Genomic DNA, 66,422 nt, shown 5'->3' with positions numbered 1-66,422 from the left:
TCTCTCTCCTTCCCCCCCCCCTCCGGATTATTATTATTATTATTTGTTAGAATAATTTTTTATTGATGATTTAAACAAAACTTATTATCCAAAAACATATCATCCTTAATCCCCCCCCCCATTTTTCCTCCCTCCCACACAATTGTTGCGTCTTCAACTATTTTGTAAAGAGTTCCCATTCATCTTTAAAGTCACAGTTATCCTTGTCCTGTCTCCCTCGCATTATTTTTGCTTTTGTTTCTGCCACTCTCAAAGTGCTCCGCAGATATTATTCAAGCTATTCTGTCTTTTGGGCAGGGATGGGGGCGATCGGCGAGGGCAAGAGAGATAACCCAACTCAGCAGTCTTCAGGCGTACTGACTTAATTCGTGCATGAATTATGGTGAAGACGACACCAAGTAATGATTTGCATGTAGGAAATGCTCACCTGAGACAGAACTTCCCTGTCACCTGATACATCAAACACAGTATGTTGCAAGGGAGGCTGTGCATGTATCCGGCTGTGAGTCATACTGATTGATGAATCAGCACAACTTCACAAGTCTGCACAGGTATCCACAGGGAGACCTGAATAGCCCTCCAGCTGAGCCTTTAATTGATGGCTGCTTTCATAATCCAGGCTTCCTGTGGTGAGTCACCAGCTTCTTACCAGCAAAAGCCATCCTTAGTTTGGTTTGGGACAGGGATTCTCTGACTACACACACAAACACAAGCATTTTAGCAAAGCATTGCATGGTCTCTCTTGAAATTACAAATGCAGGAAAGCCCAGAGCTATTAAATACTTTTATCCAAGAGAGGATTCTGCATCTTTAAAGAAGATATTCAAGAAAGTGCTTTGGCAACAGTAGGGACTAGACCATGTCGCATTCTGGCATGAGAGGTAACTGTTTTTAGCATTCCCCACTTCTGAGCAGAAGATGTTCTGGAGTCAGTTGTACTGAGTCTAGTGTCATTTGGATGGACTGGAGACTTCTAGTGTATTTGCAGGCTTTGCTCTATGTATATAAATATACCCACAAAGTTCACACTGGAAGCAAATATACACTGCTTCATAAGGCAGCCAATTTTGGGAGAGCAACACACCTCTGTTGTGCTTAACTCAGGCTAGAAACTCACCTCCAGTACGTGTCCAAGCACAATTCAAAGTGTTGGTGCTGACCTTTAAAGCCTTAAACGGCCTCGGTCCAGTATATCTGAAGGAGTGTCTCTACCCCCATCAATCTACCCGGACATTGAGATCCAGCACCGAGGGCCTTCTGGCGATTCCCTCACTGCGAGAAACGAGGTTACAGGGAACCAGGCAGAGGGCCTTCTCGGTAGTGGCACCCGTGCTGTGGAACGCCCTCCCACCAGATGTCAAAGAGAACAACTACCAGACTTTTAGAAGACATTTGAAGGCAGCCCTGTTTAGGGAAGATTTTAATGTTTGATGCATTACTGTATTTTAATATTTTGTTGGAAGCTGCCCAGAGTGGCTGGGGAAGCTCAGCCAGATGGGCGGGGTATAAATATCATCATCATCATCATCATCATCATCTCCCTCTGCTGTAAATTCATCTCCCTCCCCCTCTGCCCAATTTTGTTCCCTTTGTTGTATCTTCTGCTCCTCTACTCAGCTGGAGGTGTGTCATCTCCGATAGGAATCCTATTCCCAAATATGAAGGGAAATAACAACAACAATAATTGTATACTGCTCTTCATCTGACGATCTCAGGGCGGTTCACAGCATAAGAATACAAGATACATAATAAAAACAACAAAACAGTAACACCCTTCACCCCTTCCTACAAACACATTTAAAAGTACCGTATATATAGGATCCTCAGAAAGCACCTGCCGCAATAGCTCCAGCACTGATGAAACATCAGCAAATTGCCACGGGGTATCAGGCAGCTGAATGAAGGAATGAGCAGCCACAGCGCAAAACTCACAATTTAAGCAAAGCAATCAAGCAGGGGCATTTGCCACTCAATCCTACCCACATTCAGAAATCGGTCCCACTGACTTCAGTTGGTCTTTTCCCACAGATGACATGCTTTGTATTGCATCTTTTAGAGTTTGTTTCATTTAATCCATCTTTCCAACTGATGGGTCTGGTATTCTGCATCTGTATCACTCCACTCCCACCTCCAAAATTATCTGGTTAGAGCTCCTCTCCCTACAAAATAAATCTTCCAGTACAGATCAGATTTAGAGCACCTGCTGCCTGCTGGCATCCCCAGGTAAGGCTGGGGTGCCAGCCTAAAGTCCTGGAGAGCTGTTGCCAATCAGTGTAGACAATACTGAACTAGACCATTGGTCTGACCCCATATTCTTGTGCTCCAGTGACTGTGAGCACTAGTTGTGCCACTGCTTCTATGTGCTGATGAAGCTTTGACTTTGGGACTTTCAGCCTTTCCACTGGCCACATGGGATGCTTCTGAAATAGAGGGGTACTTCAAAACTGAATGGGAGGATTTGCAATTCAAGGAAAAGGGGAGAGAGAGAAAGCCCTGTTGGGGGGCAACCATACCCTTTGCCATGTCTCTAGTTGGTTTTTCAGTCACAGCCTGTGATTGGTATGAGCATTGTTTAACTGTCTGTCCCTCTAGCTGAGCAAATTTTTGGATTCACTGGAGAATTAAGATGCAACACATACCTAATCAGTTCCCCTGGGTACCATTAAGCAGGGCTGAGGAAGACCTCTCTCATGGAACACTAGCAAGCTGTTGCCAGTTAGTCCTGAGCTAGATGAATCCAACATAAAGGCAGATGCCCAAGTTCCTAGTTAACAGATTAATGTTTAGCTATTAGGACGCATTTGCCAGTTCCCCTTGCGTTCAGTTCTCAGGATGTACCTTTGAATTTTAAAAAATTACAGCAGGCACTACAACACATTCCAGTGTCCAGCTGCCACAAATCTTAAGCAACGTAGCCACTCTGCTGGAATCTGAACAGCAAAAATCATCACTGAATTATGAAGAAGAGTTTGGATTTGATATCCCGCTTTATCACTACCCAAAGGAGTCTCAAAGCGGCTAACAATCTTCTTCCCCTTCCTCCCCCAGAACAAACACTCTGTGAGGTGAGTGAGGCTGAGAGACTTCAAAGAAGTGTGACTAACCCAAGGTCACCCAGCAGCTGCATGTGGAGGAGCGGGGAAGCGAACCCAGTTCACCAGATTACGAGTCCACCGCTCTTAATCACTATACCACACTATGACTATGCATGAAGAGTCCAGTCTTAATAGAAACCACAGAGCCAGCATAAAATCACTAGCAAAGTCTCCGGGAAGAGGGATGGCCCATGGGATAGCCATAGGACGTTTGGCTATGAAAAACCTCATTCATTAGGTTTCCCTGTTCCTTTGCAGGAGCGGTAATGGAAAGAAACAAGAGCGCTCTGAATAAATGCGGAGACCTTAAAAGAAAACAAAATAGGTGTGGCTCTGGAGGTGTAACCTGTGACTCAACATTACAGTCCAGAAAAGGGTGGAAAGCCTTGCAGCAAAATGCAAGCAAGAAACTTGCCAGCACACTGTATATGGTCATAAGGAAGTGTGTTGGTGGTTTTCCCATTACTGAGTTAAAGCAACTACTATAAGGCCACAGTTAGGAAATCAGAAGGTGGACCTGCTTATCTTACATCTGCTAAAACTCTGAGCTCCACTACGCTTTGCTGAAGAGACAGAATGAAAGTGTCATTTAATAAGTCAGCTGTCAGGGGCTCAGGAGCAGAGGCACAGGAAAGGGAGGAAATAGAGAGCGAGGGGGAGGAATCCGAAGGAAATGTTAGCGATGACAGCGGTCCGAGGTCTCTGAGTCTTTCCAGCGAATCGGAAGATTCACAGAAAGGGGCTCCCATGGTCAGAGCAAGGGGGGTGCCTAGGGGGACACCCCAGGAAGAAGGGGCCAGAGGGGACTCAGAGAGCAGCAGTTGGAAATCAGGACCAGCTTCCCCACCAGAGCGCAGTAGGGGGGAGGAGTCCCAGGTATCGGGAGCAGGAGGCTCACTGCCAGCGGGAGGAGAGGAGTCAGGATTGGCCACGCCTCCATCGGAGAGCGAAGAAACGGTCAAGAGGAAGGTTGGAGGCTGGGCGCGCGCGCCAAGTTCAAATGTACAGGAGGGCGGCGCAGTTGGCAGCCCGGATAGGGAGCCAGGTCCCAAAGCCCGCCGAAAGGAGGGGGAGGAGTCAGGGGGGTCAGCGTCAGTGTCAGAAGAGTCCAGAAAGGAGGAGACCCCGGGGGGCAGAAGGACCCAGAGGAGAAAGGAGAGACGGAAGAGGTGGAGTAAGGTTAGAGTCTTAAGCTGGTGTACAGGGGGTGGAGACTCAGATGGAGCTTCGCCGGTCTAAGGACTCAGACGTAGCGTTGCGCACCACTGATGTCAAACCAACAATGAACCGCAATAAAGACTTTTGTTTATAAAGAGCAACTGGCGTTGGTCCTTTGTGAGCTGGGACCTGAGGCAGCCGCTGACATCAGCCAACCAACCAACCAGCCTAGGATGCAGTATGACCACCTAGGCCTGGATCCAAAGGACTAGTTCCACAGGGAGCCCATTTCTCAAACTGCAGCCATCTGGTGAACTTTGTTTCAATAGCAGCTTGACGCAAAATCGGGCCAATGTTTCTCAAACGGGAAAACCCCACTGGGTGTCATCAAGTTGATGTATGTTTAACAGTCTGGCTGAAGGTTCTGCTTCTATAAAGGCTGGCTGACCAGTGGACTCCTACAACTTAGCTTAGGTACCACTCCTGTACGTTTGGCCATTAGCTATCCTAGTTGAGCCCAACAGCAACTGCAGTTCAACATTTTGAGGTCCACAGGTTAGTTACCCCGTTCTTATATATTACTGTAACGTATTTGACCATTTCTGCCAAGTCTTACGCGATAGGGTAGCGACCTAAGGATGTCTCTCTGCTCTGGCTTGCAACTAGGGCTCCATTGCTAGAGTTACTGTTTGACGCTACCAAGATAAAACACCTGAAACATCGGAGTCTCTGCAAATGCTGTGGTGTGGATTTAATGGTGAAAATGCTGACAGACACTTCAGGGAACCTGTAGCCCTTGAGATGTGGTTGGCCACCAACTCCCGTTAGAGCCAGCCAAGTAGTTGGAATATGGGTCACAGATTCTTCGGTATGTATCTAGAGCAGCCTTACATGACGTGGTGCCCCTCTGGTGGATGGGACTAAAATCCCAGCAACTCTAACCATTAGCCACACTGGGTGAGGCTGATGGGATTCTAACAATGTCTAAAGGGCCAAAAGCTTAGTGGAGGAGAAGACCCAGAAGTTCCTGTGAGCAGGACTGCACGCATGGAACGCTCTCACTGAAAAGCAGGCCGGGGAAGACAGTATTTTTTGGCACATACCACCTTGCTCCTCTGCTGAAAAGCTGCTCTGGAATTTCAAAGGTGGTAGTACTGAGCATTATAGGAGAAAGGGGAAATTGACAAAAATCATCTTCCGCACTCTTCCTCTCAGGGGTGCCAACTTGAAGAAAATATTGGAGCCAGAGAAGCCCTGCCCCACATAATCAATCACATGACATGGCACCCCCCCCCCCATTGGAATGGCAATGCCCATCAACTTGGGGGGGGGGGCAGCCCCCTCAAATATAGATGAAGCCTCTAATGGACACACAAAGGCCCACTTTTACTGTGACTTCTACAAAGATTTGCTCATTTTCACCAAGTTATTAGGGTCCAAAGTCAGACAGTTAAAACACTGTTAAGTGGCTCTTCTAGCAAATGGAAAACTGTAGAGGTGATTAAAAATTCCACAATTTTAACTGATTAAATCCAGGAAGAAAATACTGATAGAAACTTCCTTTGGAGACCTGCTAAACCCAGAAATGAAAGTAGCAATTTTAGTTGAGTGTGTAACCCAAGGCTTTTTGGTAAGAATCAAAACATAAGACCAAGCATATTGCATAAAGTTATTCACACATTTTCATTTTGTTGTTTTCTTTACAGCATATTACAAGTGAACATTACATTATTCAATATGAACTAAGAGCAGCCTAGAGGCAGAACAGACCTAAACAGACTAGGAAAAAATGTTCCATAACCAAATCTACATTGGGAAGAGACTGTAGTGGGAAGAACATCCTCAAACCAAGAAAGCTTATTATGTGGGAAAGTATGCTTGGTTTCCTACACTACTTCTGCAGAAATATACAACTGATTATAGAGAAAGTATTGGTCAGATTAACAGAAGACAAAATATTATTAGAGTATAACTATGCCACTTAGGCCAGCCAACAGACTTGAAATGTACCAAAGAATACTGAATTATTGTTTGAAGACTGTTTAAGACAAATGGAAGAAATTTTAACTTGACAGACTAGAGGTATTACGCACCTCCCCTCACATGAACCACCATATCCAACGGCAAACTCCCTGGAAAGATTAGTAGTTTCCTGTATCTACTGGGAAAATGTTCTATAACTGTCATTAAACTTAAATTCAAAAGTTAAATATAGGGAAAGGAGAAAACTACTATATAAATTCAAATTGTGAGAGATACTTGAGTTATTTTAAGGTGTAAGTAACTGTTGAGCAGTTGTGTTAAATTATCAACATACTCAATTTTGTTGTAAGCAAATGTCTGTATGCTGTGATTGTATTTTTCATAAAAATGAGCATTTTGTAAATGAGATGACATGTTGCTCTCCTATCTTCTCTCTAGGCCTCTCCACAAAAGGTTTCAATGCAATCTATAGTCAAATCACTACTTCCAGCAGCTTTGAGACAAAGCACCTATGTTATGACATCAAAATGAAGTGTTTACACAAAATACTGACTTGAACAAAATACAAAGCACTTTATCTTTCCGAAACTGAATATACAAAGTAAGCTTCTTTCCAAAATATTTTCATAGGCAAAGGATTAAAAAGGATTTTAATTATACACATATGGTCACAATTCTGCCTTAAAAAGGAAACTGGGAAATGTACATAAGGCCGCTTGTAAATGTACAGCTTTTATCTTACTGTTACAGTGTCTTGTTCAGAGAAAAATTGACAGTATCATACATATTTGCTTTAGGATGAAGTAAGCTGTCCAAAAATACAGTACTCTTCTGTACAAAAACAAATCGTGCCACATTTAAGATGGAAGAAGCACTGGTTTGTGTGGTCAGTATTTCAGTCCATTAATTTGCCTTTATTCTCATTAATGTTTAAACTGATTAAGTTCCCCAAATATCCATATTAACAGAACAACTATGTTAAACAAAAACATTTCCTCATAATAGATAAAAGAAAGCTGGTTCGTAGTTCTGAAACCATATAAAGATAGAATCTTTTAAAAAATCAGTCTTGATTTGCTGAAATAAATTTACATTATACAACACTATGTCAGGGCAAAAAAGGGACAGGGGTATGAATATACACTAAAATGCAAATTTTCTTCCCAAAAGGGGTAAAACAAATTACATTTACAGCATGGAGGTTTACAAATGTACATCTGTACAACCAAAGTAAGCGTCACTACTCAATTAGCAAGGCTTGTAAAACATTGAAAACAAGAAATCTGCTTACAAACGGTAAACTTACATCTATTAACTATACTTATATAATGCTTATATTTATAAGGAAGCAAAAAGTTATTTGAATATTTAATCATGCTTTAGATGTTGAGCTATCAAAGTCTCAGTAGGCCTTTCCTCCACCATTAACTGCCTACTGTTTGCAGCTACCTGTGAGAACACAAAGCCTATCAACACTCTCAAATCCTGTATATGCAAAGCAAAGCACACACCTTATGCCCACTGACTGCCTATTATTTTAATGCAGGTTTACTCTTTTCCCAGACAGCACGTTGCTGGACCAAAGTACCAACTTGATTTTTATTCCCCTATCTTGCACATCAATTAAATATTTAAGTATATACATGGCTTTTATACACTGCTAGAGAAAAGGGCACATTACATTAAAAGAAAAAACCATTGTTTCCAAAGTAAAAAGGTAGAAACTATTCCTCAATGTTCACATTTTATCATTCCTTACTGGTATTCTTCAGTGCCCTGATTGCTATTTGGATTATAAAATTGTGAACCACCAAAATACAGAACTTAACTTTCTGTAATATGTTAAATAATAATTATGCAATCATCTATTTTCATCTGTTATAAAAAAAGGATTCCGCACAAAGGGGTGGGGGTGGGGGAAGAAATTAAACTAATTTCTATATACAACTATATAAACATGTGCTGTGATGTTGGGGAGACCTACCAGATTGTGAGCCAGTATATTAAAAGAATACTGTACTTTTTTTTTTCCTTTAAAAACTATTTTATTCAATGACTTTACAAGGTAAAAATTTACAAAATGTGAGAGCTATTCGGATAGTTACATCATTTACAGGCATTCTGTGCTTTGTGAGCCACACAATCTGATAGGTCTCTGATAAGAAATGGCAATATGTTGCAATTCATTCCCCAAAAATATACACATGAATAAAATTTTTTACAAATGCATGAAGAGTCAATAAATAGGGTTTTTTTTTATATAAAAAAAATCACAACGTTTTGAGTTAAGTTGTATGTTTTGATAATTCACAATAAAATTCATCTTCAAGATTTTCTGAATGTGTCCTTAAAGCATTCCATTAGGTGGCCCTCCAACTGGGCCCAGGTCAGCACTGTTCTTCAGGTAATACTTTTCCAGCTTGGCAAGGATATGTTTGCCGTAGGTGTATTTGCGCAGGGTGGTAATATGGGGGCGAATCTGCAGTAAGAAAATCCAGGTTTTAGTCAAAACATTCCTATCGCGAGGAGAGCAGATGATAAACTGAAGCAGAATATTCAAGACACCTTTGTTAGTTTTACGTTAATGTTTATGAACTCCGAGATCAATGATAAAATCTTCAGAGACAAATAATATTTAAGATGAACCCAAGTGAGGACCAGGTGTAAGAAAAATTACAGTGGTACCTTGGTTCCCTAACAGCTTATTTGTCAAACAAATCAGCTCCTGAATGCCGCAAACCCGGAAATAAGTGTTCCGGTTTGTGAACGTTTTTCGGAAGCCGAACGTCTGCTGCAGGAAGCTCCTGCAGACAATCGGAAGCCGTGCCTTGGTTGTCGAATGGACTCCCAGAATGGATTAAGTTTGAGAACCAAGGTACCACTTGTACGACATTTTGATCCACTGCTTCCTAGCAAGGAACTCTTCTACTGGGGCAGATATGTCTTCCTTTAAGCCTTCCCTTCCCAAGAGTTCACAGACAATGATGTTCACATCCAAGCTAGTGGTTTGCTTCTCCGAACAAACAAGAGCAAACAAGAACAACATTTGGCTTCTGAACATGGTTTGTTTGGAGAGGAGGAATGAACCCAGGTTCAGGCATCACAACAAGCCACGTTGTGGAATGTTTCTGGGCAGTGCAAGAGCAGCACCTTGGAGACCAGGTTTCAAATCCCCACTCAGGACTGAAGCTCAATGGTTTGGGTTAGCCACACACTCTCAGCCTAACAGAACTCACTGTAAGGCTAAAATGGGAGAATCATGTACTGTATTACATAGAACCAGTGTTATTTTCTTTTAAAAATGTTTAGGGGCACTCTCATTTTCCTACTCATATTGAAATAATACCCCTCAATGAGGCCAAACTTAGATTCACAAAACGTTTAGGGGTATGCGTACCCCTGAGTAATAAATAAAGCATGCAAAGAGTGAAGCAGGCATTACACACAAGCATGCTGCTTGTTCACATTTAGCGATCGTTTATTTTTAACTACAGTTCAACATTATTTGCAACCAGGTGTGTATCTACAGTCAAGTAAAAAAGCATGGTTATGGTTGAATCATAAGAGATGGAAGAACTCCTGAGGATCTTCTAGTCCCTGCAATGAAGGAACATGCAGCTGCCCCATACGGGGATCAAACCTGCAATCTTGGCATTATCAGCACCACGTTCCAACCAACAGAGCTATCCAGGTTGAGTAAATTATCATTTCCATCCATATTTATATGAACCTGAGCCTCTTGGGCTTGCTGATCAGAAGGGTGGTGGTTCGAAACCGCACGACGGGGGGAGCTCCCGTTGCCCTGTCCCAGCTCCTGCCAGCCTAGCAGTTCAAAATCATACCAATGCAAATAGATAAATAGGTACTGCTGCAGCAGGAAGGTAAACAGCATTTCTGTGCGCTCTGGTTTCTGTCACGGCGTCCCGTTGCACCAGAAGTGGTTTAGTCTTGCTGGCCACATGACCTGGAAAGCTGTCTGCGAACAAATGCTGACTGTCTCAGCCTGAAGTGAGATGAGTGCTGCACCCATAGTTATGTTTGACTGGATTTAACCATCCAGGGGTCCTTAACCTTTACCTTTTTCATATGAACAGCACAAATTTTAAAGAACCTATTTGAAATTAGTATCATTAACTTTCATCCTATTTTCAATTATGCTACGTACAAAATGAGGAATTAAAACATGGAGTTATTGGGTTGTGGGGGAGAGAGAGAAACTGTCAGACACAAAAGCATGCAAGAGTCCTCCAAAGTTTGCAAAAGCTGGGAAATGATTTTTAAATTAAGAGTTCTTTCAAAGTCTGGAGCAGATAGGCACAATTACCTTGTGCATTATAATCTTTCGCTGAGCAGGTTCAGCCATGTCAATCATCTTCTGAACAACGTAGTTTGCATATTGGTCCTTCATCATGGTGTATAAGGCACTGTGAGGACCGTCATTCTGGCAACACACCTCATCAATAAGTAAAGCTCTTTCCGCACGAGATGCGTGAGTGACACATTTTTCTACCACATTGCTGAAAAAGATTACGGAACAGAATACAGGAAAGATTACTGAATGGAATGGAATAAAGACTAGATAAAGAGACAAATTAGATCCAGCTAAATACATTACTAAGCAGATTAAACGCAACACACTGAAATGGAATACATGGCACTTAAACTATGAGACAACACAACATTACTGTATTGTGCTAATCTATCCCTGTGGCCTCTCACGTACATTAACCTCTGAGGTGCAGATTCTGCTGAAATGACTCCTCCTTGTGTCAGAAGAGGTAACATTGCATGCTCATATCCATCAGAGAGAAGTACAACTGCTCCCCATGGCAGTGTTGCCCACATTTTAGGAAAGGCGATGCTTGCAAAGGGAGGAATCCCAGCTTGGGTTCCTATCACGTGGCCTGAGTCTTCTGAGTTATCCCGTGGAGCACTTAGGAGTAGCAATGGCTAAACTGACCCTATTATATTTCAGGTCTGGGTTTGGTCGGTGCCGTAAAGGGGTGACTGCCTTAGGTTCCAAGATGAAAGTAAGGCAGATATAAAGGCACAGAAAGGAATAATAAAGCAGTCACTCATTGCCCAATATTAAACAGCAATTAGTAATTCACTGTTAACTATACCTGGCAAATTTATGCTGACTCAGAGTTAGAACCTTCCCTCTGATTTCAGACACAATTTTACTCTTGTCTTCAGGACGTCCATGTTCCAGCACATGTTGAATAACATAGTTCCCATATTGATCCTGAAAGTAACACACTTAAGTTGTCTCAAGCACATACATTAGTTTAGCATTTTCTAAAGCGCCCAAAAAACCTAAGTTGAAGAGGAGACCACTGTTACACACCCATGTTTTGGAATTGTAGCATTTAAAGTTCTATAGGGAAACTGATTATGCCCAACAGATACTACACCAAAAATCTAATAAATGAAAAGGTTGACATGATCTTTTTTTAAAGAATTTACTTCCAATATACCCAAACTCTGATTAATATTTGCTAATAAAAAGACAGCTACACAATATATTTTGTGCTCCCCAGAATATTTTCGTGTACACCAACCTGCACAAGCTGTTCTGTGTGCTGATGCAGTTCTTCTAAAATGGGAAGTGTCTGTTCAGCGGTGCAGTGCTCCAGAATACGTTGAATTACTCTGCAGCCATAAGGATGAGTTGAAAGCACAAACACCTTAAAACGACAGGATTACAATTATTAAAACATACTGCATTAAATTTGCTCTATTCCAGATGAAGATGCCTCAGGTGTCCAAAAGGAGAAATTGCCATCTTTAATTACACCACATTATTGAAAAACATTCGATGTAAACATGGTTTTTGGAAGGAGGGAAAACAAGTGACTTTTACTTTTCAATATATTGTGTAACACTGAACACAGATATTCGTGCATTTTCCCTCTGGCAAGAAATTACACCGCACCTATAGGAAAATTCTGATCCCCTGTTGCACAAGACAGGAACTTTTTCTTCACAACCCATTACAGAGTTTAATATGTGAAGGGGTCTGTATTCTGAAAACCACTACAGTGGGGTAGGGCAGCTGAAAAAAATTCACATCTGGGAACCAATGTGCCCTTTGGTTTCAGGTAGTACAAGGGTAGACGAGTCTAAAAAGCCAGGGACACAAATTTCCATGGCCCTCTAGCAGCTATGGTGGCTCATTTACCAGAAGTAATGTATTTAGTGTTAACTCTGGAAGTGTAGTAGTAGTAGTAATAAAAATAAAAATTAGTAGTAGTAGTAGTATTTATTCATTCATTCATTCATTCATTCATTCATTCATTCATTCCCTGGCCACTCTGGACAGCTCCCAACAAATGATGATGATGATGATGATGATGTACACTGAGTTCTGACCAAACTAAGCCTCCTAGAGCACAACATACACCAGGAGGCTTAGTTTGGTTATAATCAAGTGTACACTTCCCAAGTTAATGCCAAATACATTACTTCTGTATTTAGGCTAGGGCTAAATACTTCTGTATTTAGGCTAGACGGTTGTGTCCCAGGCTTTTTATATTTCTCTACCCATGTACCATCGGAAACCGAAGGGGTGCATTGGTTGCCAGATGCCAAATATATTGGCATTATTTAAAGCTCTCCGACCCCACTACTGGAAAATAGCCAGGAGTCTTCATGAAACAAAGCCACTTATCTAAACTGAGATTCTGTATGACAGGGAAGCTCTTCCCTGTTCAGAACCAACCTGGCAGGGCAGAGCAATGCATGCAGAGACTCCAAAGCACATGCCGCTCTCATCATACATAGGTAAGCAAACTTTTCTTTCTTTGGTGACTTGCTACAGAGAGAGAAAATAAAGGGGGGGGGGGCGATTAGCAAGCTTTTCTTATGGAGAACAGTATACTGCAACCCCAAGAAGCAGCATACATCCCAGGCTGTGTGTACTTCGTGATGCCAGTAACCAAAGACGCAAAGGCAGCAAGGGACATAGTGAGCTTCTCGCCCTCATCTGCCTGCCACCCCGCTCATTTGCACTGCCGTGGTAAGCACAGAGCCTGCCAGTGGATGCATGCAACCATATCCCTGCAGCTGATGAAGTTGGTGACCAGCCAGAACTTCTGAATAAAGGTGGGCTACCTCTGAGCAGAGGGGCCTGTACAGGGCTGGCCCACCCATGAGGCCAGGTAAAGCAACTGCCTCAGACGGCACAATCCACAGGGCAACGGATCCCGATATAGATCTTTATCCCCCCTTCATTCCTGACATCAATCTTCACTTCCCGTTTCTTCCCTGGCGGAGAGGGGGAAGCCATTGTGTAGTTTGCCTCAGGTGGCTAAATGTCTTGGCTTGGCCCTGCGTGGCAAATTAAGGGTTGCATCCGACCCTGTGTGCACAGAGTTCTGCTCACATGGTGGAGCTTCCCTTCCTTGGCCTGCTGCAGAGGGTCTTCCAACCCCCTGGATCAGATTTTGAGGGTTCGGGGGGGGGGGGGGGGTTCAGGGGAAATAATGTTCCATTGCACCAGCAGAACAGCAGCACTGGATAGGACCCTAAACAAATGAGACACACTTAGGAAGACTATATTTGCAACAGCGTGCTAACCAATGTTATCTGAAAAGCTGTGATTATGGATAGTAACCATTCAGTTAAAGAGAGTAAATATAAACAAACTAATTACCTGTCCTTTGAAAGCATCAATAATAAATTGGAGTGACTGGGGCTGGACACATTCTATACATTTTTGTACCACGTGGTTTCCATTTTGATCCTTCACGCATTTCAGGACGTGCCCATCGAGCTCCTTCACCATTTCATTCTACAGAGGAATAATTTGGCATTACCAGGTTACACAGGTCCCCGCAAGTGTGCATTTCCCAATTATGATTTAACAAAAATAGTGCCTTCTATATATAATCAGACTACTATATTGTTACAAGTACATTTCCCAGCAAAGCAAAACAGGAAACATTTTACATATGTGGGGTGTTTTTTTTAATGGAATACAAAAATATTGTTCTAACTTACAATTACCTGCTGGTCAGGTGAGATAGACTCGAGGGCTTTCTGAATAACACGGCAACCGTACATCTGCAGAGCTAATGGGAGAACATGCCCACGAATGCGCGTAGCAAGGGCTAACTTCTGGTCTATGCTTCCAAACTACGAGAGAAGGGAAGGCACTGTTAACAAAGACCAAGCACACTTTTCTGCGTGTTACTATGAAAGTCATCTCATGCCACTATAAGAAATTTAAATCGCCTATCAGTGGATTATTCAAACCTGTGGAAAGCTGGAAAGAAAAGCATGTGAGCAGCCTTCAACACCACAAACACGAGAGTCGGAATATAGTCTAGGTTTCTCCCCATCAGAACAAACTGAGGTTAAAAACCTTTGAACAGCTTCCTTTATGCACTTACCTCAAAGAATTTCTGTATGACATAGTTGCCAAACACATCCGTCATCAGCTGATATGCTGCTTGCAGAATCTCACTAAATACCATTTGACGTTCAGCTGGAGTGGCTCTTTCTAATTTCTGCTGTATAAATCTGTAAGCACCAGAATTGTACATAAGTAAAAACCTCAAGTTGAATAGAAGTTGAATAACTAGAGCAAAGTAGTTAAAAACAAGAGAGCTGAAAATAACATAATAATAAGAATTTTATTATTTATACCCCGCCCATCTGGCTGAGTTGCCCCAGCCACTCTGGGCGGCTCCCAATCGAGTGTAAAGAACAATACAGCATTAAATATTCAAAACTTCCCTAAACAGGCTGCCTTCAGATGTCTTTTAAAAATAGGATAGCTGCTTATTTCCTTGACATCTGATGGGAGGGCGTTCCACAGGGTGGGTGCCACTACCAAGAAGGCCCTCTGTCTGGTTCCCTGCAACCTCACTTCTTGCATTGAGGGAACAGTCAGAAGGCCCTCGGCGTTGGATCTCAGTGTCCAGGCTGAATGATGGGGGTGGAGATGCTCCTTCAGGTATACAGGACAGAGGCCATTTAGGGCTTTAAAGGTCAGCACCAACACTTTGAATTGTGCTCGGAAGTGTACTGGGAGCCAATGAAGATCTCTCAGGACTGGTGTTATATGGTCCCGGCAGCCACTCCCAGTCACCAGTTTAGCTGCCGCATTCTGGATTAATTGCAGTTTCTGGGTCACCTTCAAAGGTAGCCCCACGTAGAGTGCATTGCAGTAGTGTCCAAGCGGGAGATAACTAGAGCATGCACTACTCTGGCAAGACAGTCCGCGGGCAGGTAGGGTCTCAGCCTGCGTACCAGATGGAGCTGGTAGACAGCCACCCTGGACACAGAATTAACCTGCACCTCCATGGACAGCTGAGAGTCCAAAATGACTCCCAGGATGTGAACCTGGTCCTTCAGGGGCACAGTTACCCCATTCAGGACTAGGGAGTCCCCCACACCTACCCACCCCATGTCCCCCCAAAACAGTACTTCTGTCTTGTCGGGATTCAACCTCAATCTGTTAGCCACCATCCAGACTCCAACCGCCTCCAGGCACTCACACAGGATCTTCACCACCTTCACTGGTTCCGATTTAAAAGAGAGGTAGAGCTGGGTGTCATCTGCATACTGATGAACACCCAGCCCAAACCCCCTGATGATCTCTCCCAGTGGCTTCATACAGATATTAAAAAGCATGGGGGAGAGGACGGAACCCTGAGGGACACAAGTGAGAGCCCAGGGGTCTGAACACTCATCCCCCAACACCACTTTCTGGACACGGCCCAGGAGAAAGGAGTGGAACCACTGTATAACAGTGCCCCCAGCTCCCAGTGCCTCTAGATGGCCCAGAAGGATGTTATGGTCAGTGGTGTCAAAGGCCACTGAGAGATCCAGCAGAACTAGGAAACAGCTCTCACCTTTGTCCCTAGCCCGCCAGAGATCATCGACCAGCACAACCAAGGCGGTTTCAGGCCCATTGGAAGGGATCCAATAGTATCAAATATCCTCCAGGATATTTGGTTTCTTTACAAGTTTATGAAATTTTATTTAAATTGTAACTGGTAAGCTACTGTGGCATAGTCCTAGAAGAGATTACTGTAAATTAATATCTCCATTATTTATTATGACTACACTAGGATGAAATCATCAACTTCAGTGGAATGAAATCCGTGTAAATTGATTGTGATTCATTACTGAGAATGAAGATTTCTCTCAGCCTTTTTTTTAGAAGACAGGGCTTGAAAGCCAGATGGCCACACCTGCTTACTCCTAAAGTTCCCAGGTAACGATGCATTGTCTGAACAGGCCCATTAAGAAGCTCTAGCTCTTTTCACGTTGAGAATTAAAATGACAAAAATTCAATGTGTTTCCCACAAGACCCAATTAAAGGGAATGTTTATCATTGTAAATGTTCTCCAAACTCATCAGCATAAGTTACAAATACTAACCTAGAGCCATGCTGGTCCCGTGAAAACTCAACTATGTGTCCAACTAGGTCTCTTAGTTGAAGGTTAGGGAAGCGATTGTTTCGGAAATCTTCCAGTAACCTACTACGTCCAGAAGGCATAATGTCAGACCGACTGTAACGGAGGCGCGAAGGAGGAAACAACTGGCTGCTGGAGCTAAAAAGACTGGAGGTGTTTGCTGCACTGCGATACTTTGCTTCTGCTCCAGGGGCTGCAGAGATATAGCGACCACTACCGTTGGTCAGTCCTCCTACAATGAAGCAGCCGTGTTAGTAAGAAGTCTTAATTATGCCATAAATACTAAGAATATAAATTGTACAAGAAATCAGGAAGACTAGAATCATGAGCGTCTTCTCGTACTTCATTTTCATTAAATTTCGAGTAAAGTAGTTTCTACCACTAGAAAGGAACGAGCAAATCTTTTTTTTAAAGAAATATAGTAATAATAATAAAGGTGAAGCAGCAATAAAATTGAGACAGCTCCAACATAAAACAAGAACCCCACAACTAGCTTTCGGACACCAGTGCACTTTGCACAAAAGAAAACTTGAACTTTCAACAATGGGCAACTAGTATACACACTATGCCAATCACAGGAACTAAAGCGAATCTTCAGCTACTCTTTCCGGACTCTCACACTTGGCACGCTAAGTTGTATCAATTGAAGTCATACTCTTGATTTAAATCATACACTGATTTAAATGAGCATGACTAATCTAACCTCAGTGATTTCAGTGGGTCTGTTCTATGATATAAATCGAAGCAACCCGCTATGTAAATAGTGGAAGACCTTCACACTTCCTCTCTTAAGGATTAACGTGAAAGTTCAGTAGGGCAGCTTCTTAATATGCTATCAATGTTTGTATAGAAAAAGAATCTGGAAGTCTGATTTTCAGAGGTTTTCCGAAGAGATACTCAAAGCCGTGCCTTGACTGCTTTGTTATCGCTTCTCCCAAAACAGCCACATTGCTCCCACCTCTACAAAGCACAAGATCAACTGCTACTAAGACAACATCAAAATTGGAAGCTTTTGCAAAGAAGACATCTTAAGCCACATTGATTAGCCAGCACTCACCATGCCAATTTGGTTCATGTTATTTAAGCACTAGTCTAGAGACTTTTGCTGATGTTACTAGCATGGAACCAGCCCTGTAAGGTAACAGAGGGGAGGCCAATCCAGCATTCACTGTGTGGGATGTGAAAGTAAAGTGTGGCAACTTGTCATCCACACGTAAATTATATTGGTTTATGGGGGTGGGGTGGGGGGGGGGATGAGTAATTAATTTAAATAAAATACGGATCATATTAAACATACTGTACAAGTCTAACCAGCACAGCTTAATTTAGCTGATCACTTAGGAAAGGTGATAGAACATTTTCAAGCTGAAACTGGGATAGAGCCACAGTCTGTATATGAGTTGAAGACCACTCATGCAACTGGTATTTCCTCTTAGCCTGCATCTCTACAAAGTCTCTCTGCAGGGCTGGGAGTCCTCCTGAACAGCATGAGCTGCGGCTACAATAAAAAGATTGGTTGCATGAGCTGTCTTCTGCTTGTGCAACCTTTGGATTCAATCAACTGCTTTTTTTAAAAAAACCAAACCTATAGCTACATTATCAATACATCAAACTTACTGCACGCTTACTAGACCCAAGTAATGGTGGTGATTTAGCAAAAGACCCCCCCCCCCCAATTGCTCAATTTAAGAAAATAGCTCATGCTGAATTATTTCCCCCCAGGAATAGGAGTGAGGAACCTGGATGCGGTCTCCCAGACCTCTACTTGACACTCAGAACTTTCTCCGGACCATTTTTTGTCATTGGCCCCTGATTCACACAAAAACAGGAGTTTTTGCCTGTCCAGAACGTGCTCTGGACAACACCTCTGGCTTGCCCAGGTGGAGGTCAGAGGTCGGTGCTAGGGCTGGGCGATATATATCAATATATCATCCAAAACTGGTTTAAAGTCCATAGCATAATACCGGTTTTTAGCAAATCTGAAGAAAGCCAGTGAGATAGATAGTGATACACACAACAGCTTAGAATGTACATATTGAACAAGTACTGCTCACAGCGAAAGGCCAGCACAAAGATTTAGTAGCTTGACTACTATGTTAGTTTAAAGATGGGGGTAGGGTCCAGAGAGCCCATTGTGGAAAGCGATTGCCCCTTTTTGCTACATCCCATGTTACTGCAGAGGGACCAGCAAATTCTCTGGCACAGTTCATAGGAAGAAACACAGGCTGCAGTAGCAAAGAGGCAGTGGGGGAAAGTCTCTTCTGTAAGCAACAGTTTCTTGGATCCCACTCATTGGACTTCACTTATATGAGCTACTCAAATGACCAGATCTCTTTAACCATTGCTTTTATAGAGATTTTACAAACAGCCCCTGTTTTCAGAGATATAGTGACAGGTAAGTTATGCACAGGTAAAACACAGACACATCAGTTTTGCATTTCTTAAACATCCACAGAAGAGGAAAAGGACAGAATAGTAGTGAAGCAGCTTGATGTGTTAAGAATAGAAACTGACGTCTTTTCTGAAGGTACAGAGAAATAAAAATGACCAGTCCTTGTTCTGGAAGTCAGCCTGCATGAAGAGGAAACTTACTTTGCAGTGTTATTAATATGGACACCTGAAGACTAAATGTTGATTTAAATCTGGGAATACAGGCACTAGGTTCAAAGCAGTAACAAGATGAAAGCCACCAGGTGGCAGCAAAGTTAGCTTAATAATCAAGTGAAAAGAATTAGGTACCATTTCCTGTAATTTAAGTGCACAGACTCCAAAGTCTGTATTATTGATCTGCATAAAAATTCTCATTCATAAGAAGAATTTAGTTTGCACCCACTTTGTGGTGTTATTAGCGCACACAATCAAGGCATAACAAATGAGGAATATCTTGCACACGATTTGTTTTTGTTTGTTTTTTAAACAAAAGCCCATGAATTTAAATCATAACATTTTTCCATTTTAATTTACTTGATAGCCAAAGTTACTAAATATAAATGTGTGATCAGATTTGCATTTAGCATGTGATCCTTCAGGCTATGAACAAGTTGACTTACTAATCTTATTTGGAAAATAGTCCCTGGAAACAATTTTTTCTTTTAGTTATTTAGCAGGTAGTATTTAGCAAATACAAAAGGGGAATAATCTTGTTTTGGTCTCCATCTTCTACAGAAAATCTTGCCCCAGTCATTTTATAAAATGTGACATGAAATAATCTGTTGATGTTTTTACCACCAACGCTGTAAGAAATCAAACTAGCTAGATCAAGACTTCTGCATATATTCAGGTATGTGGAAGGAAGGCAGTGACAGAATGATGGCAGAAATAATAAACACAGCAGAGGTGAAAACAGCATCTCTAGATCATGGTGAAGATGAGGGCAGGTAAGGTAAAGAAATAGAGCAAACACACTGGGAAAAACAATTCATAAAAAGGGGGTCAAGAAAGGAGCAATGCACAAAAGATAAAATGAGGTTTCTATTCTGAGACCCTGCTCACTAGTTTGGGCCTCTGAATTTTCTCTAAGGCAGAAAATAATAAAATACAAACAGGCTAAGAAATCCTTTTTGTGATATTGAAAAAAGGAGATGCCCAATGGTCCACCATCTTAAGAGACTTCTGCTTGTAGAACAGAACTTTTCCTTCCTGTCCCCTTTCCTGAAGCCGTCCTTCAAAATCAGATCCACAGGGTTGGGGAATCCCACCACAGCAGATTTTTGAGGCATGCAGGGGAGAGGAAGGGAAAGCCTTGTTGCATGAGTGGAGTTCTGCTCACAAAGCACTGAGTACAACCCAGACACATTCTGATATTCTTCTTTGTAGAGCTAACAAAGAACTAGAGAGGTGACAGTCCTGATCCATAAGCAATTCAAATCTGATTTTTTTTATATGTTTTAATGTTTGAAAGCTGGAACAATAAGTACAAATACAGATTCTCATGCAGCATAGATTTTGCAAAGATGAAATAATGGAGCCTATTCTCTCTCTCTCTGACTAACCCATTTCTATACAACTCCAAAAGCTAGCACTTATTCTCGAGAAACTCTCCATAAATCTTGATGGTGTATACCATTTTAGGTACTGAGAATTTTGGGGTGAGAAACCCTCATCTACTTTAACTGCAGGTTTGACTTTTCTCTTAACCTGAGCTTTTGGCTTTTAATCTGAAGCGTGCCATTACGGCCTCTTTTAGTGGGATGCAATCCCTAAGCCTGCATCTTTTATCTGTATAACTGTGCTTTTAGATGTTTATAGGACGTTTTCAATTGCTTTTATTATAGCTATCTTCAAATATCTTAAGGGCTGTCACATCAAAGAGGGAACTAGCTTGTTCTTTCCTGCTTTCCTCCTCTGGATGGTAGGACTCGGAACCAATGGCTTCAAGTTACAAGAAAGGAGATTCCTACTAAACATTCGAAAAAACTTTCTGATCGTAAGAGCTGTTCACCAGTGGAACAGACTCCCACGAGAGGTGGTGGACTCTTCTTCCTTGGAGGTTTTTAAGCAGAAGTTGGATAGCCATCTGTCATGGATGCTTTCGCTGCAATTCCTGCATAGCAGGGGGTTGGACTAGATGAACTCTTGAGTCCCTTCCAACTCTATGGCTCTATTATTCTATTGTAAGCTACTTGGAGCCACTATGGGAAAAGTGACTCATATACTGTATATAACAAAGAAAGAAAACAATCTGCAGATAATTGACGTTAATAGAACTACCAGCTACTTTTTCACCCACTTGCAAGGAATTCTCAGTTTGAAACCTTATTAGCCCAATATGATAACAGGGCATATTAATTCTACACCTCCTGTCAGTGTGCAGAGGTTCCTTAATCAAAGCATTTTTTGTCTATCCGGATACTATGGATGAAATTCAACACTATGGGTTATTTCCGTTCATAAAACAGGGCACCCCCTTTCTCTCCTCTGTTTTGCAGCCCCAAATCTGCTCCGTGGGGTGTCTCACAATCTCCCCCTCCCACAGCAAATTGAGGGGGTGCGTGTCAGGAAAAAAGAGGAAGAGGAAGTTCTGTTGCATGAGCAGGTGTCTGTTCTGCAAAGGTATGAACACCCCTGGGTACAAGGCACTCTTTTGCATCAAAGACCTGTAAAATTTGTTCAACTGACTATTTAGAAGCAAAATGTGCACGCTTCAAATTGCCACTGAAATTCTGCGCAAAGTTATGCTTTAGGAAATTCACACGTCATCATCTGAAAAGCTAACATTTTAATTTCCTAGATGATGTTTTAAAATTTTTAATGTCAAAAGCGTCCACACAAAAGCATCCTTCAGAGCACATGGCTAGACAGTCACATAAAGGCATATTAAGAGGTTTTTGTTACTGTACAAAAGGACACAGTGTAATTTGGAAGTTGAAATTATTGCAATTAAAAAGGCAGCAGCTTTTACAGCCTGCTTGGATTGAGGGCCTCTATATCAGATTGCCTCCATTTTGAGTCTTTTCGTGTCTGTGCTTTATGTAGCCCACACTGTACCATCCATGCACATGATGGAAGTCTCGGCAGGTTTGAGACTAACCTCAAGGTGTACAAAAGCATTAAAAAATCCAACGGAAAACTCTCCTTAAAACCTCAATACAGCACTATAACTCCTCAGTGGAACTGACAAGTGGGTGGGAGGAGGGAATTGACTGAACAGGAGAACAGAGAAACAGACGTCTCTAGTATTTTCTGGAAAGCTGTTTGTTTGCCACACATTTGAACACCTTTTAAGAGATAATAACCAAATTTTGCATGATCATTACATGTTTTTAGATGCCAGGCAAGAACATTCCTCTTTACCCAGGCCTTTCACCATTAAATAATATATGGCTTGCTAAAACTTTGGGGCGGGGAGGGAGAGACACTATGATTATTTTATTATCCTGTCTTTTATCCTTTTATTTTTATGCTTCATAAAATGTGTTCTTAATGTTGTACACCAACCTGAGATCTTTTGATAAAGGGTGGTATATAGCTCCTATTATTATTATTATTATTATTATTATTATTATTATTATTATTTCCTGAGAAGCAGGTTGCCTCCTATGTTTGGATATAACTGGCTGTTGTTTGGAATCCAGATGGTGGATTGGACCTTTCAAAACTACTGATTTTAGCCACTGATGTCAAACTTCATTACAGCAAGGTATGAAGTTGCAGGTATATGTATAAAAGGGTAGAAAGAGCCATCTCATTGGCTGGATAGATCACTTACTGGTTCACACTGAGAAGCTATTTCTCAATATCCCCAAAGGCTGGAAGACAGAGCTGCCCATAGACAACAATGGAGAAAATAATAATTTAATATAGCTGGGATTGGGCCTGAGCATCCAGATGACTCCATCTCTTCGCTCCCCACTACATCTATCTATCTATCTATCTATCTATCTATCTATCTATCTATCTATCTATCTATGGAGGGGAAACTCCAAGAACCAGCCCACCAAGAGCCAAGGGCTTTGTAGGCTCAGTGAGCATGGAATGCTGCCTACCTGGATGAGGTTGGATACAGACCTTCAGGACAGGGAGGAATGGCATTGGACATCTAATCCTAAACAACAGTACTCCACACTGTGACCTTTGGGTACAGGTTTGAACAAGTGGTCATGTTCATAGCACAGTGTGTGCCTGCTTTATTTCTGATCAAGCAGAAAAAGCCACAGAAGGTGTACTGGGTACAGATTTCAAAGTGCTATGAATCTCACCTTTCATTTTTAGACATTTCAGAATTAAATGAAGTGTCTAATGTATGGTAAAATATCAAAAGCCTGAGGAGTTGCTAAGTTCCAGGCTTCCAGCAGGCATGGCATCATCATCATCATTGGATACATCTTTTGTGTCTTCCATGAATATTCAGAAGCTGAATAAAACAATGCCGCACAAACTATGCAAATTAAGAACCACTTAATTCATAACTTGCACAGCTATAGGACAGCTTTTGTTGTAGAACTTGGGATTATCCCAATGCAGAATTTTAAAGTTTTAGCCAGAGTACAGCCGGCCTAATCATATGTCATTTACAGGAGAGTAATGTCAAACCAAGAAGTGCCTCAGGTCACCTTTGCTCTCGACTACAGAGAACAAATTAGGTCTGATTCGGGATGGACTCTAAAGAGTGGTGTGCTATTGAGGCAAGTGCTTCTTTTGCAAAAAAAAAAAAAAAAATTGAAAATCACACTGAATTCCACTTAGGAATACAGTTGTACCTTGGTTTTGAACAGCTTAGATTTTGAATGTTTTGGTTCCAGATGCCGCAAACCCGGAAGTAACTGTTCCGGTCGGTGAACTGTTTTTGGAAGCCGAACGTCTGACGGGGCTTCTGATTGGCTGCAGGAGCTTCCTGCAGCCAATCAGAAGCTGTGCTTTGGTTTCCGAACGTTTGGAAGTTGAACAGACTTCCGGAACGGATTCTGTTCGACTTCCGAGGTATGACTGTATTTAGTAACAGCTTTTCTGGGTGTGCCAAGCATTTTAGTAGGAGATGGGGTTGGAAAATCCTGGGTATATGCACATAAATCTCTTGTCAACCACTGTGCTTACAGGAAGCTGGTATTTTTCCTTGCATTGTGACAGAAAACCTCAGTTCTTCCTGGGGACAGATCAAGAGGCAAGATGCAAACCCTACTCAAATGGATAGGTGCAAGCAAACCTGAAACACATTCCAAGTAAAAATGTCTCCAAGTAGAGACAATATTCAAATACTAGGCTAGACAACCCTGAATACTGTTTTACATCTGGTAATCTTTGTTTCAATGCAGTTAGAACCAACTTAACTTCATGAGAAAAGGTTAAGTGCTACCTTCATCTTCTAGCTAACTTATTTTAGGGAAAAAATAAACAAAAAAAATAGTTTGGATAATAAAATCTATCTTTTTACTTGGGGCCTATTAGTCCAGCCTCCTGTGCTCACAATGGCTGCCTACTGTAAGCTTACAATCAGGACCTGCTTTATAATATCATTTATTATAAAGAAAACGCCAATATTTTAGTCCGAAGACTCATTTTAATAAGGATACTTTGCACTTTATAATCTACACATCTAACATAGGTTTATTTAGTACTACTTCTAAATGCAGCACTTTTTAAAGTCCTTTATTTTCTATATACAGCCAGCCACTCAGTATAAAACAGGGCCAATAAATATATGCCCAAACTGCCTGTTTTTACAAGTCAATGGGAAAAGACCAAAGAGCATTTGTTTAGGTACTGTGCCATTATAGCACAAGTAGATTCATAATATGTATGACATTTTGAAACATGTCTGATAGTCATGTTTTTGGATCTAACTGTGTGGTGGAGAAACCCTTCTCTAGCAAAATTCCCAGTGCCTCTACAGTTCACAAGCGTAAAGCATACAACCTTAAGTTACACAGCTTATACTAACCTGAAGTTACGTGGCTCACAGCATTACTAACAGGAAAGTACAGAATTGCAAATTGCACAAAAAGCCCCCCCAAATGTATGTAATTCAATATTTTAAATATAAGCCTAATACCATGCTAAACAAAACATTTATCAGCATAAACAAAATTTGATGAAAATATTACTAATGCAGTAGGTGTGATGGAGAGGGTGTATTATAGACTACATATCACTGCTGTTCCCCCTCCAGCTGTTTTGAAGGCAAGTTTCTAAAAGACTTCCTGCAAAATCATTCTAACCTGTTGGTTCAAAAAGCAGGATTTTTCAGTACTGCAAACTTTGCATGTGCTTTTCTTTAACAAAGATATAATAATTCATGTCACTACCACGCACCAAACATTAGCCTAAAGCCGACTCCATAAATAGCAGACATATGTTTAACACAGAAACAAGAGGAATATATATACCTTTTCCTGTCGTACAACAACAACAACAACAACAAAACAACCCAATCTTGGTTTGTTTTTTCTCTCTAGAAATCGGGCTTTCATTTTGATGCGGCAAGGGTGGTTATGGAAAAACATGTTGCTCCAGGGGGCTGATTTAACTTTTGGTAACTGTATCCGTTAAAAGATTTGACTGTGCTGAGCAACACACTGGGACCCGGCCCGTTATGCAACATTTGTTTCCTTTACTGAAGAGGCAAATTGACATTTAACCCAACATAAAATATTTAATATACATAGAAAAATACATATACACACATACATACACAAACAAAAAAGGGCTTTTGTTTTTTTTACCTAAATGCAAACTGGATGAGGATCCATGTGATGAAAGTGAAGGCGGAGGCGTAAGTGAATGTCCAGGAGTTTGGCTTGGCAGAGGCATGCCTATTGGGCTTGGAGAGGAGGAAAATCCCAGACTATTGTAAAATGGCTGCCCTATGGGTGCTAGGCTGCTACTAGATCTTTTGTACAAGTCAGAGCTAGTAGATAGAGACTCTCTCCTTGTGGCACTACTACTTGCAGAACTGCCAACTGAAGGAAGAAATAAAAAGACCCTATTACATACAGCGTCAACCAAGGAAAACCTAGCCCCAACCTACAGCTGGGTCATAACAGATGTGATCACAATCATTATAACAATCAAAATTATTCCAAAGACAAATTAACTGTGATAACCACACATGATTTAATATAAATCACAAAATGAGCACAAGCATCATCCCTCAAATCAGGAAGGATTTTTAAGCAATCGCCAAGTCTCGACACACTCAAGACTTAGTAACATTTCTGAGGTTATTTTGATACACTGGAGTCGGGCTTTGGGACCAATAGTCAGGTATGTCGTACTGTGTTAAAATGAACCAATGAAGAGGAGTATTAATTTGAAATAATTTCTGTAAATGGTGTCCCCTCCCCCCCCCCCCCAGATGAATTACTATATTGACAGGAGCTCCCCTTGTCTCCCGCAACAACCCCCAGCTCAGTAGTGCTACAGGATTTGGTTCTACAGGAGAATCCCTAAAAGACATTTTGTTCCATGCTACTTCACAATTGTTACTAAAAAAAATTTCCTGAGATTCCACACTTCTCAGAACCATTCAAATTGATCACACTCTCTAAGTAAGCACTCTTTTAAAAAAGAAAAAGTCCAATGACATTTTGAAGGCAGATCATAAAAGGGATTTGAACTGCAATAGCAAAATATATGTGGTCTCGTTTAAATAAGGAACTGGGATATGTACTTAAAAAGTATGGACTAATAGTTCAATGACGTACTTAAAATTTTATAGGATAAATGTCATACCATTTAAAAAATCTTAATCTGTAACTTTATGTGAAAGTAAAGGCCATGGGCAGATGTTGAGATTACCTAAACATATTTGAAGGCACTAGGTAAAACTTTGCTTCCCTGTTTAGCAAATGCGAGCAAATATCTTGAGCTGCTTCCCCTGTTTGTTAAGAAGCAGTCAAAATTATTCTGCTTTTAATTCAGAAATGCAGTGTATGTCCAGATTAACTGCCACTCATCATTATGTCAAATTAAATACAGAAGCAGGCTGGTGTCTATCAATCATCTAGGACTCAAGCAACCTATAACATTTGCCTGAGAGGATTAATATACTACCCACCCACAACCTGGAGATGTGTGACACACATTTTTGCTATATCCCTACGCTGCTTTGTAGAACCTGATTTTAGCGCACTACAAAGGACTAGTCAAGTAACAAGAAGAAATAAGTTGCAGGTAATATTTTAATTCTAATTTAGGATAGCATTATTAACAAACATAATTAAGTGGGGAAACGATTTATCAATATGAAGAGCTCTTTTAAAAATAGTATATGCATAGCACTTTCAAACATAATTGGGGACTTGAATGGATTTATGTTTATATAATCAAGCCAAGATTACAGGATTAAACTTGACAAATGGCTGCAATTAACTACTGCCAGGGTACAAGGAGCACAAGACTACAATAAGGTTGTTTTTATAAATGGGCACATCTGTATCATACTCAGCTAAGGGAGTGAAAAACAAAACAAAACTTTGGAAGTCTTAAGGGTACTCTATGTAAAAATGACATGGACATAATTCTCCATTTTGCCATTCATAGCTTAATGTTGAAAGCATTTTAAGATTTGTACAAAGGGCACCTTTTTTTACACTACATTATATCTACTCATTTAAAAAATGGAATTTACTGGCTAAGATAAAAACAATCCTACAAGACTAAAAAGGGAAACTGCTTAGAACGGTCAAAACTGAAGAGTTTTATTAAATTCTCCAATACATTAAAAAAATTGTTTCACATGGGACATTTTCCACTGTCAGGGTGTGCAAGCGCACTTCTATTTTGTAACGTGCGCAGAATTGTGTGTGCTTCACACATACCTTCTTCTATGCAATGCAAACAACAAACTACTCATGTGTGCTTCACCATACATTCAACACTTCCTTCAATAATAAACCAATTTCCACAATCTTAACAGGCTGACAAATTCTAGAAAGGTGTTGAGGTACTTGTGTTACCAAAGCTGTGAATAAAACAGTAAAGATCATTGTCCAATGAAAATAAAAGAAAATGGCTATTCCTAAACATTTATAAACTTAAGCAGGTCCAATAGGAAGGCAGGAATTTCGCTTGCCCACTGCTCAGCCATAGTTGCATTTAAGGGACATAAACTTTGAAAAGCACAAGACAAATCAACCACAATAGAGAATTGGTTTGAAAAGCTCCAAATGTGAGCTGTCTGTCAAAGGCATCAACACGCTCAACCCTGTTTCTCGTGTACAAGGCCTAGCAGGCTAAACTGCCTTCCGTTGAACTCCAGATGTACCATTTTTGATGCATGTAGGAAATAAATATGCAAAAACAGGATTTTCTTTCATCCACAGCAATTCATACAACCTGTTCAGTTTTCCTTCTTTAAAAATGTAACTTACTAGATGCGCCAAATCCACCGAGTGCAGAGCCAATGGCAGCTCCTAAGGAGCTGCTGCTTCCAAAGCCAAGGGATGTGCTTCCTGGTTGGCCAGGACCATGCGAAAAGAGTGAACTGCTCTGGGAGTTATTGGTCAAAGTACTGTTGCCATAAAATGAATTGGACTGTAGGCTACTGTTTGTTTGCTGCTGCTGCGGCTGGGCACCAAGGGGCCGGAAAAGCCCGTTTGTGGCTGCTGTGAGGTTGTTTGCTGTTCCTCCAGCTGAAGCTGCCGCTGCTGTAAAGAGACATGGTTTTCAGTCATCAGATTCTAGAACATTTCGACTTTAGAAAAATGAGACTACTATTTTCATTACTCTCTCCTATAAAGGCAAATCATCAGCGAACAAAAGAAATATCCAACGTTAAAAACGATCCCAGTTGCATAAGGTGTTAAGTAGACGAAATGAATTTTCAATGAAAATACAAGAGAAAATTGTTGGGAAAATGCAAAGGGGTCTACAAATTCAACAGCCTTTCCCACTGTGGAAAGCTGTCCTGCCTTGGATGCTATCTCCACAAACTGTAAAGAGCTTGGAGAAGGAGAGGGATCTCCCACTTGTATGCTGGTCTTTCACAGAAAGCTGAAGGATTAAGAGTAGTTATTGCTTTCTGCAAAAGACAAGCAGCAAGGAATTAAAAGACCTTTCCTAGTCTTCCACTGCACATGCAGCAAAGGAGTCTTATCTCTTTGCCTCAGGTGCTGTCATCTTTCTCACTGCTTTCCCCCTTTCAATGTTTGCTGTTAGGGTGAATCTGATGGGCCGTCACTTCACTTCCCTGCTCACTATTGAGGGAAAATAGTATCTGAAACCCAGGCACTATCATATACTCTTTTCCCAGTATGGCTATTCAATTTCCCCCACTTCCCAGTATGGCTATTCAATTTCCCCCACTTCTTCTGGTTATTACAGCAAGCACAGGAATAGGATCCATGTACCTTTCTGACTCATCCAAAAGCAATCTGACTCATCCAAGGCAATCTCTTGAAAACTAAAGGCACCCTTAATTTTAAGCCAGATTTTTTTTGGGGGGTGGGGTGGGGTTGATGCCAAAATTTTCTGAATGCAAAAACAAAACAAAAAGAATCAAATCATCAAGCCCAGCATTAGAAACCACACATTTTAGTTCCTTTCTTATTATTCACTCTATAGCTACACCAAGCTTACCTGCAAGGCTTTGAAGCAACCCCCACATTAGGAGAGCAGAACAAAGCAAAACGCTCCTTTAACATTCAGCAATTACCCTTCCTCTCCCCAAACTGCTTCCTAGGCATGCCTTCCTATGTTATAGTAAAATGTCTGTGTGTATTAGATTGAGCATAGAATCATATCAAGGCGGAAGGGACCTCAAGGGTCATCTAGTCCAACCCCTGCAATTCGGGAATCTTTTTGCCCGACGTGGGCATATCTACAACTTAGCAATGGCAGGAGGTCCCTTCTGTAATGGCAGCATGCTGCCATCACAAAAATTACTACCAAGATGTATAGCAGCCGGGGTGGGGGGTGGTAATAGAAGCATGCTAGGTTGCCTTATACAGAGCCCAACTATTGCTACATCTAGCTCATTACTATTTACACAGACGGAAAGCAGTTCCTCCGGGTTTCAAATCAGAAGACCTTCGCATCCCTACCTAGATATGCCAGGGAATGAGCCTTGGAACTTATGCATGAAAAGCATGCAAGTTACAGCACTGAAGTACGGCAGATTTATTTTTGGGATTTCTACTTGTGTTTTTAAATACAGCCAAGTACAAAAAAGGAAAAAACCAAGGTGCCTCTGAGCACATTCTGAGCCTCAGAATTTAATTTCCGTATCAGAATTGAACTGGGCTAAGCTCCCAGACCATTCACACAATGGCTTTCTTTATTTCAGCAGCTTAATTCAAGGTGAGAAAGTCATTTTGTGGCCGATATTTTTTTAAGAACTGAGATTCAAAAACCCTTGCAGGTCTACTGCAAATCTCCCGGAGCGTTATCAGCAGATCTCAGTCTACTTTCTGTTCACCTATGTACAACCTGGTTCATACAATCATTTCTCCACATGTCCAATATCTAAAGAGGGCTGCATTTGGTGGTGGGGGGGGAGGTAAAAGGGAATTTCTGGAACAATCCAGGAAATAGTCCTTCAGTAATTTAGCTTTTTATGCTTGGGAAGGGACAGGAGATGCAAATCTTGAGAGAAACAACCCGAACACAAACTTTCTTGCATATATGCGGGAGCTACGAGCAAATAATGCTAGCTATAAAGCAACACTATTTGAAAGAGTGCAAGCAGGGGGAGAGAACTGATTACTCTTAGAATGTTTCCCCATCAAATTGTGAAAGTGCTGCGAAAGATCTACCTACCTGCTTGTGCAGCTGCAGAACTGATGATGACAGGTGTTGAAGCCACCAATCTGACAGGTCCTCCAAGTCCAGTTCTGGCCCCAGGACCCACTACCAATGCACCAGTCTGATCGTAATAGGCAGTGGGGGCTAAGACTTGATAGCCTAATCAATACAAAACAAACACTAGTAAAATTTCTTTATTTTGGGATAAGCATTTTATTTTGCATCTATATGACAGATCGCTTTTTAAACAATGAGCAAACTGACAGCTTTTTATCTCCTAGAAAAGATGAACCAATTCTATTCCAAATCTAGTGGCAAAGGTTTGGCTCGGAGGTACAGTTTGCCACGCACCTGCTTGTCTAAAGACTAGGCAGAGCAACTGTCTCTGAGCCACTCCCCCATCTGGCTTTGCTCTGTCTGCCCCAACCTTTCCAAGCAAGGAAAAGAAATGCAAAATAACTGCTTTTCTGAGACAGTGGGAACGGATGTAACAAATGCTGCACGAGCCGCCTAACATGACCTGAAAGAGTGCAGCTTGTATACAGCCAAGGCGGAGGCATCTGTTTTTAGAGAACTGGTGACACACACACACCCCAAGCAGCAACACTACAGAACCACCATGGAGAACACTTCAGCATAACAGTTGTTTTTTAATTAAAAAAACTTATTAAAAAGCACGTTTTTGGAAGGGGGAACGAAAAAAAAAACTTAAGGGAGTGGGGCTGATCCATCCTGCAAATCTGTCACCTCTACAGACATGTAAAAGCCAATGCACTGCTTGCTGTGTATTTGTCACAATGTGTGTGGAAACCCAGGGCCAATCAAGGAGATGGGGGAAAAGGTCAATGGTTTCTTCTTAAGTCCCCCTTCCATGCATTTAAGGGCTGCATGCAAGTGGCAGATTATGCCCAGGAGGCTCTGTGTTTCATTTTGTTGTAAATACAAGCAAATAGTGCACATTAAATGGGGAGAAAGGGATACTGGAGATCACATGCCTGTTCATAGACATGTGACTCTATACCATTTGAAATCAACAAAGAACTATATATAGTTACAGGGATACTGAAACCTTCTGAGGAACAGGAGAATTGTAGTTTCATATTACAAATGCATATTCAGAACTAGACTGTGCTGTTCTTTTCTACTACCTTCACTACCATTTTCACATGCTAGCAAATGGGTCAGGCTTTCACTGCACTCTGCTTTACTGCTCCTCTGTAAAGAATGCAGAATAGGCTGTTAGAGAATAAATGTTACAAGTAATATAACAAAAACTCTTTCACAGATAAAAACTGCTCTTTATCAAATAGATGGCCTTTCTCTAAAACAAACGGAGCCAAGAACTGCATTTTTTTATTAATTTTTTTGCATAAAGAACACTCATCTGGAAATGTACCTGCTTTTTGAGGTCAAGCATATCACACAACAGTGCAATATATCACTATAAATATGAATGATATTGGAGGCTCAAATTTTTAAATGTATGAGTGCCAATATAAAGGTTGAGAGCAATATAGGTGTGGTGCAAGTTCCTTTGTATGGTACAAAACAGCATTTGCATTTTCTTTTGTGAAATTTTAATTACTGTACTGCAGCCTGACAAATACTTAGGTCATTTTGCCTAGTGAAATATTTATTGAAAATACAGTGGTACCTCGGTTTTCGAACGCAATCCATTCCGGAAGATCGTTCGGCTTCCGAAACGTTTGAAAACCAAGGCACAAAGGGCGACCTGCAATTTCAGTGGAGAAAATGGGGGGGGGGGGAGAGAGAGAGACTCAGAGGAAGCCATTAAACTTCTATGGTGCGTTCGAAAACGGAAACATTTACTTCCGGGTTTTTGGCGTTCAAAAACTGAAACGTTCAGCTTCCAAGACACTCAAAAACCGAGGTACCACTATAGTTAAAAGATTTAACTTAGGTCATAGAGAAGCTACTAAACTCTAGGACAGTGTTCTTCAGTCTTGGGCTCCCATCTGTTTTCGGACTCCAACTCCTATCATTCCCAGCCACTTAGACACTGATCTGGGATGCTGTGAGTTGTAGTCTTGCAACATCCAAGGACCCAAGTTTGAAGGCGGCCACTCTAGAAGACCCCAGGAGTTTTATAGGACACTGTGTATGATCATACAGCAGCCTACCCTCCTCACAGCAACTACAATGGATGCTTTAACACCTGTGCTCTGTGCCCCCTCTGATGATGGATGTATGGGTTTTCTCCACGTTTCTTGTAAACTGCGATTCTGAACAAAGCAGCAGCCAATTACAGCATACAGCCAATGAAAGCTATGACATGTGGGTCGAGAGGGCAGTGGCTACTCCTAGATAAGAGGTGTGCAGGAGTGCAATCCTGATTCCTCTAATTGCTGTCATTTAAAAAAAAGAAAAAGAAAGAGTACTGACAGAGTCAAGAAGGGAATTCTTGACTTCATAGAATTACTTGTTTAGTCAATTGACTGGCATTCCGGCCCCAACAAAAAGGTGACCTAATAATCATGTACATCATTATAGTAAGACTTTAATACCAATCATTGCTACATTAATGACAGCAAATTCAAAGGCACACTTGTGCTATGGGTTAAAAATGTTATTTTGTTTAAAAACTATGAATCATGACAGCAGAACAGGCACTGCAGTGATCTTGCACAAAACAGAAATGTTATTTTCATTGATCTGATCTATCACCTCCAATCTTCTGAGCTAAAGGACCTTGATCCTTTACCTTTCTATGTGTCAGAGGTTCTCAAACTCTGGTCTGCAGACAGCTGGTGGTATTTAAGTTTCATCCAAGAAAGGTTACGGAACAGTCAAGACTATCTGGCCTTGATTTTTTTTCTTCTTCTGACAAATAGAGGCCATTTTAACCCAAGCCAGAATTACCAAACAGGCTAACGAGGCCCTGACCTAGGGCCTGTGATTTTCATACTATGGCAGTTGTGTAGCCTAATTTATTTTAAACATCTACCAGTTAGTTGAAGGTCCCTAGCTGGCCAGGGCTCCGTGATTTTCTTATCACAGCACTGATTTTGACAAAGCTGGTACTGAAGGAAACAGAAGTTTACTGTGGTCCACCAAGACCTCCAGTAATGTGTAAATGGAAATTTCCTTGGAAAAAAAGGTGTGAGAATTGCTGCTTTATATGAAACAGAGAAGTTGTTACTATTTCTGTACCATTTATTCTTTTAAGGTATTTACAAACTGCCCTTCCAGAAACTTTCGAAGGCAGCCTGTGAATCTTTCTTAAATAATTTGGTATATTTTGCTAATATTAATTCATTAGTAAATTACTTTGTCAGTGTTCATTTCATTTACCAAGGGAGTAATTCAACAAAGCACAACGGCAACTGTTCCATCAGCACAAATATTTCAGCTTACCAGACAAGATAACCCCCCTTCCCAACTCCTACTTGCTATTTAGGGGGTTCTCCCAATCCCCCAAACCAATTTTTGGGGGACACAAAAGTGGAAAGCCCCACTGTGCTAGCAGAGGTCCTTATGTGGGCTTCTGGTAGCGGGACTCATAAGCTGACTCCTGCCCCATATCCTGAGTTAGGTACAACATGCTTATACAGTAAATACTTGGCTAGTTTCTGTGATCCTTTCCTACAGCATTGTCATTTGTTGTATTGGTTTCTGCTCTTCCCTAGTACAAAACCTAAGCATTGCCTCCCTAAGACAAATCAGCAACCTCACTCCTATCAACTTTATTAGTCTGGCCTCAGCAGTTACATTGCCCACCATGTCGAGCGGAAATCTGATCCACTTCTGCAGGAACACCACTGAACAGAACCCTATACAAATTAGATGTTACGTATATAGATAACAAATGGAACAAAAATCAAACCACCTCTACTCCTCTCCAGCTACAGGTCTTTAGTGATTAAGGCTGCAGTCCTATACCCAAATACACAGAAGTAAGTCCCATTGAGAACAGTAGGACATAGAACTATGCTAAGCCAGAGCTTTCCAAACTGTGTGTCATGACATATTAGTGTGTCGGCTGCACTGTGCAGGTGTGTCGCACAAACGCTCCCTGCGCTCCTCCTGGGGCCAGAAAGGGTTAGTTTAAGCTCAGGTTTGCTAGTAAAATTGAATCACTGTCACGAAATGCAAAACTGAGTTACTGTGTTGTGAAATGATGCATGTCCTAAGAGTGTGTCACCAACACGAAAAGTTTGGAAAGCTCTGTGCTAAGCAGTGCAATCCTATGCCTCTTAACTTGAATTGTCCAATGGGGGCTACTCCCAAACTACCTTCATGCATGTCAAAAGGTGAAGTTGCAACACAACAGAACCAGAGAATGTTCCCCTCTTTGAATGCCAATCAGTTCTTTAGATGTTCAATAATGATATAGAATAGAGTCAAAGAAACATTCCAGAGCAAATGATACCAAAACTGTGTTATAATTACACAGTGGCTTAAGTTCAAAGGACTTCCCAGCAAACTTATGCCAGAAAAAAATAGTTAAGCCTGATACTTCAACAATCCAACTTGTAGTGGCCGCTTTTTTCCTTCGGTCTTTGAAAGATCATCTACCACATTCACCACCAGCACAAGGTGCCATTTTCACATGACACTAAACCCATAAGAAGGTAAGGTGAAACAAATATCCAAGTTACAGCTTCAACTGGACCAATTCAGATGACCTATTCAGCAGAGAGCCAAAATGTTTAGAAGATGTTTTGTATATATAGTCAAAGCAGCAGCAGCAAAGCTCTAAAAGCATCTTAGCACTTCTGAGCTGTCTTAGAAATATTACTGTTGTGTATTAGATATAAGTATTAGATATTCTGGACTGCTTGATGACCAATGATACTTTGTAGCTTGCATAAAAGCAGACAATAGAGAAAAATCAGTGTAACTACATGTATCCATAAATGTCAGGCATGAAAGTCTAAGTTCTTAATGTAAAAATGCATGTGACAAATTTAAGACATCCATTTGCCAAAGTTGAAGCCCTTCGAAGTGCATATTCTAATGTGGAAATATATTATGCACCAATGTAAGGAATATGGTTTAAAATCTGTTTTTCTGAAATTCAAACTTTCCAGAATCAACACCAAAAAGCTGCTGACAAAGCACTAAGCTGTGTGTTGCATGTTGTCACAAACAGTAAATATTACATAGTGAGATACACACAAAAATTACAATGCTTTGGATCAAAACAGCTCATCGCACAAAAGGAAAGCATTTCTGTTTGTACAAGGAGATTGTCTCTGATAGCTGGCTTTCCTTCCCAGCTGCAGCTCCCTCACCTCAGAAGATCCCATCCCATAACTCTCTCATAACTCTCAGCAGTAAATTTTTGGCAGCTGCGAGGGGCTGAAGCACGAAGGAGGGATGGGAAAGTGCCACTGCACAACTGGAATGCCACTCATGTTTCTTAAAATATAAGTCATTATTACTCCTGATAATCTGAAGGTGTGATAATTAAGAGATTAACACTGGGCAGTTGATTTAATTCTCCCGTGGAGAGGGCACAGACAGACCACTTCATGTTAAAGGGGCTGGAAGCAGCCTACATTATTCTCCCCCATCTTGTACACACATTTCTTCTGCCAGCCGTAAACATGGTTAATGAAAGTCACATTTCAAATTTTTACCGGAGCTTTAAAAACACGTTACAAAGAAATTGCATCTCAGCAGTCTACTACTGTGAAGACAGCAGGATTTTTAGGATATTTAGCTTGAACTCATTCTCAGTTTCCTTAACTCATCATTAGATACCTGGCATGCCTGTGGCAAGACCCTGACCAAAAGCCAAAGTTGGATTTGCTGCCGCAGCTGCTGCAAGTGACTCTGCCTGCTGCCCTTGCTGACCCTGATTGGGAGTTAGAGGACGTTGACTTCCTCCAGTACGAAGAACCTACAAAAGACCAATGGCGACACTAATTGCTTAAAATGTGAAGTATAAAAAGGTAATATAGTATAAAAACGCTGGAACATGTTGTGCGTACTTTGGGGTTGTGATTTAAAAAAACACACACAAAAACACACACCCAACAACAATGTATAAATAAGGTAAAGTAAGCAGGCATAGACTACTTCAATGGAAGCATTATGACACAAGAAAACACAAGTTTAAGGTGCTAGGCCTTCTGTAATTCAATAACACTGAAAAGTAGTTTAAAAATAGCAAGGAACCCAAAGTGGAGACTTTTAGTAGGTTAAGTGTGGTGAGCAGGTTATCGTTTTAACAGTCTTTCTACCCACTTTCAGCCTGCAAATTTTAAATACTGAACATTTAAAAATGCAATTACTGTTAAACTGTAATTATGGAGTTTAGCGATATATTTAGAATTCAAACCTTTGCAGACAGTACTTGCCGGCCCTAAAATGTATTTAAGGGATTGTTAGCCAACCGTGCAATGACATACTCCATTCACCAGTGCCTCTCCGCTTATGAAAATTCTTACTACCGCCTTTAACCATGGCTCCTTACTGTATTACCAGTATCAAGCATACTCAGTATGAACCAGGCTGTGCTCCTAACCTTCAATTTGAACCTTGTAGTGAGCAAGGTACAGTGGAACCTCAGTTTTTGAACGTAATCCATTCCAGAAGACCGTTCGACTTCTGAAACGTTCAAAAACTGAAAGCGGAAGCCTCAATACACTAGGGAAACTCAAAATGGAAGCCGCATGGGATTTTCGGCTTCCGAAATTCATTCAAAAACTGAAGCAGTTACTTCCGGGTTTTTGGCGTTCGAAAGCCAAAGCGTTCGACTTCTGAGACGCTCGTAAACAGAGGTTCCACATTCTGGTACTGATTTTGCATAAGTCATCACAGCTATCGAAAGAACATGCCCTGCAATTGCCAGTGTTTTGTTCTAAATATCCAAGTCAAATGCATATTTCACTGGAGTGTATAACTAAGGTTTTTTTATTATCACTATTTCATTTCAAATATCCTTAATGAATTTAAATAAGGACAATTTTGCTTGTAAGCAAAGCATAGCACTAGTCTCACTATGTTGCAAGTTGAGATAATTTTACTATTACACTATTACTGAACATATTGCAACTCATTGTCCAGAAAGTCATCCAACTCTTATCTCTGTTCACTGAAGCTTCATATGTGCTTCATGAGATATGGGATGATATGCAACTGAAGTAACCACTGTACTTAATAAACATGACTAAGTTAGGTCCATTAATTTTACTGGGTTAACTCTTAGCTTAGTAAAACTTAAGCCGAATTCTGCCCCAAGAATGCTTTCAGCTAGAAATCCACTGTTGTTCAATATGGCAGCTTTCTCACAATGTGGATGGCCCTGCCAAAATAAATACTTGTTATATTGTGTTGTGAAGTTCCTAAACATGGTGCCCCTTCTCAAGGGATACATGGCTGGCTTAGCCTTAACAGACTCTTTTTAGCGTAGTGGCTCTTGCAACTACTCCATATCACACCTTTCTCATTACCCGAAGAACCAGGCAACACTGCATATTACTCAAAACTAGGAGACAAGCTAGACTCCATGCCACCTTGTAAAGATAGGTCTGTTTTCATGTTCCAGCCACCCCGATTGCACCTAGCAACTGCATACTCTGGGAATGTAGTTTTTAAACAGATAAAGGAAATGGTCTTTCCCCTATGCGGCTTGTGGGTGGAGGAGTGTATTTCTTCACAGGAAATTAATAGTGGCGGCCATCTTGGGTTCCAGATGTGCCTCCCTCTAGGGAACCCAAGCTTTGTCCTCAGGATTCCTTGAAGATGTTACCTAGGATGTCTGCACTGCATTATGCCACTGTATTGCTGACACAGACTGCTTTGTGGTCCTTGCTAGGTGGAGAAGCGAGAGTTGCAGTGGCAGAGCACATAGAGTTTCTGGTCCACACAGAACGTGAAAAAGAGGTGGTGGTACTCAGCTGTCCTGAGGGCAATGCTCCTCAACTACATTTCCTTCCGACATATGTGGGTAGAGTGGGGATGGGGTCAACAGGAGGAGGCGTTTCCCTTTAAAGCCAGCACTAACATTTTAAGCAGGTGGGAGGTTTAAGTAGGAAACATCCTGACAGCTTGTTTCATACTGGCCTCTCTGTTCCCTTCTCAATTTGGGCTTTGCTGATTTGTTGCCGTTATTTTGGCAGGCAAACTCGCAACACTTAACTCAGCTGAAGCCTGCCTACCGCAATGAAAAAGCCAACTAAAAAGCAAAAGGAGAGGCCTGTCTTTCTAGTTATAAACTTTAAACTGACCTTTGTAGTTCAGAAGGCAAACTAAAATTTTAACCTGAATAGAGGCTTTCCCCCATCTCTGAGAGATGAGCTGCCCTCATCCCTCAGAGGAGAGAACTATCTGCTGATTTGATAATGAAATAAATTAAGCTTATGGACTGAATAGACTGCTGTCCAGCATGGCAAACACAAACTGTGCACTGTTAGACATACCATTATTTTTTATTCAACAACACGCATTGCATTCAATAAAACTGCATGAACAGACAAATATTTTAACTTCTCAGGTGTGTCCACCCAGCTTACCTGTTGCTGGCTTTGTTGTGCCTGTGACGCAGCCTGTTGATTGGCTGTGTTGTTTGCTGCAGCTGCTGCTTGCTGCTGAAACAAGTTGGCCGGATACACGCCCCAAGGAACTCCGTAATACTGAGGAGGGACCACTGCTGGCCCTAACAAAACGGAAAAAAATGGCTTTACACGCAAATATTTACAGTCTCTCCTCAAAAGCCTCGAGATCAGTGCTAACTCGGTTGTGTGAAAACCACACGCATAAACAAACCCAGTATCCTATGCCAAAAAGGGAATGTCTGCACACATACCTGAAAGCAGAACTCCTCCCCCAGGACAGATTTTTCCCCCCTCCCTCCCTGTAAACATTCCAAGAGTACCATTCTCACACTCTGATCAGAAGAGGGAGGAAAAGAATTACCCTCCCGCAGAGAAATAAGCAAGCACAGCAAAGAGACAAGTAAGAAGGGTTATACAGTGGTACCTCGGGTTAAGTACTTAACTCGTTCCGGAGGTCTGTTCTTAACCTGAAACTGTTCTTAACTTGAAGCACCACTTTAGTTAATGGGGCCTCCTGCTGCTGCTGCCGCGCAGCCAGAGCATGATTTCTGTTCTCATCCAGAAGCAAAGTTCTTAACCCGAGGTACTATTTCTGGGTTAGTGGAGTCTGTAACCTGAAGCGTATGTAACCCGAGGTACCACTGTACCAATAGTGGAAGAGCTACCATTTAGCTAACACCTTTCTTCCTATATATAAAAAACAACCTACACCATTTAATATATTGGAAATAATCCTCTTCTGCACAGGGGCAGGAGCCCTAAAGAGCCATCCCTGTAAGAACTAACAAACATGTTACTTCACTCATCTTCAGTAAGTGGTACCTCCAGTTGTGGACGGGATCCATTCCAGAGCTCTGATAAGATCCAGGTTTCTGCAACTGGAGGAACCGCTTCTGCACATGCGAACGGCGTGGTAGAGTGCTTCTGATAATGCACGGGTGGCGAAACACTTCTGGGGCTGCCGCTTTCACAACCCAAAGTTTACGTTACCCGAGGGTAACATAAGCCGTGGTTCTACTGTATATCTGAATTGGAAGTGCAACACAGAACCCCAACAATTCAGATAGCGGCAAGCGTCCCATGATCCTCTCCTTTCAGAGTTACACAAGCTCCAGAACTCATGTAACATGAGTGAGGAAAGGGGAAGAACTGGATGTGAGATATAGGAGACATGCAAAAACCGTTAACAGGAACAACCTGTGGTCCAAAGATGGTGGTAGTGTACAAACAGAGCTCTACTAAATCCCACAGAACCTCTCATATCATTTATGATTATCAGCACATTTTTTTAAAAAAATCACTCCTAAACAAGAGCATTAAAAAAATGTTCTCACATGCTCTCTCACAGCTGTGGTACTATGAAAATTAGCTATTTTATGTATCTTCTAAACTGTTCGGATCATGCATGCATAGACTCAAAGTGCTAGGAAGTACAATCAGCCTTGCAATCTGCCACAATGCTTTATTCGTGCCCATGGTGAACAGCATGCCAGTCAGCAAAACCATGCCTTAAGGTAGCTATTTAAGTCTCTAAGGGGGGAAAGATTTGCACATCCATGAGAATATCACAGACTGTTGCCATCACAATTTGCCATCTCCTCATCCTTTAAGGGCTACTAGCTATTCAAGCCAGAATAAAGTCAGAGCCAAATGTATAGTATACAGTGGTACCTTGGTTTTCGAACTGAATCCGTTCCAGGAGTCTGTTCAACTCCCAAAACTGTTTGAAAACCAAGGTGAGGCTGCAAGAGCTTCCTGCATTCAATTGGAAATCACGTCAGACGTTTGGCTTCCGAAAAATGCTCACAAACCAGAACACTTACTTCCGGGTTGGTGGCATTCAGGAGCCAATTTGTTTGACAACTAAGCCGTTTGAGAACCAAGGCACCACTGTATATCTACTCCCACGTCTCTCAGACTCCCAATTCCTGTGCTCCTCTTCACTCAGCTCCAAAAAAACCAAGCTGAACATAGGAATTAATACCCTATGCTTCTCTTCAATCTGCAAGACTCACTGGTGACAAGGTGAACACAAGAGGGATGCATGACCACCCTTGGTCATTAATTAAAAGGCTGAAGAACATAAGAAAGGCAATTTCCTTAAAAATGCTTCAGTAAATAGACGTTAGAATCCCTAGTGTCTGACAACCCCTCCAGGTAAAGTAGGAATAATTCTTGATCCAACATCTTTGTTCCCCACATTTAACATGAAATCCAAGTCTCGGGCAAAAGGAGCAAATGGGGAAAAAAGTACTGTGATGTTATATCTAAACTAGTTCATAGTCGTACCTTGGAAGTTGAACAGAATCCATTCCGGAAGTCTGTTCAACTTCCAAAACGTTCGAAAACCAAAGCGCGGCTTCTGACTGGCTGCAGAAAGCTCCTACAGCCAACTGGAAGCCCCGTCAGATGTTCAGCTTCCAAAAGAACGTTCAAAAACTGGAACAACTCTAAAGGCGTTCAGGAGCCGAGGTATGACTGTATTTCAACCTTCTTCTGTGTTTTTGATGGTTTATGCCCAAACACTAAAGTTTTCAAGTTTCTAGAGAAAAAGAGATTGTTGTAATTAACTTGAGTGATGGTAGTTTCTTACCTGCTAATGTAGCTGCTGCAGCTAAGCCTGCTGCCGTGTATGGGTCAGCACCCGGTGGAGCAGCACTGATAATGTATGGGTTTGGCACAAAAGCAGCTGGAGCCAAGCCTGCCGAAAATACACCTGTTACAGTAACAAAAAGTTCAATTTCACCAAAAACAAGACACCACACAAACACACACACACACCATTACATCATTCAAATTGTAAACGTATTAGAAATTTATGCCACCTGTTCTTGAAGAGGCTTCGAAAGGTTAATTAAGACTAAAGTATCTCTTGCTTCTCTCATTAACTGTCAGGTTCATGCTCTACTTTAAGAAACGTTTATACCATAGTCCCAAGTTACTGCTGCCATTTCTATAAAACTAAATTTATAAAACCAAATACATTTTAAATATGTATCACACTACCAGAACAGCAGCATTTTAAATTATTATTACTATACCTTTAGAACTTCACTTTTAAGCAATGACAATTCCAAGTTTGTCAAAAGGTCTGCCCAAATTAGCAAGCTTTTAATTAAAAGAAAAGCAGCAATCATACATTGCCAGTTTTTTAAGCTTGAAATTTAAGTAAATAAACTTGGGAAAATGTCTCACCTATGTGTGGTTGCTGTGCCGCTGCCAATGCGTATTGTTGCTGCTGAGCTGCTGTTAACTGCTGGACAGTGAGAGGGTTAGTCCTCTGAAAAAGCTAAGAACAACAATTTAAACCTTTTAATTTTAGCAACAATCCCACATCAGAATTTAAAAACCAACTGTGTGTAGATGCATTCACAGGATTGTCCAAGATCCATAGCACTATGTATGAAGTTTAAATTCAGGTGTAATTCATTCTTAAGCAATATCACGGCAGAATTACACATTATAATAAGCATGGGACTACAGTAAAAAAAAAGAAAGAATGGCAGCTCTGTGTTGCAAGCTTCTGATCTTTTACTGTTAACATCCAGTCAAATATAGCCATGTCCTAAGGTTACCACATTTTTAGCTTCCCTACCAGCCAGTGTTGCAGAACTGATGTTGGGAACTAACCATGACTCCAGGACATAGGTAAGGACGTGGGAATAAATCTCTGTGATTGCCAAAATGTTGTAGTTCCACTTTTTAATGTGGCTGTATAAAAACACTAACCTGCTGCTGTGAATTGTAATCAAAGAGTCCCACAGTAGCTCCTGAAGAGTCCATTTGTACCTGATTTCCAGGATAATCAAACTGCAGAGAATCAAGACCCACTTGTTCCATAGCATCCAAATTCTGAGATTCAGAGTTAGAAAATTCTTCCACCAGTGGCTTGTGGGTTGCAGGATTAGGAAGGGAAGCCAATCCTTCAGCAGCGCTTGGGTTCGGCCCCAGACGCTCAGTTACTTCAGTTGGGGAGGCTTGCCGACTTCCAGGAGTACGACTGCTTAGGAAAAGAATGCAAAAGAGATGTCAGCTTCATTGCTTAAACAACAGAATTTGTGATAATTAGTATCAGCTGTAGTTGCCTGATCTAGGGAAAACAGCATACAGCTGTGCTGAATGGCGTTAACAGAACAGTTTGAAATGCTGGGATTATGTTTGGAAACAAAAAGAATTAGTCTCTATAACAGCAAGCTCAGGTGGTTAACTACAGAACAGCCCAATGAGGACTGGTGGCCTTCAGGAGCCAGAGAATGTTAAAAGTCAACCAGAAAAGAAAGCTGGGAATAGGAGAGATAGAGTGAATTGAGCCCGTATTGTAGCACTCCTGTCAGAAAGGATACCCTGCAACATTCTGTTGCAGGATGCTCTTGTAACTACCTGTATCTGAAGTGAATGGACAAATCTTGAGGACAGAACAGAGTGGTCTAATGCGGGGGGGGGGGGGACACACACACCATTTAACACAGAAAGCAACAAGTGCAGATGGTAGAGAGAATGTAGAGAGGAAGATTAAGAAGAGCTATTCTTTCAGCTCTGCTGAGAAGTCAACTCCACCCTATTTTTCTTGCTCTTCAACTGTCATCCAGCAACAACCACTCCACCAGATTGCAGTATAGAGAGAGAGAGACTGTAATCAAGGCCTCTTCATCTGTTCACCTGGAAGACCACTGGCAGCCCTGTTTAGGGAAGTTTTTAATGTTTGATGTTTTATCTTGTTTTTAATATTTTGCAGGGAGCCGCCTAGAGTGGCTGGGGAAACCCAGCCAGATGGGCAGGGTATTATTATTATTATTATTATTAATTATTATTCTAGTTGTCATCTGCCGCTCACCCAAGAGAGCTTCCTGCATAGCCCCTTCTTGCCCTTTTCAACATACAGAGGCCAAGAAGCCCCTGACAAAAGCTGTCCCTGCTCCAATAGGTCTCTAGCTTAAAGGAACAGAACTCAAACCTCCTCTATGTCGCTCCAGATGTGCCTAGACCTCTTACTCATTTCCCTACTGGAGATCAAGAACGTGCTCACCTTGGAGCTAGGATTCTTTTAGATCCTTACATTGCCCCAGATATATTGGAAAGTTTTTGACACTGCTGGTATAGCTGCCTCACCCGCCTAGAAATTTCCTTCAGCCAGTGCACACACATCAGAAGGCAACTGAGGCTCTTGGGATATGGTAAAGAATCCTGTCAATTACATACGAGTGAAGCTCTAAGCACATCAAATGCATGGAGAGGGGGAAAGAGAGGCAGGCCAGCAGCAAGAGTGATCCTGGCTGGGGAGCATTAAATGGATAGACAACTTGTGTGCACAAAGCAAAGCAAAGCAGAACAGGGGACCAGTCAAGCATATTGACACAGAGTAGACATGCTGGTGGGGCCCACGTAGACGGATCGTTGAACAGGGAGCAGCCAAAATCATACCCACAAACTTCTAACGCAGTAGTCAAGGGAGCCAAAGTGAAATATGGAGACAGAATCTCCTATGTCCCCCAGCCATTTATTTGGATCGCCAAGCATCTATGATGGCTTTAAAACAACCTTAGAACAGCAAAGCCTTTTGACTTGTTTTATAGCCTACACAAATAGAACTTTAAACTATTTAAAGATGACCTGTCTATTTAAGGTGAATTCAGAGAGAGAGAGGGTGCATGCCAGAGGCTGAATATTATGCAAAATAGGAAGGTAGGACTTGAATCATCCATATGAAAAACTGAACTCTTAAAAAATATACTTTGTATCTTTAGAAAAATGTAAATGCCTACTTAAAATCTTTGCAGTCAGCATCCATTCCATTTGGCAAACCTCTGCCATTTATTTTAGTAACATCATCATCATCATCTCCTTGTTTAAGATCTCTGTTTTTGTCTTCCTCAAATGGAGAAGCCTTGCCTTTCTGGTCTCCTTTCTCAGGTCCATCTGTTTCAGCTTCTCTAGTGCCCTGAAGAAAAGAATGTTTGATTCTGAATTTGACAAAATGCAAGAGCACCACCACAAAACAATCTAATTCTATTTTATACTGCACAATGAATCATAGAACACTCAATAATATACCTTGATTGAGGAAGTTTCAGGCTTATACAAAACAAGCTGATGCATGAAAGCAAACTGCTAGGATAAACAGAAAGAACCGCTGGGCTTACCTGCAAAAAGTATTTTCCTTTGAATGATTTTTTTTAAAATCTCAGGTGGGATGTGAGCTCCCTCTAGCATCTGAGGACAGGATTACAGTTGAATCAGAGTTTTGCTCCCAGTTGTCTAGGCCCCACAAGTTTACACAACTGTCCAAGTTGCATCCACCCAAAATAAGAAACAAGTAACACCAAAAAGAAACAAACTATTTTTCTCTGGTTGTATTAGGAAATATTTTCAACTATTTCCTAATGATCCCTGGGATGGAACTTGCCTCTTTCAAGCTGCCACATAATGGGTCAACTCTTTCATCAAGCTATCCACACATTCCTGGTCAGTTACTGCCAGTCTAGAGTCCAGACCCCATGAGTGTATAGGTGAGATTCTTTGCTCTGGCAAAATGTTCTATTCAGCTGCAATCCTGCCTCCAAGCATTAGAGGAAGTTCAAATCCAACCTGAGAGCATCTTCACTCAAAGGAAAAAGTCCAACTTTTGCTAAAGCAGTGTAGCCCTTTTCATCTGTGGAAGAGGTGGTGATCTAAGAGAATCCCGTACACACAGAGGCAAGGAAATTTTTGCTGATTCACCTTCTGCCTTCTCCCACAAGGTTCAATAAGGCCTTCTGCCAACCTTTCAAAACTGATTTGGGAGAGGGGGACAAGCAGGAGAAAATTGGTAAAAATCAACTCCCCTCATGGAATCTCTGTATCTAACCCACTGTCATGAAGCTGTAGGATGTAACTTATTTTCATACCTATTATTTTTTCATTACTGACTGTTCTCCGTAAATATGGAAGTGTTAAATAAAATACAACTTTCAGCTGAATACTAATAAAAATGTCAAATAGTTTATACCCTGGTGAACATCTAGAATCTTAGAGTTGGAAAGGACCCAGGAGTTCAACTAGTCCAACCCCCTGCAATGCAGGAATCTCAGCTAAACATCCATTAACAGGTGGCCATCCAACCTCTGCTTAAAAACCTCCAAGGAAGGAGAGTCCACCACCTCCCAAGGGAGTCTGTTCCATATGTGTAAAGTGTCCCATATGGAGTTTCTAAACACAGCTATTAAGGTAAAGGTAAAGGTACCCCTGCCCGTACGGGCCAGTCTTGCCAGACTCTAGGGTTGTGCGCTCATCTCACTCTATAGGCCGGGAGCCAGCGCTGTCCGCAGACACTTCCGGGTCACGTGGCCAGCGTGACAAGCTGCATCTGGCAAGCCAGCGCAGCACACGGAACGCCGTTTACCTTCCCGCTGGTAAGCAGCCCCTATTTATCTACTTGCACCTGAAGGTGCTTTCAAACTGCTAGGTTGGCAGGCGCTGGGACCGAACGACGGGAGCGCACCCTGCCGCGGGGATTCGAACCGCTGACCTTTCGATCGGCAAGTCCTAGGCGCTGAGGCTTTAACCCACAGCGCTACCCGCGTCCCTAAACACAGCTATTATTTGGAAGTAAATCATAAAGATTTCAATGAAACTGCGTTTCATACAAGCAGAGACTCATGCGGTTCTGCATAGACAATTCTTGTCTCCATATATGCTCAAATGCCCTACAGGAAATAATCATGTTAACACAAAACACTGCTTCCCACAGGTCAGAATGGGAACCAAAGTTTGCTAGTCCAACTTCTTATTAATACTGATTTGGAACCGGTGCAGTCTAATGGGGGATCCAGCTTAGGATGGTCTAATATTTTGTTGACGTAACCAAGTTACTTACAAAAGCTCCTTTTCTAAATCGGGAGTCCAATTTATCCGCTGGAGAAGAACTTAACACATATTCTACCATGCTCACGCCAAGGCCACCACTCTCTGATCGAGGAGATAAGACAGCATTCACTTCACTGTTTCCATGAAAAACATGTCCAGGCTTTCTCTGAACCATAATAGGCTGAGACATAGAGTGGTCTGTTTAAAAAACAAAAACTAACATGTAACTTGCATGAATATATATATAGTTTAAAAATACTTAAGTTAATGACACTTTGTTCAGTGAGCTTGTTTAGATCACTAAAGCATGAGTGTGATTCCTTCCCCCAGTAATTTCTTTCCCAAGTGATTTCTGACCATAAGTTCCTTAAATGCACATCACTTACGAGGTGCTCCCCAGGCAGTTTCTCTCCATTCATCACCAAGGAATATGCCTTTTTGTCCATCCTTTGCTGGATCATCTGGTTCCCAAAATTTTTTGGCAGGTAGCAGCTATTTAAAAAGGATATACCACAGTTAAAACTGGTTAGTTTTCAGTTTATTTGTAAACTGGTGCTGACACAAACCTGTGGAACAGGCATGCTTTGCTTAACAGGAGGTGTTTAGGGGAGTGAAGCAGTGGTATAGCCCATTATAAGTGAACCTTGCTAAATTTAGTACTAGCATACATTAGTACATAAAACTTTTGAAAAAGGATGGGAAACCTGTGGCCCTCCAGATGTAGTTCAGCTACAACTCCCATTATCTCTGACCTAGTGGCCTAGTCTGATGAGAGTCAAACAGGGTCATAGATTCCCGCTTTACATAGTTTGTAATTAAGACTTCAACCCTATCTACAGTTACCTGATTTAATAACATCTAAATTAAACAGGACAAAATGCACATAACTGCATGCAGAACTGCAACATTATAGATTGGTTCCTTACCTATCCAAACTGAAATACATTTTAATGAAAATCAAACCAGAAACATGTCTATTAGGTATTACACTTCAGCACCAGTATACATGCCTGATACCTGATACTTTAGGGCCATGGAGAATGTAACACCTATAAAAAGCTCCCAAAAATAAAGATGCACTGGTCCCTTCAGCCAAGGCTGCTTCCAAAGGATCATTTTCCATTCAGACATAAAACTTGTTTGTACAAAGTGATCTATGCTACTCTTTGTCAGGTGCAATTCTTATAAAAATCTTGCTACTCTCAGTCTTTAAAACTGTTATACACAAATGGCTGAAATTCTCAGCATTCACTCATTAAAAGTATGTAAACTGATTTGGCTTTCAGGCAACATTTGAAATTCAGTTAGCATCTTTTTCTATATAGAGCTGGGGTTTCCAAGTAACTAATTCAAAAAGGGTGGGGTGGGATGATTTGATCACCCTGGATGAATCTAAACTGCTAGCACTCAACATGCAGCCCTTTCCAAGCAAGACTCTAAAATCAAAAGTTAGAGATATGGGATAGCAGTAAACTAATGAGTCCTGTCAGCAGAAGCTGTGCGACAGGACGACGTTTGCACAATAGGGTTTTCTCCCCTCCTTCCCCAAACGTGGCTGGGGGGGGGGGGCATGTCAAAACAATCACCTTAGCACAACACTGAATTCCTCCCACTGAGCTTTATTTAGCATTATCATTCTGTATAGACATGAGGTTTCCAAGTTACTAATTCTAAATCCAGGAAAATATGTCAGCTATTTCAATACATTAAAATGTTCCGGTTTAAAGAAAAATACTTGCTGGAACCCTGTGCATGTGTCCAACTGAAACAGATGCCATTCTCCATAATATAAGCAATGTTTGATTTCTCTGAGTGCTTGCCAATATTAACAGTACCTCATTTAAAACTGATATACCTCTACCCAATAATTTTCACCTAAGCATTCCAATGAACTGAGGAAGACCTGTAAAAGGTAAAGGGACCCCTGACCATTAGGTCCAGTCATGGCCGACTCTGGGGTTGTGGTGCTCATTTCGCTTTATTGGCCGAGGGAGCCGGCGTACAGCTTCCGGGTCATGTGGCCAGCATGACTAAGCCGCTTCTGGCAAACCAGAGCAGCGCACGGAAACGCCGTTTACCTTCCCGCCAGAGCGGTACCTATTTATCTACTTGCACTTTGACATGCTTTCGAACTGCTAGGTTGGCAGGAGCAGGGACTGAGCAACGGGAGCTCACCCCGTTGCGGGGATTCGAACTGCTGACCTTCTGATCAGCAAGTCCTAGGCTCTGTGGTTTAACCCACAGCGCCACCCATGTCCCATTGAGGAAGACCTCTAAGTTCATTTAAAAGTGTAGAACAGGAAGCAAAAGGTGAAGATATTAGTACACACTAGTACTTCACCTTTGCCACAAGCACCAGAATATTTGGAGACATGGTACTATGATTTTGGATCTTGAAAACTGTGGCTTGAAGAACTCAAGCTACTGATAGCTTTGAACACTAGCTTGACACACAGAATCAATCCTTCATCAGATGATGAGTTTTCTAGAAAAACTCAGTCTTGCCAATGCATTCTCTCCCACAATGTTGTGCTATTTGTGTTAAGGCTTTCGTGCCGAAAGTACAACGCAAGACTCAAAGTGTACTTGCATAAAAGGTGACTTGAAAATTCCTCCAACAACAGAAGATACATATCCTAAATTGTGGTTCTTTTAAGTGGTGCCAAGTTTAACAGAGCGATGATTTATAAATTCTTGCGACAATCCATTCTATACATTTCAATTAAAGCTATTTACCTCTCCCATTCCCCGAGATTCTAGTGCAAGAGCTTGAAACTCATGATTCATTTCATCCACAGAGCGAACCTGGAGAAAATAAAAATAAAAATTAGATTTCACTTGAAAGCTATGTGTTATATTTTTAAATTTTAGAAGTAGCTTCCAAATTGTTATGCCCCTGTTCACTATGCCCCATTTTTTTATTAATTAAACTTCCTTGGTTGAAGAGCAACAGACAATTCTCTTGAATATTCACTTGGTGAATGAAAGGAACTATGAAAAATATTTGAAAGTACATTATTTAGTCACCATGAACTGCTGGTATAATACCCAAATAAGTAAAACTGATGTAATAAACTTCCTAGGTAATTTATTTCAGGTAGTTACTAAGCACTCTTAAAAAGGAAAAGCTTACAAGAACAAATAAGAAAGATGAACCTTACAACAATAAGAAATGCCTTGATAAAAACAAAAAGCACCGAAAACATGATTTATCATCTCTCCCACAACCCAAGCATGCCTTAAATATATTAACTAATATAAATCAACATAGTACATTTTAAATCCCTTGTTTGCATCCATTTGTATCCTTCTACAACCAAAAACAGCCATTCAATTTTCAGAAGAGTCTTTGAAACCATACCTAGCTTTGCAAATATGCTAGCAGTTTTACTACTGCACCACTAGAGAGCAAGAGGAGGGGCAGCAAATTTACCTGTCCTATTTCCAGCAGCCTTTCTCAATCTGTGGGTCCCCAGATGTAGTTGAACTACAACTCCCATCACCCCTAGCTAGCAAGGCCAGAGCTCAGGGATTATGGGAGTTGTAGTCCAACAACATCTGGGGACCCACAGGTTGAGAACCGCTGCTTACAGCCTTCCCCAACCCCCAGCACAACCTTCCAGGCTGTTCTAAACAGTTCTCCCAACACCCTGGAGCAGATTTTCAGAGGGAAAGTAGGGAAAGCTGCTGTAAATTGCCTCCTTCCTATTCCATTAGTACAGCCGTCCACTGGATCAAAAGCTCTTCCACTAACCAAACAGCACAATTGGATTCAACTTACTGGCTACCTCTGTGACATTCAAATGTTAAGGAACATCAGTGAGCAGATATATATATATATATTTTAAAAGCAAGGACCCAAGACTCAAAGCTCTGCTGATTAAGTAAATTTACTACTGGATTTAAATGTTACACAAATCAAATCAATGTTTTATAATCAAATTGTTGATTAGTGTATTTTCAAAACACCAAATTAAAGTCAGAGTTAACAGTAATCAACAACAAAAATAAGTCTAAAACCTGAATGCCTACAATTGGCTGCATAATGAAAATTAAAACCTGAATACACTGATTCTCATTAAAAAGCATTTTAGTAAAGTAGTCATCTTCTATTATATCATTATAGCAAACCTGCTGCCCAGTCATGCAAAAAATACTGGTTATTGTTGCTGTTGCTATTCTAACACAACATAGAGTTAATGTCATCATTTTGAACTTTGAGCTCCAGGTGAAAATGCTGAAATATTCAAGGTGCAAAATGAGACAGTGCCCCCACTACTAGCCTGGAGAACAATGGGCACAGAGAACTTGAATCAAAATCTGAAGGAGACATGGGCTCTATTGTCCATTTCCACAGCAGCAACTCCACCTCTTGAGATAAGGAACTGGATCGCTAGTTGATTTCTCTGGTTGAGCCCCAAAATATGGTGAAGAAGGATACTGATTTATATTGCTCGACCGGCAAACACCAAGACATGTAAAGGATTTGCTACAATGATGAAGGACTCAGAACTGAGCTAAAGAAAGGAAAGCATGTGTTCAAAGGACAACCCTATATGAGGTGCGAGAGAACAGATCATAAAGTTAGCTCCTGCAACAAAGATGCTAGAAGGATGACATGACACGAGTAACATTAGGAGAAGTCTTAAAAAGATAATCAACACAGAGTGCTGCCTTTTCTCTTCATAAAGAGCAAATCTGAACTGCTAAGATCCACTAGCTGTTTGATCTACCCATTTCTAAACAAGTGCAGGTTGCTGGTTGTGGTTTGTTGATGAATGCCATAACACCCTGTTTGCAAGGCATTGAAAGCACCCTTTTCAATATTTACAATTGGAAAATGTAATTTACATGTTGACCTAACAGAAGCTGCACAGCAGTATGCTCTTGTTCAACGTTCCAGGCAGCCAGCCATGCCTTCCCCGAGATACTCCATTCCACTCTCCCTCCTCCATTGTTTTTCCCTTCTCAGGCAGAAAGATTTAGCATTCTGTGCCAGCCACGCATGCTCCATCCCGCTGCGTTAAGGCTTTTTGTACTTCTGCAAAGTTCAGAGTTCGCCCGAGCATGCCAATACCTCTCTTAGTCACTACTGGTGCTGTCTTGGCTACATAGGCAACAGAACTTGATGAATGAGTTCGCTATTAGTATACAGAAACAGGGTTACATACAAAAATATTGCAGTGCAACTGCTGTAACCCACCTCATGGTCAAGCGTGGATATCTAATCATCATCATCATAATCTACTGGAAGAAACAATTACAGCACCCTAGTTTGTAACTAAGTAACTTTACACTAATGAGGAACATAATCCAAACTTTCTAGCTGTGCAACCCACATGGTTTCCCTAGAGTTTGCATAGGTTTAGACACTTGGGAGCAAATTTTGAGATTCAGGATTACTCTTTAGAGCCATGCATGGACACTTCATTTGAAGACTTTGCAGAAGCACTGGCTATATTACTGGGCAGAATTTTTGATGATTAATTTTTTTTTAACTTGTGAAGCGTGGTCAACACTGTCCATACATTCTAATTTTTACTTGATGATGTGTCATTAACACAACTTTCAAAATCAGATTTTTGATCCTGGTTTTACATAAAAGCATGTTTTAACATAGGGGTTAGATAGAGGTTCTTAATTTGCTTTATGGGTGACAGCCAACATTATTTACCCTCACAGAAGACCCACTTAAACCACAAAACTAATGTTGAATTATCACTCCACGTCTACTGCATGAAAGACAGACATGAACGATACATAACGCTGAAAACTAACTACAGTGGTACCTTGGTTTGCAACGGCTTTGGATTACAGCCACATCAAACCCGAAAGTGTGTGTCCCTTTTTTTGGATTACAACTCTTTTATTATTATTACAACCAATTAGGGAGGGGAAGCCCCATTGGCAAAAGCACGCCTTAGGTTACAACCTGTTTTGGTTTACAACTGGACCTCCAAAATGGATTATGGTTGTAAACCAAGGTACCACTGTACAATGCTAGGACCTAGCTCAATAAAAAAAATTAAGAGCACTAAACAGATCCATGCAAGAAAGTAAGTTTTACCCCAGACTACAATCATCTTTATATAGTAAAAACAATAAATGAATATTAAAAATAATGAACTTTTCTTAACTTTGTTAGGAAAAATCAGAGCAAGACAGAACCTTTTAAAACCAAGGATTCTTAGAAAGTCTGCATTCCAAAGGTATGCATCAGCATGCAGAAAAAAATTATTTGACAAGTCAATTATTTCCCTCTTTGTCTTCTCTTGAAACACTAAATTCAGAATCAACTTTGTGTCCTTGGTTACCATGTCATGTTCCAGAAAGCATGGTGCCTTTTGCACTCTCTTTATTCTAAATATTTCCAGCACTCTGCAAGATACAATTTGCATACCAAAGGAAAAGCCAAAAGCATATTACAGTAATGAGATCAAATAGGAAGTGTGATCTGCAGGGCTACAGAACAGTAATTCATTCTATCTGCTAAGTTTACTTAAGTAACCAGAGAGCTGGTGAGGAACCTTAGAGCCAAGGCTGGAATGTGGCCCCTCTACTTGACCCTTGGATATCTCCCCAGGAAACCTCACCAGTTTCCACTTCACACCAAACATTTCTGCCTAGCTGGAATGTGTCCTTGAACTCCAATACTGCCTTTTGCTTCTCTGGATGGAGGACAGAGCAGTGTGTGAAGCACCTTGCCTCCTGTGCAAGGTCAAAATGTACATTTATTGCTCTACATACTTTTGCCTCAAGACATGCCCACCACTGAAAAATGGCCCTCGGAAGTTTGTCTAGAAGGGAATGTGATCCTAGAGAACAATCCATTCTGATCTCTATAAAGCTCTTCATAGGAAATAATTTATATAAGATGTCCTATTTGGAAGTATAGTTGTTCATGTGGTCATAGATGTTTCTGCAGGAACCACACAATTACAATGGAAAAACCAATTTCCTCTACAGCAAGAAAGTTGAAGATGAGTACCCCTGAGTTATCCAGCCATTACAGACCTATCAGGTATTAGCAAAGAAACTCTTTTAGGAGTATAATCCTGAATTTAAAGAAAAAATTATTCACATCTTGAGTAGGTAAACTTAAAGCAGCAGCAGCAAGCTGTGCTTGAATTGTTCCAGAGACTAAAGGAATCTCTCTAAAATGCCAACTACAATAAACGTGGCATGCTGAAACAAAGTACTAGAAAGGGTGGCATTCAACTAAGTTTTATGCAGGTACAGCCACTGAATTTAATGAACATGACTAAAGGTAAATCCAGAGTTCAGTGTATAGATTATGTGGCTGTAGTCTACGTATTATGCTGTACCACAGGGGTGGTGGGCCTGGGACTCTCCAGACTACATTTCCAACAGCCTCAGTCAGTATAGCCAATGGTCAGGGATGACGGAAGTAGGCCCAACAATATGTGGAGGGTTCCCTACCCCTGCTGTACACATAGATCTCTAAATAAAAACGTCAGTCCAACTTACAGACATCAGGGTAGGCAGATGCAACCCCAGATGTGGCATCACGAGTCTCCAAAGCATTAGAAAAATAACATTCAACAGGATGCAAGATTGTGTACAATAAGCTTTTAATGTAGGTGTTATTACTGAGATTAGTAAATCAGCAACAGTTAGCCATGGCTAAGTAACATGCAATGAAAATTAATCATGATCAATTTATTCTGTAATGAATGTAGGATATAAGTGTAACAGGCAATATTACATGCAAAATTCATTTTTAATTTCATCCTGTCACTTTTCTTTGATTTGTCAAGATGAACCACTTGGTGCCACCTATCCACCTGCCATGAAATCTAATACTTCAAAAACTATTAAAAGTATCCCTGAGGGGGGAAATACTAGGTACTTTCATATTAATGTGTATCACGCCTTAAGCCAGTTACACTGAGAAGTTTAACTTCCAGCAGCCATGATTAAATGCTGTGCTTATGATAAATTAACCTATACATATCTTTCTGAAAGATATGAGTTAAAGGGGGGGGCTATAAGCAAAACACAAATAAGCTACCTACCGAATGAGCTACATGAATGCTATCTCCTGTGGGCCGACGGTGCTTACTGAAGTAGCCACTCAGTTGCTCACCAGCCTGCCTCTGGAAGACATATCCAACTGTGGCATCATCCTGAGACCATCCACTGAAGGGTACCTGGACACTGGAAGCACCTGACACTGCAGATGTAGGGATGGAGTGAGGATTGGTTCCACCTGAATTGGGCCCTGAAGTTGTTCCACCTACTGTTCCAGCTGAGGTAACCCCTTGTTCAACCCCTCTCGTTTCCTGACCAATGTTCACATGCATCATTCCTCTGGTCTCCTGCCAGGACACTTCATTCATACCTAGGAGGACACATGTAATTTCATACCATGTAGAAACCTAAAAAGAAAAAGGATTGATAACGTAAAAGGCTTTCCACAGAAGGAGCGTAAAATATGCAGTTCTTATAATTAGGATTTCAAAACTAAAAATCCAAACTATAAGGAACAGGGAGTTTGCCCTGAAACACTGGCTTCTCTTTGGAAGCCCAACACAAAAGTCTGACGTTACCCTAGAAACAGGTATAGGCAAACTTGACCCTCCATATGTTTTGGGACTACAACTCCCATCATCCCTAGCTAACAGGACCAGTGGTCAGGAATGATGGGAATTGTAGTCTCAAAAACACATGGAGGGCCAACTTTGCCTATGCCTGCCCTAGAATACGTAAGGTAATATACTAAAAATGTTCTAATCCAGCTGCCTGTCAATCTTTTAACCAATGCTTTTTGGGTGGGGGGTACTTAAGGGTATGCAGCACCAACCTTTTTTCCTAGAAGAAAAGCACTAGTTAAAAGTAGGGCACTTACTGTAACAACTTCATGATGAGTACCGGTACCTTTTTTCTAGAAGAAAAGCAGTGCTTTTAACTATTCTTCCAACAAGCCATACCTTTCAAATCAGGAACTCAAAGTAGTTACTCATACACCATGTATCAATAAATGAAAATTAAACCTCACTCTCCTCTCTGCATAGGAGCCTAAGAGCACTAAAGGATTGGCATGCCAGTCAACTACAGTGGTACCTCAGGTTAAGAACTTAATTCGTTCTGGAGGTCCGTTTTTAACTTGAAACTGTTCTTAACCTGAAGCACCATTTTAGCTAATGGGGGCCTCCCGCTGCTGCTGCGCCACCGCCGTGCGATTTCTGTTCTTATCCTGAAGCGAAGTTCTTAACCCGAGGTACTATTTCTGGGTTAGCAGAGTCTGTAAGCTGAAGCGTATGTAACCTGAAGAACCACTGTAGGTTACATAGTTCATAAAGCCGTAACAATGATGAATTGGTCTGCTGCCTACTTAGTGCAACAGCAAAACAGGCTTCTGCAACAGATGCCGTTGCTTTGTTTCAAATTATTTTCTTTTTAATTTTGTAACTATAGTCTGTTCAAAGATAAAAGTCAAGAAGTGGGCTGTATTCAAAGCAGCAGAGTTTCATTGATGCAGCGGCACTTCTATTTCCACTCCCCCCACCACACTACAAAAAAACTACTTTGAAGAGTCCCCAAATCCCCCTGAGCCAATTCTGAGTGAGTGGGGGGGGGGGTCTGCAGGGGAGATGTATATGTGCTCATACACATCCTTTGCACTAGTGCAATGGAAGCCTTGGATACCGCCCACTGTTCAGTAAAGCACTCACCTTTATACAAATCTTTATTTCAAAGGGTCTACAATTTTCAGAAATGACTGAAATTTTTAAAAGGAGTAATAAAATTAGCTTTTTTATTGTATTTTATCTCACACCAAACAAATGTGAGAGTAAGAGCATAAGGAACATGTAAATCTCCTTTTTCTGGAATTACTAAAAGGGAACCGCGACAGACCAGAATTAATAAAAAGGCACCTATAGAAAAATGCTAGAAATCCATGCTTAGTGATTTAGACCGAGGGTAGGCAACTAGCAGCCTGCAGGTCAAATCTGACCTATGGTATACAGTGGAACCTCGGAAGCCGAATGCCTGTAAACTCAAATGTTTCGGCTCCCGAACAATCAAAAAATGGAAGTGATTGTTCTGTTTTTTGAATGATTTTAGGAAAGTCCGGTGTGGCTTCCGATTGGCTGCAGGATGCTCCTGCACCCAATCGGAAGGCACACCTTGGAAGTCAAACGTTTTGGAAGTCGAACGGACTTCCGGAACAGATTCCGTTTGACTTCCAAGGTACGTCTGTATATGGATCTGGCCCACAGTCTTTTCTACCAAGTAACCTTTAGGACTAACAAAAGTTGTGGAAACTACCAATTTATGACTAACCCCATTGCATGCAAGTTATTTCACCACTCAAAGTTCCATCCTATTTCGCCAGACCTCTTGCCGAGTTGTTCCTACCATCAAGAAATTTCTACTCATGTTAAATTGAAACCTACCCTCCTGTAACTTACGTCCATTATAGTTAGTTCTGTACTATAGGACAGCAGAAAACAAGTCTTTGCCTCTTGTGCTATCATCATGTTCTCTTCCAAATAAACATACCCTGTTATTTCAACTTTTCTTCAAAGGACATTTTCTGATCTTCCTAACCACCTCTAAGCCCATTACAATTTGCTTACATCCATCTTCAAATGCAGTGCCCAAGACTGGAGGATTACAAATGAGGTCAGAATAAAGTGCAGCCACTTTAAGACTTGGAAATTATAGTTCTATTAAAACAGCCTAAAAATAGCATCAGCCTTTTTTGCAGCCCCACATGTTGACTTGTGTTTAGCTTGTTATCAAATGCAATCCTGAAATCCATTTCACATGCATTATCCTCAAGTCTGGTACTCAATATTCTGCACCTGCTTATTTGATCTTCTTTTGTGTAATAGCAAAATTTTGCATTGGTTTCTGTTGATTTTCCTGGAAAGTCTCAGTCCAGATTCACATTAATTCTGAATTTTATTCCTTTCCTCTGTGGTGTCACCTATCCCTACCAGTAGGGTCATCTGCTGCAAATATGATCAGGATCCTTCTACCTGCTCATCTAAGTCACTGCTGTTTAAGTTTCATAAAATGTTGGCGAGTTTTGATTTCATAAAATGTTTAGGTTTCATTAAAATGTAGATGAGTACCAGGACCGAGCTCTCACTCAAAATTTTCCCTCCAGTTTTTTCTGGCATGGAGTACTCAAGAGACTAGTTTTCCAACAATATCATTATCTAACTCACATTTACCCAGTTTCCTAACTAAAATGTAACGAGAAAAATATACATTACATCCAGTTTTCCAACATCCTTTAAGCTAATAAAGAGAAAAATGAAGTTGTGTGGCAGAATTTATTATTGTTAAACCTATGCCACCTTCTACAAACCACTACATTATTAACAAGGCACTTACTAGTTATTGGCTTTATAATTTACTCTAATATCTTTCCTGATATCAAATTCAGACTGGTTTGTGGTTTCCTAGATCCTCTTCTCCAACCACCGCTTTCTTAAACTGTCTCAATCTCCAGGATTTTGGCAACTCACGTTATTAGAATTTATCAAATATGGCAGAAAGAAGTTCTAAGAGTGCATCAACAAATTATTTTATTAGTCCATGATGCAATTATCTTACCCAGAGCAAGGGTTCAACTGGCCCAACATTTTGTCCCCAACAGTGGCCATCACATGCTCCTGGGAAACTCACAAGCTGGGCATGACAACAAGCAGCTCCTCAAAGCTCAACCCAGCCACTAGCCTCTATTGTTTGTCACCTAGAACCTAGAACTTAAATGTTGGTAGTTATTTTGGGCTAAACCATGTCTTTTCATGCTACATTAACAAGCCTACCCTCCTTCCACTTCCCCATCCTCCTAACGCAAAGCCAAGAGGCGTTGGGAAGCTTTTGCTTCCATTTTTAGCTCATTTCAACTGTCAACTACAGTGTCATTCTAACTAGGAAGTGTAGTTACCATTATCTATTGTTGTAGTTTAAACAATTCAGCTTCACAAACTACAGTGTAAAGTTGGCTTATTTTAACCTAACTCCACATTGTTAAGAGTCTGAAGAAAGGAAGAGGAAATGCACACGTGTGGAAGGGGACTCAGCTTGTTCACATAGCACTAAACAAGGGCTAGTGCTAAATCCATTATTAGGATCAGCTTACCTGTTGAGTTTCTATCGCAACTATTGCACTTTCCGTTCAAGTGTTGAAAACTACTTGTTTCTGTTTGCATTCTCTCAAGTTCTTTTCCAGAAGGGAGCAGTGTCACCTACTCAAGGAAAACACTCATTCCCAAATGCAGGCAAGCCTCTCCATTGGCAAAGCCCAGGCACTAGAATCCAACCACTGTTACTGCCGGCCAAACACTCAAGCACTTTTGCCTTATCAGATCACAGCACAGATAAATGAAGCTGACTGAACTGTCATTGCACACAAGAGTTCCACTGCAATCCAAAGGGGTTTATTGCCAGAGTCACTGAAATCTCTCACCTCCACAGAGTTAGGAGGCCAGGAAAGAGTACTGGCAGAACACTGAATTGGCACCCCTCAGCTTTCTTGTTTCCTCAAAACACCTACTTGTGTGCCCAGGTCAGGGTGTTCCAGCTACAGGCTGTTTGCCTATTATTATCTCCACAGGTCCTCTCCCAATGGAACAAGACCTACCAACACACAGTACCACAAAGGAGATCCATGTCATTATGGTCAACCGTAAGCAGGATGCTCCCAGCTGTTCCTCTATGATATGTTTTCCAAGCAGGCTCCTCACAGGTTATGTGCAAAAGTTATGTCAAAAGTGAATATATTCCTAAATGGAGTGTCTTAAAGGTGCCAGTGCTATGACTTTCACGTGTGCATTGTTCCTTTCTTATTCAGGATTGGTAGCTAGGGACACCTTTTCCATCCCCAGATGCAATCTAGCTTCAGCTGGACTCAGGGTGGGACACGTAGCTTGTTACTACCAGTGGCCAGAGCCAGAGACCCTCTACTCTCTGATCAATCAGGTTCCCAGGACTGCAAGAGGACATGCCACTCAGGGTGCACTGTGGGGCAAGTGCTGATACAAGGGTGTATAGAAGCACCCAGTTTAGAGGGGGAAAGCATCAGTCAAAAGGTGTACGGGACTATTCAGGGCTCATGCATATTGGTTCAGATGTTCCTGAATGTCAAAGTCCCTTTCCTTTTCTAGTGATACCTGGATTTGAACACAATATCTCCTGCATGTGAAATTTCAGCTGCTTTCCCAGGGCTCCTCTTGCAACCTACAGGAACCTGGTGTTCATAAATGGGTCTTGACATTGGCAGCCCAATGATATCTGTTTCCTGCCTGCTGGCTGACCAGGCAGGCACTGTTCTGTAATTTTTGAAGAATTGCCTCAAATTGAAGGAGCTTCCTCTTGTGTCTGTAACATGACTGTTGCTGGACAAAGCATGTAAACAGTGAGGGAGCCATTTTCTCCCCTATCCACACCTGGAGCTACTGCTCCAATCTACTGTTTCCCAACCCCATGTGGCAGGAGTGAAAAACCTGTGGCCTTCAAGATAATGTTGGACTGCAACTCCAAATTATCCCTGACCACTGGTTGCACTGACTGGGTCCGATGGAAGTTGCAGTCCAACAACATCTGGAAAGCCAGATTTCCCACCACTGCCCAATGCAGTGAATTGCTGCAGATGTCTGCTATCAGTGTGTGGTTGTGGCAGACCATGGTTTCTGTCTTGGTTCCTCCTGTTCCCCCTTTGGCAAATATTTATTTTCTCCCACAGTGTGTCTTGAATCCTGGGAGCGAGGAGGAACACGAGTCCTCTCTGCAGATTTCCTGCCAATGGGACAATGCAGGTACTATACTCAGCAGCCTGTCCTTCATTCCCCTTGTGTGTGGTTAAATGCAATTATTTTGAGCAGTATGCAACATAATGAGACCCAAACACCTGCCTGAGGAGGAACGGTAACATCAGTGTGTATGGATTGGTAGAAGACTGTCCTGAGGGATGTATCACCATCAGTGCACTGACTCCCTCAATCATAAGAGTGGTATGGGGGTCAATACTACAACAACCCATGATTAGTGGATACTAGCAATATTGCCATAGACAAAATATTGCTCAATTTCTTTGTTATTCCATGGTGCATTTTCCAGAGCAGTTTTTTCCTCTCTCATGTATGGGGCTGACCCCATGTAAGATGCAACGGTAGCTGCACCAACATAGCAATGACTGCTCACTCTCACTCCCCAGCATGAGAGGCATATAGGATCACACCCTGAAAATAGTTTTTCAATGTGGACTAGAGAATATGCCATGTTTCCTATAAAGCTTAATCCAGAAAACAGCAAGCATGAGGATGTTTCCGCAAGAGGCCTTTCCCACTCTATTCCAAAAAAAGCCATTTCCCAGACTGAGAACAGTATGCAACAATACAAGTGAACACTGGTACAATGTGGCAATTCCATGCTATTGTGGATGGTTCCTAATGAGGCTTTCTGAGGGGCTCGTGAGATTTCGAAGGAAGATGGAAGGAAAGTCCTCTTGCTTGAGCATCCTTATACTTAAGCTTCTCCACATATATTGGTGTTAAGTTTAGGAAACATGTACAGAGAGATTAGGTGCCACCCATCCAGTTCAAATGTTTATGGAACAAACTAGAGAACCTTTAGACTATGGGCCAATCTTGGCCAGTGAGGCCATTTTGCCCAAACCAAACCTACCAATTTACATTATTTATTTACATTATAGATAATTTGTAAATCAAGAAGGCGTTTACTAAAACAAAGAAAACAAACATCCGTTTTAGCAGAGGATTTTACTGCAAACACGTTCCCTGCTAAAACAAAGGTTCTTCCATTCTCCATTTTTGCAGGAAATTCCTCCCCCGCTGAGAGGGGAGAAAATAGTCCATTGTAGGCATGGCCTGCCCATTTCAAAGTTGCTGCAGCAACAGTAAAATTTTGGGCTCTTGGTGCTGTTTGCTTTGCCCCTGGACAGAAGGGCTGCTCCTCAAGTGTCTAGTATCAACTGTTCCCTTTCTTGCTGCTCATTTCTGAATAGTTGCTTTTGCCTTCTGCATACTGTGCATTCCTTGGGGCAGCCAGTCAGTTGGCACTCTCTCACTCTTACCTCTCGGTGTGCACCACCAGCAGCAGGAAGGACTCAAAAAGTATGCATATGTATTTGGGAAGGAAATTAGAAAAGTACCCAGGTAAGCTCCTTTCAGTCTCTTCCATTGTTTCCGGTGGCAAAGTAGTGGGCAGAAGGCACAGAGGTTCCTTCATTCCAGGAGCTGACATGTTAGAGGCCTTCTGAGAAAGCCTCCTCACTGTCTCCTCTCCAGATGATTTTTTTTTTTTTTTTTTTTGCATATAGGTCATAAACCCCTTTCTGATTCAGCAGCACCTTGCAAGTTGTTTTGAAGTCTGTACTTCAAAGCACCTTGAACATGACCTCATCATAACATTTGATTGAGAGGTGGGTGGCCCCACCCACCTGTCAAATTTGTCCCACAGGGTTGATTCTGATAAGGATCTGTCCCATGGAGCCAAAAAGATTCACCACCTGCCAGAGAATCAAGCTATTTATTTATTTTAAAATATTTCTTTTAAACTCTGGAATTTTACCTTCCTATATCACTGATCTGGAATTGGGGGGGGGGGAGTATTCTCAAAACTCATTACAGTGTTAAATACATTAGAACACATGCTTGTTTATCATGCTTAATAAAAATGAACAAGCTGTCAATTAGCCCTCCTCAATATACAACAGAAATGTATAATGCACTGATAGGTCTGAAAAGTTGCATGCTCCAATATAATTTGCTGCAGAGGAAGTCAACACTTAAACTCACATACCCTACCTAAAAAACTGTTTCCTTAAAGACTAAAAGGGGGAAAACGCTGTATGTGAAACCACATTTACCAGAATGTATAATCAAATGTCAGTTACTCATTTCATGCAAACTGCTTCCTCACACAGATACTATATTTACATTTTTTCCTAAAGCACATTATTCAAACCTTCTACTGAACAAGAGAAAATCTGCCTGTATGACCACCACGTGTCTTGCATATCCGACTCTTTCCCTTTTTTCTACTCAGCATCTTACCATACCTCCAATAACCAAACTTGTTCACAACTCCCCCACACTAGTTCCTGTTTTGCTGACTGCTCTTGTGGCCTTCACCACACTTCTTGCTGATCCTCCCACAGAGACGCGCTAAGTTTTTCTTCCCCAGACACCAAAATAAGTTCACCTCACAAATTCTTCCTAACTAGACTAATTTCCAAGTCACCATGTTCCAGATTCCCTGTGGCATCTCTTTGGCTGGCCTTTCAACAAATCCCAAGGACTGACACTTTAAGCCACATGGATGCTTCCAGCAGACCCAAACACCTTCTCAAGTCTCTTCCAATCAAGAGAATCCCATCGATTTGTAACCTATTTCCTCACCTGGACTCATGTGTACACTATACAAGGGGCATCCAGACTCTTTCTTCTACAGGGGGAACTGACAATAGGAATCAAACAAACAACCCACAGAACCAGGATTACGATGTCAATGAATGTTTTAAGACATACTGTGCAATAAGTCTACATATTTCCTTTGCACACCTTCTCCTTGAGCCAGTGTAACAGAAGAATGTTCCTGTTTACCATCTCCACTTCTTTAGTTGCCATTTCCCTTCTGTGCACCCTTTTGTTACATCTCTCTCCTTTCTCAGGTTACCAATTCATCAAATGCAGTCCCCTGGCTAGAAGGGACCAACACCACAACAAGGACCCATCCACGATACCCACTTTCCGTAAAACACCCCACGGTTCAGAGCCTCCTCGCTACCATGTTCGTCCCACAGCAGAAGGCTCACCAAATTAGGCTGAGCGTGTCAGACCAGTTTCTGCAGGCAAAGATTTAACCTTTTTGCTTCGTGTTCTTTGCTGTGGTTTAACAGTCCTCTGGCTGGCACCTCCAAAAAAAACCTCTTGCCTCTTTGCAGCCCCACAATAGCAGGCCTTCAAACACGATTGGGGGGGGCAAATCTACACAAACCCTATTCATTCCCCTACCCTTCTCTGTTAAAGAGGAGAAACTGAAATCCTTCTCCCCGACCCCCCAATACCAAAAACAGAAAAAAAAAATCCCTCTTACAATCCCCTTACAACACACTGCCCCACCCACTTCCAAAATTATCTTTCTCGCCTGTCCCGCGCTCCCCGCTTGGCAGAGACGAAGCAAAACGAGACGTTTTAAAACCGAGAGGGCGAAACAAAACAAGCAGGAGACGGAGCTGCCCGGATCAGGACACGGCAGCCCGCCCGCCGTGCAGACGTCGTCCTCAGCACCATATTGACTCCTTCCTCTCTTTGCTTCCAAGCAAGCAAGCAAGCACCACACCCACACAGGCGCCCTCCTTTCTTCTCCTCCTCCTCCTCTCCCCACCCCGCTTTTCCCTATGGCTTCCCCGCCGCCTCCACCAGCGAGGGGCCTGCCCGACGGGCCTAGTGCTCGCCAACACAAAGGGAGGGCCGGAAAAAGAGGTTGGTGTGAGGGGGGGGGTGGAGACAGAGGGCACCGAAGACGTGCGCTCAGGCCCGGAGCAGCTGCAGCAGCAGCGGCGGCCTCTTCTCCTTGTCTGTCTGTCTGTCTGTGTCGTCGTCCCCCCCCCCCCAAATACTCCAATCCCCGGGTCTGAAACAATAGGACGTGGGTGAGCGACCGTGCGGCGGGCGAGGATAATAATGGACTCGCCCTCCTGCTCCTCCCTCTATCGCGCCCCCCCCCGCCGTTCCATGGGCCGTTCCATCCCCTCCCCCTCCCCTCATCCCATCGCCTCAGCAGCCGAATACTCACGGGCTAGTGTGCCTGTAACGGACACACGGGGGGGGGGCGGGCTCCCTCCTCCTCCTCCTCTTCCTCCTCCTCCTTCCTCCGGGTACACCTTCACCTATAATTACCCAGCCACCCCGTCGCCTTCCCGCCGCCTCCCCCTCCTCCTCCTCCCCCCGCCGCCGCCGTCGTGGTCCCTCCCCCTCCTCCACCCTCGCCGCCGTGAGGGAGACTCACAACAACATGGCGAGCGACTGAGAGAAAGAGAGGGACGGGCATACACAGCAGCAGCAACGGCGGCGGCAACGGCAACGCGCTACGGCGCATGCGCGCCGCCGGCCCGTCCGTCCGTCCGTCGACGCCGGGAGGGAGGGAGGGAAGGAGGGAAGGGAGCGTATCGGGAGCCGCGTGCGTCGCCGCCCAACGTGCGCGGCGCGCGCTTTGCGCCTGCGCACAAGGCGCGAAACGGGAGGGGAGGAGGAACGGCCTCCCAAGCACAAAGGCATTGTAAAACCAAAGAGGTCGTGAAAACGAGCCGGTGCTCGATACTTCCGGTTCTCTGTGGACACGTCTAGCGGGCATTCGCTTTCGCAGGACCCGTTGCAAATCCTAGAGTTAGGAGGAACTCCCCCTAGGGTCATCTAGTCCAACCCCCTGAAATGCAGGAATCTCTGCTAAAGCACCCATGACAGGTGGCCATCTACCCTCTGCTTAAAAGGAGAGTCCGCCACCTCCCGAGGGCGACCGTTCAAATGCGTGGGAACGGTTTGGGGGGCGGGGAGGCGGGGACTCCAGCAAATGCAATGCACTTTCTCAGTTGCGGTTCTTTGAAACCGTCATGCTCAAAACCAGCACCGAAACTGCTCATGGGGACTGGCCCATTCGTCAGGCAAGGTGAGGACACTGCCTCGGGCGGCAGCGTCCCTAGAGACGGCAGATCCAATGCTGCCTCTACAGCAGCGAATAGGAGGCGCAGCTGGTCTCCTCCGTCCCTTGTTCCCATTGTGCAGCAAGCCCACAACTGGTGTTCAGAGATAGACTTCCTCTGAACATTTAACTCTGTGGCTCTTAGGAGAAGTTTCCATGGATGGAGCTAATGTAGACAGAATGACTTTAGCAGGGCAGGGGTGTGTGGCCTGAAGTACACACACACTTTCCAGAGGCAACAGACACCACTGTTTCCATACAGCTATGATATATAGGTCACAGTCAAAGTCACAACCCACCTCTGTTTCCTTGATGATGAGATCTGAAATATACTCTGAGTCGAGAGTGGATTTCATCCTCTTTATTTTCAACTCAGTACATAGCAAGATCTGTACAGCCACTTCCATTTCATTAACTAATGAAGTCAGGGTTTATGGTCGGTGCAAATCGTAAACTGCTGACAATATATGAGTGTACTACAAACATCGTAGCAAATGGATCCTTTCTCA

At 42.0% G+C, this 66,422-nt stretch overlaps 1 protein-coding gene across 23 annotated transcripts; it reads right to left on the bottom strand.

Annotated features, from left to right (window-relative positions):
• Positions 1-5,912: 5,912 nt before the first annotated feature.
• PUM2 (pumilio RNA binding family member 2) lies at positions 5,913-65,272 on the bottom strand. Of its 23 annotated transcripts, XM_028722311.2 has the most exons (23): positions 65,011-65,128; positions 55,245-55,607; positions 49,945-50,013; positions 47,595-47,700; positions 47,219-47,406; positions 45,129-45,304; positions 43,096-43,369; positions 42,562-42,655; positions 41,960-42,082; positions 39,325-39,467; positions 36,569-36,707; positions 32,496-32,573; positions 30,857-31,000; positions 28,471-28,746; positions 25,822-26,058; positions 16,628-16,895; positions 14,630-14,759; positions 14,238-14,372; positions 13,891-14,028; positions 11,798-11,923; positions 11,360-11,481; positions 10,561-10,753; positions 5,913-8,715 (listed from the first exon to the last, which is right to left on the bottom strand). In XM_028722311.2, the coding sequence occupies exons 2-23, from the start codon at positions 55,566-55,568 to the stop codon at positions 8,584-8,586; spliced, it is 3,615 nt and encodes a 1,204-aa protein (XP_028578144.2). In that variant the 5' UTR covers positions 55,569-55,607; positions 65,011-65,128; the 3' UTR covers positions 5,913-8,583. The 23 variants fall into 23 exon arrangements, with proteins under 23 accessions (XP_028578144.2, XP_077782536.1, XP_077782537.1 ...); XM_077926410.1 differs by lacking the exons at positions 55,245-55,607; positions 65,011-65,128 and adding an exon at positions 65,224-65,272 and having other exon boundaries at positions 41,960-42,067; XM_077926411.1 differs by lacking the exons at positions 55,245-55,607; positions 65,011-65,128 and adding an exon at positions 65,224-65,272 and having other exon boundaries at positions 41,960-42,067; positions 43,096-43,366.
• Positions 65,273-66,422: the final 1,150 nt, after the last annotated feature.

The sequence above is a fragment of the Podarcis muralis genome, chromosome 3 (genome assembly GCF_964188315.1).
Source record: "Podarcis muralis chromosome 3, rPodMur119.hap1.1, whole genome shotgun sequence".
Classification (NCBI taxonomy): domain Eukaryota; kingdom Metazoa; phylum Chordata; class Lepidosauria; order Squamata; family Lacertidae; genus Podarcis; species Podarcis muralis.
The sequence above is the reverse complement of the archived record's forward strand: the minus strand, read 5'-3'. Positions and strand labels throughout refer to the sequence as shown.

What these genes read in the sequence shown, in the direction of transcription:
- PUM2 (XM_028722311.2), bottom strand. Translation starts at nt 55,568, where the DNA reads ATGAATGAAGTGTCCTGGCAGGAGACCAGAGGAATGATGCATGTGAAC. An exon ending in GATTGCGTTCGAAAACCGAG is followed by an intron (nt 31,001 to 32,495) that starts GTACCACTGTAT and finishes TGTATTGATTAG; the next exon opens with GCTATCAAGTCTTAGCCCCC. An exon ending in CGGGACCAGCATGGCTCTAG is followed by an intron (nt 14,760 to 16,627) that starts GTTAGTATTTGT and finishes TGGTGCTTACAG; the next exon opens with ATTTATACAGCAGAAATTAG.